We start from the raw sequence: 60,948 nt of genomic DNA on the forward strand, positions 1-60,948 counted from the left end.
TCGGAAGAATCGAACTCGTCGAATTCCTCCTCGGCGTCGACGACATCGACGAGCTCCCACTGCAAGAGAGAATCGTCGTTGACCTTCAAAAACTGAACCTCTTCGAGAAGAAGAAAGTGCATCTCTGAGGATTGGTTTTCCATTGTTACACCCTAATTGATTCTTTCTCCTCCTTCTTGGTTTTCTTCTCCTTCTGTTTTTTTCTCTCTTCTTAGTTGCGTTGGTGTGTGGTGTGAGTAAATATAATAATGAATAAAGTATTTATAAAATACGTTGCTTGCTATGCACGGATACGTGTCGTTAAGGGACAACGTTACAATAGCTTTTATTACGTGCTTAAGCCAATACTGATCGAACACGTGTGACTCCGTACCTGTGAGTGCTTGCGAGTTACGTCTTCTTACCCACTTTTTGTTTTTCTCAAAAATAAATAAATGACTGATATTTTGTGGTGCGGTAAAATTTATTATTTATTTTTTGGTGGTAAATGTTGTAAATTAATAGAAATATTAAATGAGATTAAGTTATAATTAATATAATATAATTTATTTATTTCAATTTTAAAATAACTTATAAAAACGAGAAATTTTCCAAACTCAAATTTTATAAATAAGACAGTACTTCATTAATATTCCAGGCGAGCTTACCGAAAGATGTCAATTTTAATAAATTGAAATGAATTTAGCAATTATATATTACTGATATAAGCAATTTTATCCTATAAATATGACTTTTAAGACATTAATTTAAAATCAATTTATCATATATATATATATATATATATATATATAATAAAATTAAGTTTCAGCAGATTATTTACAGATAAAATACTCCAATTATAATGAAAGTATGGTACTGATACTTTCATTATAGTAAAAGTTTGGTACTAATACTTTTATGTTAAGTTGAATTTGCGTATATACTCTCGCATCTAATTAAATTTAAGTCTTGTATCTTATGTTTTATACACATTAACCTTTAATTAAGATTAAGTTTAAAAAGAAAACATTTAGACATCTCACGTTGGAAAAATTGGCGGCGAGGAATTTTGTCGGTGATTCAAGGACGGTTGGCGAGCACGTTTATATATGTATATGCATAAAATGTTATAAAGATGTTAAAATACTTTTAATTATATTAATATAGTAACAAAATATTAATCAACATATTTAAATTAAAAATTAAATACTTTTTAAAACCAACAATACCATGTTATTAATTTTATGTGTTACAGATAAACTTTCATTAATTTATAATAAACATTCCTATTCATGCATATTAATCATAAATTGTTAAAAAATATCGCATTAATTATAATATTTTTTACTCTCTGAAACAATAATTAAGGTCTGTTTACAAAATATGCATTTTCAAATTGTTTTAGGACGACCATAATTCATTGAACTAATATTACTTTTTCAATATTTACATGTAAACATCAGCATAAAAACAACTGTTAGAATATCACAATCTCAAAAGGTAGAGACTGACAAAATAACGGAAAACGACACCGTGGTTGTTACTATATCTTAAATTTTGTTCATTTGCGATATTTAAATTTAGCTTTCTACATTTATATAAATTAGTAAATATTTAATTCTGAAATTACTTTTAAATGAGTAAATACGAAAATTGTAGTGAAGTTTTGTCAAGAAAGTTATTTATCGTATTTGAAATACCACTAATAGATGATGAAAAATATCATTCAAAAGAATCGAAAATGATGTTCAATTTTTTTTCACCTGCAACTATAATTATCTCAGTAATACACACTTTAAAACAGAAATAAAATATATATCTAACAAAATAAAAATATGATTAATTTCATATTCAAAAAACCAATAATAAATGTTTATTAAAAGTAAGAAAATTAGTAATAATGATTAAATAATATTATCTAATTCCAAATTATAAATAAATTTCAAATATACCTTAAATTGCTATGATGGTTTTTTGTTTGTAAGTGAAGTCCTTGTGTTTTGTAATAGTTTTAAGGGAAGTGGTTGTTGAATTAGGTTTTCAAATAGAGTTGAAGGAAGAAGATGAGGGTATGGTTCAAAATGGTGGTTGAGTGGTTCAAAAATGGAGTTACGTGTTGTGCTCGCCACTCACCCATGCCTCTTATCGTCATGTAAAAAAATGGTGTGGAATAACGTACGAAATGAATTGTTGAAAAAAATAAAAATTTAAATGCGCGTTTAGAGATAAAAAAAAAACAATATTTTTTTTTAAGGAGTGTGAATGTCTTGTCATAACATAATTATAATAATAATAATCATAATAATAATATATTATTATTATTATTATTATTATTATTATTATTATGACACGTAGTATGTGAGTCTGGGTGAGATACGTGATATTAATCACGTTTGGTACAAGAGTTTATTTGTTTGTTTATTTAATTTTATACTGTAAATAATAAAAATGATGTAATTTAACTTTTATTGTAAATAATAATTTTATTATAAGCGATCTTTCTAATTTAGCTTCATAAGAAGGAAAATAAAGGAAATAAATGGTTTCCACCTATTTCTTAATTATTACTGGAGAAGGTAAATATAGAAGGAAAGCTCGTGATTCCAAATGAAAATATGTAAATTTTAGTAATAAGATTTATTTAATTTTGAAATTTATAATAATTTTATACACTTTTAGTGAATTTTATATGTTATTTTGCTTTATTTTATTTATTTGCTTTCATGATATGTAAAAGACGTGAAATGGTGTAACTAATAGAAACATGATATTGTAAAATTATGTAAAATAATGATTGACTTTTATTATTCTTGGATCTTCATGGTTTTCAAGGACTTTCACATTTTCTCACCTATAATGATTATTTTTATCACTATTTGTCATGTTCGTAAATGACTTCTGCATCAAAATTTGTCTCTATCGGTACCATTGATAGAACCAATTTTATATCCAACACACAAATGAGACTAATAAAATTCACTCGTTAGTTTACATTAATTATAATATTTTGTTTATATTAATGACATAATTCACAGAAACAAACAAGAAAGACCTGGGACAAATAACAACCACTTAATTTAGTTATTTGAAGAATTAAAAGACATACTTAATTGAAAAAATATAAAATTATTGAGTACTTAATATTTTATTTATCTAGCAATCTTTTTCAAATATTTTACTATGCTAATTTTTTTTTTAAAGTAGAAAGAATTTTTAAAAAGTTTACTTTCGTAAATAAACATGTTATGTGCAATACATGGTAAAAAAATGGTTGCATCTATTAAATCAATATATTTTATTCCGTTTTATATTATGGGATATTCAGATTTTTTCATTCACCCACTCATTTTTTACCTTTTCTTATACAACAAGAAAACGAAGTTAACAGTGTGTTGTGTTGTGACGGCTCAACCCTCAAACTATTTATTCTTTTCTTTGAGGAAATATTCAATAATAATACGTTAGGTCAAACTTTTTTTCAATCTAGAAATTCATTTTGCTTGGAAAATTAATTTAAAACACAAAGCAGTAAAGGAATGATTAATAAGGAATCTAAATTAATAATCAATATTTGTTCTCTTCCATTTCGACTGACTAAATTATTATGTTTTGTTTATAAATAATTTATTGTCTCAAAAGCATTTGAATGTAATATTGAATTTAAAACCATTTTCTTATGTTAACACGATATTTTGGTCGAAACAATCGACACACAAAGATCAAATATATTAAAATCTCACCATTCTTCAAAAGTATCGTTGAATAAGGATGAATAAAAAATGGGAAAGTGATGAAATAAAGTGAAATCGAACGAAATTAAGAGAAGACAGAAGTAAAACCACGGTCCAATAAAACCCAAATGCAGACTTACTTGTATCTTCTATGCTATTTTCCAATTAAAAGACTTTCGTAACAATAGTTTATATATTAAAGTCGTTAGCATACTATTTTGTTTATTCAACTAATTAATTTGAATTATACAATTAATAGATCGATCATATCACTTTTGAACAAAACCCATTATTTTTATTAAAATAGATAGGATTAACAGTTGATTGAGGCAATTTCGAGTTTTCAAGACATGTAAACGTTTAATAGGATTTATCACATCATAACAAACGTTTTGATACAGAAGTTATAATGTAATAGAATAGTATATTTTATAATGTGATTCAGGTCTCTTTATTGCTCCAAGCACCAACCTAAACAGGAGGAGGAGTACCCATATATCGTGGACAATTGGGCAGTTAAAAAATGCAGAAAAATGGAAACATGGTCTATACAGCAAAACAAGTCGTTATTTTAAAAAGTAATCATGAATTACGGTATAAGTGCGTTTATTAAAGCCTCAAAATGTTACTTTTTTCCAACTCAAACTAACAAAATTAATTCAACATAATACAAGAAAACTTCACATGCACGAAAGATTAATAATAGAATTTGTCCCCTTTCTTCTTGTACTTAGACGAGGGGGAAAAATCATAAAGGGAAACCATGGAAAAAAGGAAAGACAGAAATTCACTCAAACAGTAACTTTTGACTACTTCTAGTTTCTACAGAAAAATATATTAATTGATCAATAGGACTCTTATCTGCTGTTGAAAACTGACCTGAAACAAAAATTCATTAACCGCTCCTGATGCAGTGCAATCAACGAATCTGGGAAGGAGAGCAGAGCAATCCAGAAGCGTCCGCCCCTACCACCGAAAGCTCACACACAGCACATAGTATTCCCTCCTGGCTTGGCACAAACCGGGAAGTACAATAGGGGCAAGAGACATCCTTTTGTCCACGATAAATGGGCACATAGGTTGCCCCACAAATTACAAATGGGTTCCGAAAATCATAGTTCAATTGTAAGGCATCAGTCATATTTCTTTCTGCAGCTGCCAGCACTTGCCTTGCGGTCTTTGCTTGGTTTTCAACAGTAGGATTGGTCTCAAGTAACCTCCTGGCAAAGTTAGCTGCTGTGGAAAGGTTCTTTGCCTTGTAGCAGACAGTCATGGCATTCAGCAAAGCTAGCCTCAAGTGAGGCACTTGAAGATTGCAGTGGGTGAAATAAGCGGCAAGCTCTTGCTGGCGTGCAGGACTGTCCTTAATTTCCCTTCTTTTTAGCTCCATCCGCAGCCCCAAAACATACTCTTTCACTATGACAATCAATTCTTTCACATCATCAACCTCCCTCCTTGACTCAACAACAATCAAAGGAATGGTGTGAAGAATATTGACAAAGGTGCGAAGAGCATCGGTAAATTTCCCACCAGTTGTTGACTTGTAACCAGCTTTGAGTTTTTCATCTAATTGAGACAGTTTGAAAGGAAGTGCCGGTGGGCCTCTCACATTTGGACTGGATGACTCAGTCCAACCTCTTTCAACAGCAATTGGTACAACCGGTGCGGATGAAAAGGCACGCAGATAGGAATGGCTGCCTGTATGCAGATCTAGGAACATAGATTTCAAGGGGACAAAGTTCCTTATCCCGAGTTGCCTGTTCAGTAATCTCATCGCAGTATCAAAATTGCCAGCAGCTACATGATCAGCTGCAAGAGATGATCTCTGAATCCATATCTGGCTAACGGCCATCCCAGGTGTTGGGGCCACAAAAGCTGAAGATCGTGAACTGACAGAAACTTTTGGTGTTTCAGCTTCAGGGGGGAGCTCTAAATCTTCCAGGTCCCATCCCCCTTCTTCGTCTTCATCTTCAGCCACTTCTACTTCATCCAAAATAGCAGAAACATCTCCATTTTGTAATGCATCAACATCAACCATGTCAAGTTCCTCGCCCCAATCACCATCAGCAGCCTCATACTCTTCATCATCTGCATCTCTGTCTGTATTGTGAAACCCACCGTCAAATATTCCCCGCATGACCCTGAGAAGGGGCCAATCAGCACCACACAACACAGGTGATGGTGGTATCAGGAGAGATTGCACTTTTCCCTTGGGAACAGATGGAACGTTATCGCCAAGTTCAGCTGCAAGCCTTTCAGCAACATCATGTAGCCCATGCACTGATGCAGTGATGTAAGCAAGAGGCAAATGTCCCACGTTCTCCAAGATCTTGACACGCTCTCTTATGTCACCCATATACAGGGCATTGTGGAACTGGCCCATCACATCATTCTTCACTTCAGCAATTTTCAACATTTTTGAAAGTTTGTCCACGTTACCAGTAATGAGATAAAGGAATGAAAGTCTCTCAAAATTTTTGGTCCTCTGGTATGCATACTCTACTATACCAGAGTTACCTTGTCGAAGAGCTTCTACCCCTAATCGATACCAGTGATCTTTTTCATCAATTGCGGTTGCTGATGCAACAGCAATTTGAATGTTGCCACTCTCCAAAGCCAAATTGAATCTGATTCTCTCATCTTTAACAAAATGGAGGGCAACTTCAGGAAACCCTTTCTGTTGTAGATATGCAATCACAGCCTGCCCACAAAGCTGTGAATTCCTTATCATGTTCATTACATGGTCATATTTTTTCTTCAACAAGGAAAGCTTAAAGATGTATTCTGTTGCATCAACAGTTATAGCTTTGTTTTTCCCATCCCGACCCAAGCAAAAGATGGTGTTTCCAATAACCTTTGTGATATAGATGGGGACATCCAGTGTCTTTATTATTCCACTATCTCCATTGGGGAGGCAGTATTTGATATGATTTAGTGTAGTGTAAATAAAAATGCCATTGTCATCCCAGGCTCCACTTTTTACTCGGATTGTCTCATGAAGGGTGCATTGATGCACAAGCTTCTTGCTAGCAATGACAATCGCATGTTTACTGAGCAGAGCAACATTTTCCATGTCATTAGACCAGACTACATACTTTATAAAAGGGGTCTGAAGATCACCCAGAACAATCCTCTGCTGTAGATCAAATATAAAAACCCTATCCTCCGACCTACATACCAAGTTGCCTGTTCCAGCATAGAATATAGCATCTGCAGCAGTTGGAAGGGCGCTCTTTTTCACGAGCTCATTTTTCAGATTTTTTACAGAAACTTGGTTGCTTCCTTTGTCAAGGACAGCAAATCTATTCCGAGCCACAAAGACTGCAGATCCTCCAACACCTTTCTTTGGATCTTGCATATCTCCCCTACCAAAACTGTCCTTTGTGCTATCTTTGGATATGCAATACAATTCATAAGATCCTCCATCCACGTCTGAACAGAGAAGAATTGCATTTTCAGAAGGACTATAGGAAAGAGTCTTTGGACATTGATTCAGAGTTGAAGAGCCAGGTCGTCTGATTGTAAGTACTTGTGTCTCTCTCTGTGAAGAGAATTCATAGAAACGCAAGAATCGGTCTTTGGTATAGAATAGTGAGTCGCCGCTGACTGCAAAAGCAGGTCTTTCTCTCTCCAACTTAAAGACTATCATGCCACTGTCATGACCAGCTGCCAACAAATTCATTTCAGGATGTGTTGCAAGAATCCAAAACCTATCATGCTCTCTGCGGAAAGTTTGTATTCCAGTCCGCTTTGTGGCATCCCATACTCGAATACTCTTATCCTCAGAATTTGACACAATGATGTCCTGTTTGGCATGGAACATAACACATGAAACATTATTCATGTGCCCTCTCAAAGTATCCACTTCCCATGCCTTAGTGTCTGAAAACAGGTGACAAATATTAGGGACATAGAGAAGGTCAACAAAAATACTATACACTACTTGGTTCGGATAACTAAGCACTAAAAAGTTAATCCATGAAAGTACTGTCCTGTATGAAAGGTATTGCTACCAACAATACAAGAAAGTTCGTCCAAACACTGTTTTGTTAATATTCATAACAATCAGAATAGCATCAGTAAAAAATTTGGAATAGAAAGATTTTGACATTCCTAGGTAGTTACTATTTAGGACAATATAAAGTAATTATATTTGTTTCAGATTTACCATTCATCCTCCAAAGTTTCACTTGTCGGTCATCAGCTCCAGAGACAATCAGAGGCAGTGTAGGATGAAAAGCAGCCCAGTTGACACCCCGATCATGACCTTCCAATACATACTTAACAACTGCATCAACACCTCCAAAAAGATCTGTGTTCATCTGACTCAATCGTAGAATGTCATCTGCAGGAGGCCCAGCCTTCCTTTTGAGAGAACCAATATCCCAAACACGAACAGTCTGATCAAGGGAGGCTGACACAACAATATCCTCTTTTGGATGGAATGTAGCACACATAACATAATGATTGTGCCCAGTTAAAACAGATATACAGGTCCGTGACTGCCAGTTCCAAATGCGAATGGTCTGATCATCACTGGCACTCACAATCCATGGGTTTTCATGATGAAATTGCACAGTGCGGATATAATCAAGGTGTCCCAAAAGAGTGAACAAACACCTATGCATCTTATAGTTCCAAACCTTAATCTTGTAATCATCCCCTGTCCCATGAAAAAAAAATAGTCAAATTGTATAAAGTACAAACCCCTCCCCATTCTACTAAAACAATAATTTATTTTATCAAAGTACATAACACGTCATAATCTTCTCCAGTCCAAGTGACAAATGAAACTTTCAGAAAATCACATTGAACCCCACCATTAGAACAAGATGCCATGCAGCACCGTTTTGTTTTCAAAAGCCAGATTTATACTAGTTATTAATTTGCAGATCCAGAGCATTTCAACTACACTAAAACATATATGCAAATCCCCCCATTCTTACTGCTCATGTTATAATCTTGTTTCATCAATCAGGGGCAAGCAAAGAGATATAAACTAATAAAAGAAGCATTATATATAATGCAGTAAATTCCTCTCCAGCCGGACACCCAAATATGAGTCATCACTCACAATTCTACTTTTATTCGTTTAGCATGGCAGATCTAGACAGAGAGATGCTTCTTACACAAACAAATCTACATAAACCGGCAAGATTTAACCGGATTTTAGTGGAGTTTACGTATCTCCGTAGCAACTAATATTTTGCCACTAATATTTTAGATATGCGCAGACCAATGACAAGAAAGGATACACAACTTACAGATCAGAGAAAAGCAGTATGTGGGGAATTGGAGATAGTAAATTACAGAGAGAAACATAAGGAGGATGTAAACAGTGTCCCCATTCAGATATAGCAGACCAACAACAATGAAGGATATATAACTAACGGATCAGAGTATAATCAGTGTAAGGAGAATTGAAGATAGTAAATTACAGATTCAAAAACATAAGAATGGTTGTGAATAAGGTACCTCCAGAGACAAAGAGGGGCTGAGAATTATGGAAATGAACACCTCTGACCGGGCCATCATGCTCGTCGAATCTGTCAATAAGGGTCCCCATTCGGTAATCCCATAGCTGGATCACGCCACTGTGAAGACTCGCGAGGATCCAGGGTCTCTTGCTGTGGAAACTGAGTCCCTTCACTCTATTACTTTTGGTCTCGAACTTGGTAAGCATCTTCCCTCGATCACAAGCACCGTCTCTGCACGATCCAATCAAATTGATATAAACTCCAGTTTCCAATGCCTCAATAAGAACCCGAAACCCCAATCCCCATTCCGAAACACGAAAAACGTTTCTCTCGCCTCAAATGGAACCAACCTCGGACACTAATTTCATTACAAGATATAGTAATTAACAATTAACATTGCCCCCACAGATTCTCACTGATTCCGACTAATCAGAACGAAAATCGAATCTCATTTTTCGGAATTACCATTACTCGGTGGATTCGTAATGCAACGCGGAATTGAAAAGTGGAGCGAATTTACCTCAGATCTGATTACAACAAAGAGATCAAGTTCACCGACAGAAGACTGATGATAAGCATGTATGAGAGATGAGGGAGAACGAGAATATTCACTTCTCTTTTCAGATGAGATCTGGCTATGGTTTTTGGGTATGTTTGTTAATTTACGAAGAAAAAGAATAACGAGAGACACAGAGAAAGTAAGAGAAAGAGAGAGATCGGAATCAAATTTCTATAAGTAGTGTAGCATACCCTTCAGAAGTTTCAAATGCTACATTGTTATTGCATTTCTGCCATCATCATCATTTATTACATATTTATCAACCGTTAATTCCAGGGAATTAATATTTTTTTAATATTTTGCTAAAATAGACTAACTCATCCCACTACAACTGTAATTATATATGTACTTTTTTTTTGTTTTTCTATAATTAATGAAATTGATTATATTTTCTTTTATCTAAAATACATCAGTTTTAGTCTTTTATAAATTGTTATAAAACATTTAAAAGGTCTTAAGAAAAATAGAAACTGTTTTATCTTTAAAAGAAACAAATAGAGTAATTCAAATACAAACTTATCTATGAATTTCAACATTTGTTCTGTTACGACAAGTGTAAATGGTGGTCAATGACAATTTTTTTTCAACTCAAATAAACACTGACTGAAAGTAGAAATTAATTTATTATGAGTGAAAATTCTGAATTATTTGTCTATTAGTTATTTTTTAGCTTAAATTTGAAGCGAAGTGTGGTAGAAACAAGAAAAGTGTTAATTTGACAACGGAATCATGCCCAACAGTTGACGAAAACAAAGGTAGAAGGAGATGGATGTTTCGTTCCTTAGAAGCCACTTGCCAAAATTCTTGTGCAATGCACCATATTTTGAAATCTAAGAGTCATAAATTAAAATAAGTTTGTGGTAATTAGTCTTCTTTTATATTAAAAAAATGTAACATAAATATAATTATGTTTTTAGGAAAAATGTATTAGTAAAAAATATTATAATCATCTCTAGATATATTTCAGGTGCAGTTTCATTAAAAAAAAATGAGTACATTTATGCTGACACGAATGTGTCCACCAAACATTGATATGCATTTGTCATAGCAAATATAGTCTTCAGTGTGGCTTTTCCAACTCATAGAATCATCCAGCTTGATACAACACTCAAATTGTATATAATTAATAAGATGCATGCCAAGATTTAGAACACTTTAATAATAGCGTTCTATTATAAATTCCATATATTTTGAAGAAATATATAGAATACCCTTCTCAGAAAAAACACTCATCTCTTTCACAAATTCAATATTGAATCAACATTAAAAAAATGGAAATATACCAAATAACATCATCTCTGTATAGTTTTCATATTTTTTAATTAATTATTCAAAAAATACATAAAATTGTAAAAATATAAATACACATAAAATAGCATAAACTTTCCTAATAAATTCATAAACATGGTGTTTTGAAAACTCAAATTTAATCATATAATTAAATTATGCTTATACTTCAATTAAGCAAAAATTATCAATCAATAAACCAAAATTTCTACAACAATTATGGTTAACAATATACGAAGAAGGTAAGTAAAAAAATTCAATATACCGTTCTTCATTAGATCACAAAGGACGCCGTAAGGTTGTTTATAGATTAAAGAACATAAAAAAAAAATTGACTATTGTAATTTTAACACTAAATTAATTGATCATTTATCACTTTAAAACTATTTTATTCATTTCAAAAGTCAATTTATCACAATTTTATATTTCAATCAATATCCCTCCTTTCTTAAAAAACTATGATAGTTACGTTCGTATTAAACACTTATTATACTAATTCTTGAATTATTTATGATTGGATATAAATTTTAAATTTAAGCCCCTTATATAACCTACCATTGTTTGTCCATTTGTCCACTCACGTGAATTTGATCTAAATCCTCCGTAATTCTTTAGAAAAACTGCATGCTAAAAATTCTTAAAATACACTTTTCATTAATAATAATGTTATATATTTATGTTTCAAATTTCATTGTCTCAAAAACGAATTGCAACTCACTCTAGGTGCATATCCTCAAGTTGACAATAAATAACCATATGCAAGTGCCTAAGGTTATAGAAACAAAAACTAACTAAAAAGAAAACATTAACAAAATTGAAACCACAAAATGGATTAATACTTATGTTAATAAACAATTAAATATTTAATTAATTGTTTAACCGTCCTTAAGACACTTAGCAAGAAAGACTTACAATTTTGCCAATTTCCAATATTACAATAAATATGTATATTTTGTTCCAAATTTTGCCTCAGGAGATATTACTTAACCTTGTACCTGAATATGAAAGTAGACAGATACTATTCTGAAAGCCAATCTTCCGATGCGTGTGAGTATTGCTACTGATTGAAGATATGTGATTATATTTCCCCGGCTCATTGTATCAGCTTAATCTGCTCCACAAATAATAAATCACTTCCAGCATCATGCAGAATATTACTTTAGCTTATGACATTCTAACTGCAAGGCCAATTCAGGTTTTGAAGAAAATGCTATTGTGGTTTCCCCTGAAGCGCTTGAACAATCTCCTCTGTTCTTTTTTCAATGCCTCTCAGGTACTCTGTGAGAATGCGCTGTCGGTAAGAGCCTCCCTCCTTTGGTTTTTAGCAGTGAGTAAAAAGAACAAAGACAAATCAAAGAACAACATCAGTTAAGTAGAGGACGGAAAATAAACAATAACCGTACGAATGAAAACAATGCTCTGTCTCACAGTTCGAATCAAAACGCGTTCAATTCGTTTCTTTAAGACAGCGAAGAGCTCTTCTGCTGAAATATTCCCCGCACCAATTGTCAATCCATTGATCAAAATATTGTTCCATTCTTGTTCAGGAGCTGCAAGGGATAAACAATGTTTGATCATTGAAACATGCTATGTATCAGTAGTTGGAGATAAAAGACGTGACAGTATTAATCTTGAATAGATAAACAGAAATAAAGATAAACCACCGATCAGTAGTATTACAAACTGAAGTTTTACTAATTAGGTTTGCCAAAATCCCTTTCATATAAGCTAGTTTCCATGATTCTGGATCAGATTCACAAGATGTATTGGTTTTAAGATAATGTTATTTCATCCAATAAGAAATTATATTTACGATAAAAAAAGAAACATCATTTCAAATGCCATTTTTTTGCTATTAAACCAAGTGAAATGAACAATCAATAAAAGATATTTCTGGAAAAAAGAAATCAAAAACCACATAAAACATTTAATTAAAGAGGATAAAAAAAACAAGTGAAATTAAACCCAAACTCGAAAATTACGAAGCGACTCTTTGTTGAGAAGCAGGGACAGAACTCTGATATCAAATTTACAATTGAATGCTTTTCTACGACATAAAAAATTCGGATAACTAAGACACCTTGGATTATGGTTTCAAGGAACTGCTCGTCCTTTAACACTTCCTTCCCTGCAAAAAGAACACAGCAACCTTCCAAATTAGACATAAAAGCCCCACATTTCTGGTAACCCACACGGATATGTTGACAAGGAAGAATTCAACAAGATGACGAGATTTCAAGATGAAACTGATATTTTGCACGAGATACATTATAGTGATCAAATAGCAGCTCAATGGCTGCAATAACAAAAAATAAATCTCACTACGTGGGAGCCATCCCAATGCATCGGTAAACCTGATCCTAGTTCCTAAATGAATCAGTCCAACCAAACACTCGTCATATATTTTCATTGTTAAATTCTTCGAGTAAGAGATCAAATTTTACAAAGATATAATTTACCATGAAATTTCTCTGAAAAAATTCCTCCAATATCTTTCTTTATCTTCGTCCTCCCACCTCCTCGTGAACTAAAAACCATGCAATCTAATCTACGCACAGGTGTCATAGTAGCCTTTCTTGTATGTGTCCAACCTACCTTAACCAATTTTTGTCATCTTTTCCTCAATCGGGGCCACACAAATACCACCTTGTATACAATCATTTTGCATATTCTTCTGTCTTGTTTAGCTGGAAATGCATTCTTATTTATGCCATTCTCATTTTTTCCCTTGTCCCTTTAAAACCCAACATTCACTACCATATAGTATAACCAGATGCATAGCAATACTATAGAATGTCTTAAATTTTGATAGATACTTTGAGATCACAAATAACTCGTGATGCTTTTCTCCCTTTTAGACATCCCTTTTCCATCCTAAAGGTGACATTCTTATTAATTTTCCCATCATTTTGCAATGTTGATCCTAGATATTTAAACTTGGAAACTTGTATTACTTTTGTCTTATATTCTTCTTGCCTTTTGTTAAATTTGTAATATACTCTTCGATAACATGAACCAACCAAACGCTATCTCCTTCTTCTGTTCCCTCTAGGACCTCACAATTAACAGTCAATACGCTTATTTTTATCCCATCCCTTTCTTCATTCAGGGAAGAGTTTTCAGAATGGCCATTCAGATCTAAAATAAACAAAAATTGTAGCACTTAGAAAGATCATATACAAACAAGAGAAGAAAAAAAAAGAGAACTAAAATTCAACCATGATCATGTTAAAAGAAAAAATAAGCATTTAATTAAGTTTGACCATTGCAAGTAGAATGAAAATTCCTGCATTTAACTTAATTTATTCAAGTTACTTTGCCCACCTTTTCTATTTCTCTATATCTTGTCCATCGAAGTGAATGTACTCATAAATTTAGAATACAAAAATAATTAAATAAAAATAAACAGCGAACTAACACACTAATTGGTGTCATTATTTCACAAGCAAATACTCATCTCATTGGAAATAAACTTTCTGAATAAAATACATGAACAACAAACATACCTTTAATGGCATAACTACGTTTTGAGAGAACTTTGGAAGCATAGAGCTGCAACACCTTTTGCAACATAGCCTCGAGCCCAGGCTTATCACCATCTTCCTTTGCCTGCTCATTATAGGCATGATAAACAAACAAACAATTTGTTATATGTAATATTGCAGCGGAAAAAAGGGGGAAAAGTATGAATCACATACAAAATACACATCAACCAAACATAACAATTCTTTGCAAATATCTTAAACGATATCCTACTAGAGCAGGAAGCTAAGTAGAAATCTGAGCTATACACCAAAAGAATGCACACAAAACAGAAATTCTTGTGAAATATAAGCAGTTTAATATCCAAAATTAGTAAGCCTTACCAATCATCCCAATTGTTGATACCGCATACACTTGGTATCTTTTTATTACATTTGTTCAGGGTCACTTGGTACATTTTTTGACATATAAGTAACCACAGCAAGTTTTCAGAATAAGTACAGCACAGACAGTGAGGATTGGACAAACGTTTGTTACTAGAGTAGAAGGTTTTTTTGAGTATTGACAACTGAAAAAGTTAAATAAAAAGCAGTAAAAGAAAAAAACAGACTTACTTGTCGTAGCTGTGCATTAACTTCAGCGAGGAAGCCTTCATCCAGTTGTCCTTCTTGTTCCCTTTGACTTATTTCCTAATGATTGGGAGTTAAAATTTATATTTATAGTGGATTTTCTGAAAAAAATTTCAAATAACCAAAACAATCTACTAGCAAATGGAATAGCTTACCAAAATGCAAGCTCCTCTTTAGAAATTATGAGGGAAGAAACCCAGAAACAATAATAAATATCACAATTTAGCATACATCTTGTTTACTTTTTGATTCCGAAATCAATATATGGTGCTCATCTCAGTTAAGCTTGATTTAACAAGGGAGTAGACGAATACATGGAGTCTTTTCAGATAAATTTATTTATCATTTCTACAAGAAAAAAATGACATGAAAAAATGAAAGAGTTTCTCCATAAACTAAAATTAACTCGGGCATAGGTTAATTTGTGAAAGTTCTCCAAATTCAAAATATGATTTTAATTTATACATAAGTTAATTTTAATTTATGAACAAGTTTTTTTTTTTATTCTCCCTCAAGTTATTATGGAGAAGTTTATCCAAACATGCATATAGACAATTATTTACACATCACCTAGTTAATTATTGTCATCAGTCATTTGGTCTCCAAATTATAATCAAATTCAGTTTTTACAAGACCTGAAGGTGAATGAAAGACTCAAGACACAATGCGAATAATGTTGGGTTTTACGATGAAGGTAGGCAGTCCGAAATCCTTGCAACAACTAAAAAGCAAATACGCCAATTAAGCTTAATGTTAACACATGACATGAATTGTGTATTGTGGCCTGCTTTACCACATACGGAACTGAGAGGGGCACATGGGGATAGTATAAAATTTATGAGAAAGCTCTTCCAGTTAAGTAGGTTAGTCTTGCTAAAATCAACGAGAAACAGAGCACACCTTTTCCATCAATGTTACGGCCTGAGGATCTCTAGGAGGCCATGGAATCTCTCCTTCCTCATCAATCACAGGTTTTAGTACTCCCTTCAACACATCGGTAGAAGACTCTATCTTCTCCTGCAAAGCATGCACATGATAACAAAATTACTGTCAGAAGAAGCTAAAAGATAACCAAATAACGGTTTAACAATGTTCAGTCAAGAGAGAGGGTTACATTAGTCTTATGCACCACACAATCCACCACACTCATGACCGACGCAGCCAATTCTTCATAATCTTTCTGTATAGCAACAATAAAAACAAAAAATAGTGTAATGAAAGAAAGAACTCTACAAAGACTACCACAGAAATATTTTGGAAAATTAGTAGTGTACTTTATCATCCTCAGACTTGCAAGTATCAGTCCTTGCAGCAAGTCGAACCCAAAAGCTAGGATTGAAAGCAAGAATATTTTCAACAACAAGTTGCTGAAGCTGTTTGCCAATAAGGAAAACAACAAGGATGCCGTTAAAAGTGTTATCTAAAACCAATCAATAAAAATATTAAATGAGTCTGAATCAGAATTTAGCAATAAAAGTTGCTTAGAATGAATCTTACTTCGCGAGGATTAGCTTCTCTGAGTGTATCTATGAGCCTATCAATTTCAACTGTCTTCTTAAAAGCATCCTCGGGTTCTTGATTGGCTGCACATATGAAAGTTCTCCTGTTTTTAGATCCAAACACGCCATTTCACAATTCTGACTCTTAATAGCTTAATCACACACTAGAATATATTATAGTAAAATATAATTAGAATACAACATTAGGAGTGAAAATAAACCTTCACGTTACATCATACAATTAGGGGTAGACAAAAATTTTGAACTGCACTGAGTTGGGTGATAATTAAATTAATGTGAAAAAAATATCATATAGGAATGAGACCGAATTGAAAAACAAAAATGAGTAAATCGGTCTAAACTGTTTCTAAATTTGGTGAACTTTATTTGAGATATTTGAACTGAGTGTTTCTTAAACCAAACTGAAGTATTTTTTTAATCTAAACTGAAATGCATTTTAAAATAATATTTTTCAACTTCAAGTCAACACTTTTAATACAAGTACACTTCATACTAATTGAATTGAATTGTGCCCAAAACAGTTAATTACACCAAGGAACATGTTTTAGATAAAATACTCAAAATATTGCAAATCTACTAATTTGCTACTACTAAATCCAAAAACTGCAGGCTTTTAAGGTTACCAAATCTGACATTTTTTCTAAAACTCTTTACGCAGTCTCTGCACTTCTGGGTGTAGCAACAGGTTTAAATATGAAGTAATGACCAAGATAATTCATCATGAAGTTGAACTGCATTGCTATATATAGTCAACGACTTTGACTTTTTCAAATAGACATAATTTATTCATCTCGTTTAATGTTTTGATATTGCTTATCTTGCTTTATTGTTTGATATTGTACAATTAAACACAACAACTAAAACAATTCAATATGTAAAATTATAAACAGCTTAGTTTTTTAAAGTTTAATCTAGTGCAGTTCTTAGAAGTTCAATTCAATCCACTTTTTTTTACTACAGATAGATATAATAGTTATTGAACAATAATCACTGATCAGTGACAACGAACACGAATAGCTACTACCTCCTCTTTCTGCAACTCGAATTCCAAGGAAATGGCGTGAGCCTCAAGCTTAACGCATGGTTCCGGAGTTTCCAATCTTGCAGAAGTGCACCCTACAGATACGACGATTTAACGATAAGCACATAGAGGTTAAACTAAATAGAGTAAATACATCAACACGAATTTGAAAAAAAGTACCTTAGGGCTAGGAAAAGGAGAAAGCATAGAAGAAGAAGCGGAGACACAAAATGCGTGTATTCTCATTCTCAGAACGATAGATAGCTACTTCAATGGCGGGAGAGAGAGACACCTCTCGAGGGACGCTTAAAGTTTTACGCATCCAAATAACAACCATATACTCACTACCTGTCCAAATTTTTTATTTTTAAAATTTAATTTTTTTATTGTCCATACAAAAATAATTCGTAGGCCCAAAAATTGCTTTTGTGGTCAAGGAAATATGGGCCATGAGAAGCAAACCCAAAAGGGTAGCAATGGAATTATAAAAAGGTTAGGGGTGCAGGAAGAAAAACCCCAGAAGCAATAGTCGAGCGCTTTCAGAAGCCCACGAAGTTAGTTTGACGTAGGCCCACTCTGATGAATAACATTGCAGGCCCATTGTTGCCAGCGTTGATTATCATTATACGCAGACTTCAAAATATACAAAATCAAGACAAAAAAAACAATTAATTATTGTATTTTTAACTCTCTTTTCTCAAAACATCTGTGTGTTCTACACTTAAAGTACCAAAAACAAGTTTTCCATTTAAACATAGACACTCTTTTGCATGAATTTATCATCGTTTTGATTCAACTCATTTGTTTTATGAATTATTTGACTTAATCCTAAACCAAAAAGCTTACTTTAAATACAAAATCATGTTACATAATTTTTTTTTCAAAAAATAATAATAAAAGCAGTATGATAATCTAAAATTCAATTTGAATTTGTTTAAAAAAATATACTAAATCTATCTTGCAATTCGAACATGTCTAATTTAACTTTTAAATCAAATCAGATTAAAAGGTATATTTATTTTAGGAATAAATATGTTTTTGTCCTTAACTTTAATTTTAAGTGAATTTTAGAATTAATTCATTTCGAAATTTTGACCAATTTAGTCATTCATCTTTCGAAATACGTGAATTTAGTTCTTTTAATCAAATTTTGTTAGGTTTATTTGATGTTTCATATGCATTTCAAGTTGTATTTGAGTTATTTATACTGTTGACACATTTTCACTTTAATATTAAGTCAAATACTATTATGAAACGCGCTTAAAATACCAAATAAAATTAACAAAATTTGATTAAAATGACTAAATCCACGTATTTCAAATCATGAAAAACTAAATTGGTCAAAAATTTTGAGATAGACTAATTTCAAAATTTATTGAAAATAAAGGACAAAAACACATTTAATCCTTTGTTTTAACACTATTTACATTTTCACATATACCTTTATTTATCTATATATATCGTCTATATATATGAGTAATGAATTCAAGATATTTTTTATTTTGAACTTAAATTCGTTAAATAATATTATCGAGATTAGAAAAGCATTTATGAAAATTAAGAGAAAAAAGCACATTTTAAATTGCATTTGATGTCATTTTCTAAATTATATGAGACAATTAGACATATCATAACATTATATTATTTAATAAAATTCAGAAAATTTTAAACCATACATAAGTTGCTGTTTACACAGATACTGATGACGATAGGAAGAAGAAATTCTTAAGGTCAGTGAAACATGTTGCCACATTACATTAAAACGTTCCATAAGATCGTGTAACCGTGAAATTTGCAAGTCGTGGAGCAAATTCGACGAGGGCCAAGCTGCTTCCCAATATGCAAACGTATTCAAAAACATTTATAGGGTTCTTGTTTCACTCATCCAATGAATCACATGCATGATGAAGAAAAAATCTATTGAGTAAAATAGATAATGAAAATGGAATGACGGATTAAAATTTTATGGATATCCAATCCGAATCAAATTTATTTTTTAATATTAATAAATTTGTTGTTCAATTTTAAATTTCATTTTTGGTATAATATATTTTTTAAATTTAATAAAAAACTATATAAATTATAATCTATTATTAAAATTATACATGCCAACAATCTACATTCGACTGATCCAATAAATTAAACGGTCGAATATAAATTTTGAAATATTAATTTAAATTATACTAAATTAATCAAAGTTCTAAATCTCGCCTACTCGGTCGATGTTTATATCTATTATCCACACATTAAGTAAATGCTAGATTAGATATTTCTTTCAACACATTTTTATTAAAATTGTATTTTTTTATAATAATATTTGAAAAAAAAATCGGGTATGTTAAAATTTGTTGATAAATTAATAAAAAAAAAGTTATATAATATTTTGTTTCAAATTAACTTATGAAAGCTAATATAGCTCAAGTTAATGAAAAAACTAACTTTAGATTATGTTTTTTTATATATAATTTTAAAGTTTCTCTTGGAACAAATATTTCATAATATGTAAAAATATATTGAAAACAAGAAAACAAGTTAAATTATATTTCAATTAATTTACAAAATTTTATATAGGGAAATTATATAAATAGTTCAAACATAGAGGAATAGAAATATATATATATATATATATATATATATATATATATATATATATATATATATATATATATATATATATATATATTAAACATTCCTTTAAGTATCTATTTTGATCTTGAAGATTTAATGCAAACTTAATTCAAACATAGACTTATAAAGTTTTAAGAATTATATTATAATATGAAATATTAAGTGTCATATAATTACAATACGTAATATTACGAGAGTCGAGAATATAAGGATTGAGAATGAAAATATGTAAAAATTGTAAAAATACGAGAGATATAAAAGATATGTTACAAGATATACTTGTTATTTTATTTTATTAATATTTATTTTCTTTCTAAATATACATACATACATATATATATATATATATATATATATATATATATATATATATATATATATATATATATATATATATATATATATATATATACACTTAACTAACTTAATATGAGTTTATGTCTATCAATTTTTCGTAAATTTTATCAAAAATAAATTATTAAATAACAACTAATTTAAATAATAAAATAATTAGTTAAATAATAAAATAATTAGTATTGACTAAATTAAACACTATTTTGTAAAATAGTTTCCATTATTAATACAAATCTATAATTAGTTTTATGAATTACGGTCTAAATTAATTTGTAACTATCAATATGTTATCTACTTTCTAATTCTCTTAATCTTTAATCAATTAATAAGTAGTTAAAAATCTTTGCACCTCTCAAGTAATTATTACCATAATATCTTTATCATGTACCATCCAATTTTTATGTGTCCCTGGTTGATTTTTCTTTTCACCAGAATTCCTTAAAATTCATTCTCATCCTATCCCAAATCCATCTTCCAAAAAAACAAAGCCTTAAACAAAGTTGTCCTAATAAATTATAATATTTAGTTCAATCATGTCCAAACCAATAACATACAACAGGATAACTTAATTCTTCAGTATTAAAGTTTTGGTTTCTATCTTAAGTATAAAAACGATTATACCGCGAGATAAAACTCAAAACTAAAATCTCACGAGATATTTTGGAAAAAGACATGATAGTTTAACTTTTTTTTTTTAACTTATCACTTTAATTACCATTAAATTATCATACCACATCATTAAAAAGAATTAAAATAAATAATTTAATAATAATTAAAATAATAAATTAAGTGAATAAAAAAAATGAGTTAAAATATATTTTTTTTGAAAAATATTTGAAAAAAAGTTTGATGACACTACACTGTAGGTGGTTGAAAAAGTGATCCATGTGAGGAATCAAAGAGAAATATTCGTTTGTTATCTTGTGCCGACCTTTTTCTTCTTCCAAACCTGCATATCTCCTTTAATATCATGTTTCAAAGATTCTGAAATTGGACGATGAGTTCATATTGTTTACTGATTTTTATTATTATTTTTATTTCAATGTTAAAAATATATTGTATTAATATTTTAAATATTTTTTAATATATTTTAAAATATTAAAATTAAAAATAATTAATGTATTATAGAAAAACAATAAAAAAATCTAAATTCCAAGATGATAGACATGAACTTTGCATATCGAAAAAAGTGTTTTCTGTCGTTTACTTTGCCGACTTAGTTTATATAATTACTTTCCCATTTTGATTCTTCCACTTCTCAGATTTGCTTAATTCTGCGTCTTCATTTGGTCAATTATTGTAGCACTCAAGAGGAGCAAATTCTGCAACAACCACTCTTAATTATTTTTAAAAGCGAAACAAAGCAGCAACAAATACGAAGAAGCAATAAATACCAAAAGGTAAGTTTATGAGTAACTTATTCTTCAAAATCGCCACTTAAATTGTGTTGGATTTAATATCGGTTAAGATTTCGATTTGCTTTTAAATTTAGGACAATAATATTTTAATTTATTTTTTATCTATTTTTAATTTATTATTTTAATCATTTTTAAATTATTTATTTTAATTTTTTTAGTAATGTGATGCAGTGATTTAATAGTGACTAGAATGATAAATTAAAATTGAGTAAAAAAATAATTAAAATAATATTATCTTCAAACTAGTGCGATAACGTCTGTGTGCATGTATTTTTTAAATATACGTGACATTATATTAGTAAGTGATGATAATGTAATGTTATTAAGTTAATATATAAAATAAAATTATATTTATTAAAAATAAAGTGAAATATATCAAAAAAAAAAAATGAGAGAATAACGGTTAATAAATAGAAAAAAAAATTAAGAATAGAGATCGACAATTGTATAAAAAAAAATTGTAAAAGTAGCAGTTAATTTTTAAAAGTTTAATAAATAATTATATCTATAACTATATATAAAGGAGATTCCTTCTTTTGTGTCCACATTTCATAATTTCAACTTTACCCTTTATAATTTAATTATTTATTAAATTTTAAAAAATTAACAGTTACTTCTACAAGTTTTTATAAAACTATTTACTTATTTCCTTAATTTTTTCTCCTACTATTCATCAAGAGTTATTTTCTCATATTTTGTCCATACACTTTACTTTATTTTTTATAAATATATTTTTATTTTGTTTATTAACTTAATAACATTACAATATCATCAATTATTGATATAATTCAAAAAATGCGTACACAGTGATCGAAGGCGTATCGCGATCGACGCTTCTTATACGTTGCTTCGACTGCTGTGTACATCCCCAGCCAATAAGAGGAGTGGGTACCATACTCGCTAAGAGGGGATAACAGCGGCTCCGCGCCCCCTAACTACTTAAGACCTTAAAGAGGTGGTTGACGTTCGTAAGGCATAGATCGCTGATTCTCTTAATTTAATTCTTTTAAACTACGCGATAGACTAAGAATCCCTCTATTTTAATAGTAAGATTTTTTTTCGACTATTGGCACCTATATAGAATAGAAAGAAGGAGTTGTCACCCCTCGTCAAAGTACGCCCAAAGACTTTTCTTAAATTCCTTTAAGCAGAGAGAGACCTTTTTCAGTGAGGGGTCGTAGGCCAGTCTTTCAATAATTTCCGAGGAGTGTCAGCCATTTTTTAAGTTCTTTATAGGTTCACGAACACGACCCGACAATCGTAGACCCTTCCTCTAGTTAGTGACTTGGCTCCCTTCCTTCTAGTCACTGCTAGTAGGATAACATACATATATTAGTCCCTTCTCTTCCTTCTCCTTTTGCTTTCTTTCTGTCCTCTAGTTTTAAAAAATAAAATTGATATTTTAAAATGTAGACAAAAAAATTATACATTTAATAATTCCTTTACACTGTACAAATATTATTGTTAAAGAAGAAATAGGGTAACATGTTATGAGAATTACATGTGTGTTCAATTGTCTTTCAGAGCAGAAGAAAATAACAAATTATGACATTACCTGATTTTTTTCATCTCTTTAAATAAAAAAATTGATTAATGACAAAATATTATGTTATCCTTAATTCAATTATAGTTAATAGTAAAATATCATTTACTTATTATTGAATTTTATAACTATTACAATGATTTTATTATCACGATAATTTTCTATAAATTAATGACGTTAATTATCACTAATCTAATATTATATAATTATCATAATAATGCACTTATCCCAAATTTTTACATTGTTTATCACTATTATAAAATATGTAAATATATTATATTTTTATTACTTTCTATTAAAGTATTTTTTAATTTATTTATTTAATAACTTAAAATAAATCTAACTCAACCAAATATTATTTTTAAATTTGTTTAATATCAAGAATAATTTTGATAATCATGTTTCTCTTTTTATTAAAAACTTAATATTTAATTTATCATATCAATCGAATCATTATAATGTTCATAAATTTTATTTTTAAATTTACTGCATTCACCCTCAACAACATAAAATGTTAAGAATAAGTTATCAAAAATAATTTTTATTTTATTTTATTTTCATGGTTAAATATGTTTTTACTCAATAAATTTTATAATAAAATAAATGAATTTGATTTTCTTTTATTTTAATGCATTTAAATTTTTTTGGATATATTAAATATTATTTAAAGTTGATATTTAAATTATAATGTCTAAACAATTCAAACATCAATCTAAAACATATTTGACTTAAAAAATTTAATGCAATTGAGTTAAAATAACTATTATTTATTAACTTTTTATGTTTTGAGAGAATTTGTATTAAAATTTGGGACAAAGATATGTTATAATTTTTTTATCAAAGTATAAACTAAAAACATATTCGATCTTTATTCTTCTATATAAAATTAATTTATAACATTAAAATTGTTCTAAGTTAAAGAATTGATTTGATTTTTAATCCATATTGATATGAAATCTGCAATATATTTTGTTTATTGGTTAAATCTATTTGGTGAATGAGATACAGATGATTTATGGAGCGTAAAATTGTGTTAAGTTAGGCTTCAAAATAAAATAATTCAAAAGAATCTTTTAAATTATTATTATTATAGTTGATCTTATTGTTCAAAGTTTAATAAGTTTGTACAATTTAATTTGGATTAAATATCTTTATGGTCCTTCAACTTTAGTAAAAATTTAAATTAGTTTATTTTCTAAATCATGAATTAATTTAGTTCCTTAATTTTGTAAATGTGTGGGTTTAGTTATTTTAACCAAATTTTATAATTTTATTAAGTTGTTTATTTGACGTTTTAAACATATTTCATTATAGTATTTTAGGTTTTTTACACCGTTTAACATATATTTACTTTAATATTAGTTGAAAAATACGTTTGAAACATAAAATAAATTTGAAAAAAGTTGTTTTAAAGGACTAAAATGGTTCAAAATTATCGAGAGATGCTAATATCAATTTTGACTAAAAATTGAAAAATTAAAAACATATTTAACCTATTTAATTTAAATGATAATTGTGTCGTGTAAGCATAACAAATTAAGAAATATTAAAATGTCACCTTATATTCTTGATGGGATCATTTAATTTCAGAAACGATATTGTATCTTGTGATTAAGAAAATCTCAGATACTGACTTAATGGTTTTTTGGTTTCGTTTAAGTTTTGATACTTAATTGGAATTTTCATTTTCGTCTCCGAGTTCTTGAATAAGTGATGGAACACATTTAAACTATAAATACACCTCCATCCTATATTAATAAAAATTTAAATAATAACTAAATAATTATAGACTAATAAAATGCTAAGACCGTCTACAGTAGGATTCATACAAATAAAAATTTCAATGATATAAATATATCAAAATTTTATAATATACTATTTATTTATGTTTACTTAAATTTCAAATTCGATTGAGTTTTTATTAAAAATAATTATTTAGTACTGAAAAATTTTATATATTTTATTTTAGTATTTGACATTTCATTTTATGTGATACGATTATTATTTTGTCTCATCAATTTATATAAAACTACATATTTTTTAATAAATAGTCAAAATAAATATGACCTTCATAAAAAATATATATAAAAATTTAAAATGTTTGATAAACAAAAAATTAATAAAATATAAAACAAAAATATACAAGTTTTTCAAAATTTTAAAATTTTATATAAATCACCTTATTTAGGAACAAATTTTAATCTATAACAATATATAAATAAAGAAATTTTTTATTTTATGTTCATATTTCATAATATCAATTTTATTATTTTAAAATTAATGATTACTTTTACATATTTTTTATAAATTATTTATTTTTTACTTTTTTATTCATTAATAATTAATTTCTCTATTTATCTTATTTTAATTTTAATAAATATAAATTATTTTATATATTAATTTAATAATATTATAATATTATTATTTATTAAAATAATATCATTTATATTTAAAAAATCATACACACATATAATTATATAAACAAATTTATTTCTTATAACAATAAACAAATTTCCATCTTTGTCAAACTAAAATTCCTATTGTGCACGCAACATCGGCACACTTTTCAATAGAAGATAAGTAAGAAAAGTCTAACATTTCTGTTATATAAGAAAATAAAAATGCATATTTTATTATATTATAATTGTTTTTTGGTAATGTTAGCTGGGAATGACACCAGCATTTTGAATGAAAATATTGATTTTGAAAGTGGGGGCCGATATCTCATAAAAGCGCTTTTTTATATTGAAAAAGCTCCTTTTTTAAGGCATGGTGCATCGCAATTATTGATGGTTTGGAATATCACAATATGGACAAGAAAAACGTGAGTTTACATTACGACATTACTTTTCAATGCATTGTTTGAGACATTATGATTGAAAACTGATATTTCAATTTCGGATTCAGAACCAGTTTTTGGAAACACTGTGTTTTGGGCTTCTCTGGCTCTGCCTCTATGTTTCGTCAAATCTTATCATATTTTGCATTTTCACATGCAAGAACACCAAAATTATCTAAAGATATATTCAAAAAAATGATAAACTAATTTTGATTCATAAAGAAAATATTTCACTATCATATGCTATTTTTAAATTTTTTTTCTGACAGATTGAGCGGTATCAATATTTACTTTGTGTTTTAGTATTTTCTAAGTAAAACTAGCACCAGACCCGTGCATACGCACGGGATTTTTTTTCTGCTTTGTGAAATATTTTAATATATATTTTAGTCATTAATTAATACTTTGTCAGATATATTTTAATATATATTTTAATCAGTAATAATTACATGGTTAGATATTTTGAGGTGCAGTTTTATATTTTGCGATAGGTTTCGTAAGATTTTGAGGTGCAGTTTTATATTTTGCGATGGTCAGATATTATTGAAAAAGGCATAGGTTTCATAAGATTTTTTTCGTTCTTTGGTCGGCTGGTTCTTTGGTGGTTGAAGATGTCGTCTTGCTGTAGATACAGCTTCAAGAACTTGTTCCAGAACTCCATCTGCTTGCTAACTCCTGGTGACGTAAGTAATCAGTGAGTTTTGCGATTGATATGCGTTATGAATATTGTTTATATATATGTTTTTGCGTACCTTTTCTTGCTTTGATGTATTCTTTCGTTGTCTTTTTAATGGTTTTGATAATGACATTAATGCTTAGTTTGGTTAATTTTTCTGACATGCATGTTGTATATGGGTTTGTTGTTGCATGTTTGGGCATTGCAGGGCTTTGGGGATTTTGAAGAAGGTTTTATGGTTGAATGGGGTAAGCAGTTGGTTATTGGAACGAACTATTTCACCGATCCAATGGGAAATGTTATGAACTTTGAGTTCGAGAACGATTTGATTAGTAAGGGGATTTTTCGAGTTCCATATGTTTTTGAAGATTTCTACGAACTGGAAGACTTGCATTATATATGTACCTTGTTTTGTGGTGATCGATATTTCCGAATCAGAATTTTTGACACAAACTGGACTGAGATCGAATATCCTGGTTTAGGTAATAGTTACATTGCAGAGGAAGATTTAGTGTGGTCCAGGTTCTTGTCTTCATTTCGGGTGAAGTTAGGTCCCACAGAGGTTAACTTTCCAAGCTCATTAATTTCTTTTTTCTTGTTGTATATCTTTATTCCAATCTAATATTTAATTTTTTTCGGAATGCAGTCTATGATTTGCTTGGATGCATATTTTCATTTATTCTGGGAGAAGAAATTAATATATGGTGAAGAGATGCAGTTCATAGATCCGTGTTATAAAAGTTTTAAGTTTAAGTTTGATGTGAAACCAAATGGTACAACTATTTTTCGTGGTGGTATTGGAAAGATGTTTAAGTACTACAATTTGAAAGATGAAGTGTACTTGCATCTGAATTATGTTTCGAAGAATGTTTTCCTGTATAAGTTGTTTTCTATAGAAGGAATGGAGATTGATTATAACATAAATGGTGGGTCCTGTTCTCGTAGTGCCAATGTTGGTTCAGATCTTGCTGACTGTGGTGCAGATTATTCGTTGGTCAAGTGTTTGACTGATTACGATGTTCGTTCATCGTCGCTGGTACTGTTATTTATATCTTTAATGGCAGTATTGTTTTTGAGTATTGATTTTATTGTTGAGTTAATTTGTTAACAATTTGAATTGTTGTTTTCAGTATCTCAACGCTTCATTTGGTGGATCTGCATCGTCGAGGTCTAAGGAGAAGTATATTCTATCAAATGGCAATCGAAACAGCTGGGAATGTTCAATTAGATGGGCTGCAAGATCAAAATCTGAATGTTATCTGGGTTTGGGATGGAAGAGATTTGTCAGTGAAAATAATTTATGCGTTGGAGACTCTATCAAGGTGGAAGTTCAGAAAGATGACGACAAAACAATAATAATTACTAAAGTTTAGGTTGTTTTTTGACTTTAGATTGGTAACGCTAAATATAAAGTTATGTGATAACATTTGTGTGGAAGTGTGGCGCAAGTACTTTAATTATGTTCACATTTTTGGTTTGGTATGTATGGATATCTTTATTTTGGTAGATTAAGTAAATGGTTTCTAAAACTTAGAATTTTTGATGTATAGTAATGGATAATAATTTCGTTTTGTCGTACTTAATGGTTGGATTTTTGTTTGTCAGCTGTTGTAAGAAAATTATTGGTTTTTTAAAAATGAAAGAGTAAAATTTTTTTATTATAATAATGAGGTTTTACGATAATTGATTACACTGTTAGAATGAATATATAGATGAAGTGATGAAATGATGAATAGATAGATGAACCGATTGATTATAACAACAAACGGAATGTATTTTGACAAATGAATGTGTAATGGTTAACTTAAACTCATCTTAACAATATGAGTTGAATATAACAATTTATAATGTCATAATGTATTTCGATTCTGGCATTCGTAAATGACCATTTTTAAGAGGAAGGTGTTTTGTGGGGGATATGATTGCAATATAAAAGTGTAGCGTATTTTGACATGCGTATTATAGTTTTAATACGGGTATTGAAATAGTGGTGGTGTATATAGAAATTAATTAGGTGTCAATAGGGTCAAATTAGTAATTTTGATTGTTGCGTTGTTGATTGGTGTTGTTTTAAATGATAGGGAATCGTTTTTGGGTATCCATACTATTATATCATTAATACATGAAGATGGGGAGAACGAAGAGGGGGAAGCAAGTGAAGTGGAAGACGCAAGAACAGGTAACTTTTGGTTTTCATTTCGTTCGACATTTTCATTTTTAATAACTATCGATATGTCTTTTTTTGTTTTAAAAAATGCAAGACGAATAATGTTTTATAAAAATTGTGTATTTTTTTGATTTTGTTATATTTCTTGTTATGTTTTTTTTTTCGTATTGTAGATCTGGAATAGATATAGAGAGGTGCATGTACTATATAATGTTGAGACATATTACAATGATAAAGATATAGGTTGCTTCCATTTACACATTCTGGAAGACTTCCTTGAAAACAACATTTGTTGTATGAGACAAAGGTCTTTTTTCTTTATCATGGATTAATATCTTTAATCCTGATTTAGACTGAACCCTAGAAACTGCAACATATAACTGACCATGGCTAAATACTGGTGTCGGTAGGTATAATCCTACCGAACCTAATGATTGTCCCTGAGATTTGTTTATTGTCATGGCGTAGGATAACATGATTGGAAATTGCCTTCTAATTAGCTTGAATGGCCATGGGGACTGGGATGGGGACATAGACATTCTAGGTATATATACTTCATTTCCATTGTTGTTGTCTGTAATAGGTCTTGCACCAATGACATGATTTGCCAGTCTTGTAATAATTAATCTGGTTCCGTTGCACAGACCCTCAGACTGATCCAAATTTCTCAATAACATTATGGGTGATCCAATTTTGAGTTTGATGTTATGACTTGACAATCCTGAAACAGTCAATGAGTTTAGAAATTCTGGTGTAATGATATCCATGTCATCATTTGTGAAATTATCAGATTTATCAATTGAATCTGCACTAAGATATTCTTTGTGGTCCCCTGCAAAACAGTATTATTGTTATTTTTCTTGTTGTTGCATGTGTTATAGTATATAATGCATTTGCCGAATAGAAAATGCTTTACCTGGTATCAATGACAAAATATAGTCATTGATTTCATCGACAGTCTCGATTCTACTGGCCAATATTGCTCTGCTCTTTAGATAGTTTTTATCACTGTAATTTTGAATTAATTGTGGATAAGTGGAATCCACAATTGCTTGAAGAGGATCAGTGAATTCTGTTATCAGAAATTGATGTGGTATTTCGATTTCAACCACTCCATCATTTGGTTCAGACAACTTTCCATCTCCGAGTTTAACAATCCAATCAGAGAATTCTTCAATTTCTTTTGCTGTAGATTTGTGCAGTCCTGATTGCATAAGTCTCATGTTCTTGGACAATGTCAATACCTGACAGTGATTCCATAGGTATGACGCATTAATTGTAGCATGCACTATATCTGATCGACTTCCTCTAGGAATGACAGGTAGAATCTGTCTAAAGTCACCTCCAAATACAACTACTTTTCCTCCAAAAACTGAATTACATGTTGGATCATCTTTCATAATGTCTTTTAATGTTCTATCCAGCGCTTCAAAACAAAATTTGTGTGCCATTGGTGCTTCATCCCATATTATAAGATGAGCTACTCTTAATAGGTGGGCAACATCAAAACCTTGTTCAATGTTACAGATGGAATTTTCAAGTATAGGAATCGGAATTCTAAATTTAGAATGTGCTGTTCGTCCACCGGGTAACAAAAGTGATGCTATTCCGCTTGATGCCACTGTGAGGACTATTTTTCCCTGTGACCGCAGTGCTGATGATAATGTTGACCACATAAAAGTTTTTCCTGTGCCCCCATATCCATACAAGAAAAACATTCCACCATTGTTCTTCATAACGGCCTCATTTACCATTTTGAATATGTTCTTTTGTTCAACTGTAACATGAAATAAGGTAATGGTGGATATAATAATTGTAACACAAGTCATTGTAATTATTTCGTTAATCATGTACGATAAAATTATATTTGAACTACTAACCTGTCATCGAATTGAAGTTCCTTTCAAATAGGTTATGTTGTTCAGCGATGTTATAATCTAGTTCAGAGTATATCAATCTATTACCACAATTAGTTGTTGCAAAAGCATCAGGATAAGGCATTGAAGGAAACTGTTTCAAACTTCTCCTATTTTTGAGAAGAAGGTCTTCAATTTCAGATAAAGTTAAATTTTTCAAGGTGTCATTGCTAAGTTGCAATTCTGCATAAATAATATGACAATTACTAAGATGTATTTTGGCGATCAATGAAAAAATAAGTTGGGTACTATTTTAAATATACCTGGATTTGCAGCTATTATTCTTTCTCTGTGTAGTATTCCATCAGACAACCAATGCCACGTCTTTTCCCATACTTGATCCGGTCTATTAAGACTATCACAAACTAACATAGTTACAAATAGTTTTCTTAGGAAGTGACCAGATCCCCAATCTTTTGCTTCTGTTATAGCTTCTATGTATTCATTATCATCTGCTAAGAATCCAGACGCTTGGCAGGCATCTCTAAAAGTTGGATACACTATGTTGTTGACTGTCCTAATGTCTTTGTAACATGATGGCCCTTTGATTACTGTAAGCATTCTCCTAAGATAGAAAAGTTCACCTGCTGTTGGTGGCACCCAAATGAGTCTTCCAATTGTGTTGCCCTTTTTCCTTGGTTTCCAACATCTATCCTTTTTGACATATACAAACTTTGAAACAAAAAGTGGGTATGTTAAAGTCTTTGCATCTTCATGCGTTTTATTGCACTCCATCCAGCTTGTAAACATAGATTCTGCAACTGTAGGTTTTCCTAGTATATCGTCAATATAGTCGTCATCCTTGAAGTAGACTGACTGCTCACCAGGAAGATGAAAAAATAGTCTTTCTACAGCTGGATTTCTTCCGTGAATAGGAAATGAAAATATTCTCCAACATGCTTCACTGGGTGATATATATCTACAATCAACATACTGCTTGATTTCATCTACATCTTTGGCCGAACCTGAAGATTGGTTGTTGTTATCCACTATAGCTGCTGTAATTCTGTCATAACCCTTGTTAATGTATTTGAATAAGTACTTTATGGAGGTACTTCTATTACACCATTCAACATTGATATGAGCTTCATACTTAAGCAACAACTTGGAGTTGTATGGAACCACTGAACGGTTGTCTAAGCAAATGTCATTCTTGACAATACATATTGAATTATTGCGTCTGCGGTAGTGTGGGAATCCATCTTCAGAAATAGCAGTTGTCTCTTGAAACATCTTTGGATAAAACCTAGAGCACTTTCCATTTTTCATGCAAGGCAGAGATTTGTTTGGTAATCCACATGGCCCATGAATCATGTGATCTTTCACACATTCATATAGTTTTGGTTCTTGTTTAGGACATGGTATTTCAGCTGAAATAACCCTATCAATATCTTGCGTAGTTGGATATTTGCAACTGGAATGCAAGAAGAGAAGTAGATGTGCATGTGGCAGACCACGTTTTTGGAATTCAATAGTGTACATATCTGCATTGAAAACATATCAAGTTATAACCTGTAATTAGAATTATTAACATATAACAGCTTTGTAGTTTTAGTGTAATCCTCACATGCAATAACCTTTCCAAGTAAATGATTTTTGGTTAAGTCTGTAAGAAGTTGATCGAATTTAATTCGGAATACCCTTGAGATCAAGTCTGGCCTATCAGATGGTGTCAAATTTAGGTTAGACAGTATCCTGCGAATCTCAGGCCATTTGGGATTGCATGTGAAAGTTAGAAACAGATCTGGAAAACCAACATAACTACAAATGGCCATTCCATCAAAATACAATTGATTCATAAATCTTGTGCCTCCAACGAAAGTGGATGGTAGAACAACTCTTTTTCCCTTGCTTGATCCTTCTTCATGGATATTTGAACTTGTTTGAGAAAGATTATTGTACTTATCCACTCTAAGCTTTGATTGGTTATTCCTAATAAAGGACAACCGTTCAGATTCTATCATAGTATAACCGTCAACCACGAATTGTTGAAACAATCTCTTTGATCTAAGTACTGTTTGGGCTTCATTCTGTCTTGTCTGAATTCTGAAACAAAACCATTCTCTGATTGTTAGGCGGTTCCTCTTTGAATTGTTCCCACTACTGATATCGCGATGCGTAACATCATGTCTATATCCATCTTCACCATATGGAAATAGTAAAGGATATTGAAATCCTAGGTAACTGGTGTGCAACTCATTAATTCTTTGCAGCTTTCCACTTCTGTTTTCCATTATAATATCCCTTGGAGAAGCACTGTCAACGTCACCAACAATTAAGGCTGCTACTTCTGAAACATTAGGAGTATTGTATATCCTTCCATCCTTAGTTCTATCAGCAATAAGTCTTAGTTTCAGATTCGTAAATTCTTTCTCTCGATAGCGATCTCTTGCCATTCTAAAAGATTTTGCATGAACATTGTGTTCATCTAACATGTCCGTTAGCTTCTTTACAATTTCGATATCAACCTTGTTATCGTTCCTAAAACAAAACAATAATTTGAAATTGCCTTAAGTTGTACAAGTTTTCGATTGAAGTATATTGGTTAAGTAGAATTACCTTAATGATTGTATTCTGTTGTGAATTTCATTTTCAGTGTCGTAGATGTAGAGTTGGGCAAATCTTGGTACTTCTCCAACAGGTGGTAAAAGACTTCCAATTCTATGACAAACTTGGCCTTGTATTCGTAAATTAGGAGGACCATGACCATTGCTGTATGTGTTATCAATTTTGGCTCCAGGTGATGTAAATGCAAACATCATATTATATGTTCTGATATGCTGTTGAAAATTTCTAGACTGTATTGAATTGGATTCAAATAGCAGTTTTTGCATTACAATTGGGGGATCATTCAAAAGGGGCAACTGAATTTTTCCATTACCACAACACAATTGAAACTTTGGATTAGCAGAGTGTGCATGTTTGTCTATTCTTTCTTGGTACCACATTTGGGCTTTACAATGTTTACATATGAAAACTGGATCTCCTATATCTGCATAAATAGTGAAATAATACGAAAGTCATCAGCAATTTAATTTAATCATGGAATGTAATAACACATTCATATAGGATTAGATATCATATCTCTCTGCTGAACTACTGGGATAATCAGTTGCCATAACAGTAGCAATAATTTCATCTGCATTCATAGACCAAATTTGATGATTGAAGTTGCATATATTATTCCAAACATATATGATGATTAATTAAGTTAACCAAATATTTGAGTTCTTTTTGTTATAATATGACAATGGTACCTTCAGTAACATCATCAGATAATGTATTAGCATTTTCCAACAGGTTCACCGATAGAAGACTCAGTCTGAGGTATTGCATTCTGCTGAGAAGACGTTCCTCTATACAAATAGGAATGACTCTGAATTGTTTCCCTTGAACCAACTATATGAAACTTTTGCAACAAATTTTGTCGCAGTGAAATGGTATGATCTGCATATGTATGACTATTTCCTTCATTTGATTCCTCATAACAATTTTGTGTACTTTCTTGATTGAGAATATTAGTTGTCACATCACAGAATGGGGTAAACATTCTTCTTTTGGCTTGATAGTTGAATGACGGTGTGCATTGCTGATTATTTTCCTTGTTAATCCTCTTCTCTTTGAGTATGGTTTTTCTTTTTGATCGTGCATTTGCAGAACAAATGTAGGAAGAGTTTTCGTCCTCCATTATTAAGATAATTGATATCAAGTAACAGCATTTCAAAACAATATTACAAATATTACAATGTACTGAAAATCAAAGTCTTTATTAATGAAGCAATGATATATTATTCATTTTGGAAAAAATCAGAACTTAAAAAAGTGATACCTGTATGCATGTTGTAAATGAGATCTTGATTCATTGGAAGTTTGGAGATGTTGTATTGAATAGCTTCTGTCCGATACATTGGGAGTAATCTTATGTTTGAAGCTAGTTGAATCTGTTTTTGATGGTTAATTATCTTCATTGTGTATGCAACAATAATGGCGCGAAATGAAAGTCCATTAATTTTCCTTACATCCGGATTTCAATAATATGTCTTGTCCAATTAATGAAAAGTTGTTCATGCAATGAGTATAGTAGGGTCATTACAGAGTTAAAGTACATTGTAGTGCAATGAGTACAGTCGTCTTAATTTAATGCAACACTATTGATTGCCGTCAATTAAAAAAGCTAATATTTATATATATAGACAATATAATGAAATATATATATAGTTATACGCAATAGTGTATGGATAGAAAATATATACTGGCCGTTCACATTCCGAGTTCATATACAATAATAATGACAATGTAATTAAGATGTCGGTTTTTTTATTATATATTATATATAAGTATGCCGTTTAGATTTCAAGCAAATCTTCGAAAATCAGTCTCTAAAACTTCTGCAAGTTTCGGTTTGCAATGGGTTCGTCTTCTTCTGCAAGCCTTAGCAACTTCCATCCGTGTTGGCTATCGGTTCTTAATCCCATCAAGGTAAGTCATTTCCAGTATTTTTCGTTATTTTTTTTTTAACATCATTTTTGCGGTCAGTTTATATGGTTTTGAAGTTTAGTCGTCCATTTTTTTTGTTAGATTATAAATTAATGTCCTTTTTCATTCATGTGTTATTGTTGGTCGGTTTTTTACAAATTCCCCAAAAAATTGTTAGTCGAAAAGTTAATATTCTTCCAATGTGGTTTGAATTAGGTTGACAATTTGTCTTTGGAATATGGTTGTCAGGGGTAATGTTCAAAGACTTATAATACTGTAATTGATACTTGGCAGGACTATGTTGCCTTTGAAAAGCCCTTCTTTGTTTATTGGGAGAAAGAAATTGGTTTGCAATGCTGCACATTTATAGATCCAAAAGGAAATGCATTCGAGATACAACTGAATGAACCATTATTGGCTGAAAGAAAGTTCCCTGCAGGTTTTCTGTTAGCAAAAATGTATAACTTAAGGCTTCTATATTTTATAACTGTTCGTTATGCAGGAGGAAACTTGTTTCATTTTAGGGTTTTCGACTGGGATTGGACTGAAATTAATTACCCTATTCCTAATCAACAAACTCGGTTTCCTAAACCTCTGAGATCAGTAAAGTTCTTCACCTGTTTCTGCGTAGATTTTCCACTGGAACAGGTAAATATTTTTAAATTACTAATTTTTACTAATTTTAAGTTGACAAAATTTTGTACTTACATTAATTTCATCATAATTCATATTCCAATTGTGAATCAGGGATCTATCATTTTCGATGATGCCTTTTCCCATTTCTGGGGACCAATATTTGACTCCTCAAATCCAGATATGTACCAGAAAGTTGAGATGGTAGATCCCGTGGGCAAGAATTATGAAGTTTTCATTGAGGGATCTTACACGGGAAGGATATTTGCTAGACACGGATTAGAAAAAATGGTAACCAATTATGATCTACGTGAGGATCACGTTATGCGTCTGAATTTTATAGGGGATCGCAAATTCTTGTTTAGGATATTCTCTTTGACGGGAAATGAAGTCATTTATTCCTTGGATTTGATCAAAGATGAACCTACCATAAATGAGGAAGATGGTTTAGAAAGAGATTTTTACTACAAAACGACCAAGAATTTAACCGACTATGATGTTAATTCTTCTTCACTGGTATGATTTTTGAAGATTCTATACTTTCCTTTAAGTCGTTTATTAGATTTTTAATACATTGTAATGTAATTTTTCAGTACTTGGATTCCGAGTTTGCTTCAAAAGCGTTGGTAAAGAACAGGAAAAATCATGAACTTCGCAATAGGAATGGCGGTTCTTGGTCATGCACCGTAAGATGGGCCAAGAAAAGGACACACGAATGCTTTTTAAGTTGTGGATGGAGGAAATTCTGTGCTGCAAATGGATTCCAAGCTGGAGATGTTATAACTTTTGGGGTCGATATAAATCGATCAAATATTATTAATGTTAGGAAGGATTAAGTTTAAACTGTTATGTAACAGTATCTTAGTTTCCTATATATGTTTTGGAATACATTTAATGGATGCTTATGGAATTTAAAAGTAATGACAAACTTATAACTTATTTTGTAACCAATGAAGCTTATTGTTTATAGTAGATTATATGTTTTGATTCTAGTTACATAATTGTTTATAGTACTTTACTAATTTCGTTCCAAATGAGTGTTATTGTTTGTAGTACATTAGTGTTATATTTTATAATAGATTATATATTTTGATTCCAGTTAGTTATTGTTTATAGTAGTTTACTTATTTGTTTCCAATCAGTGTTATTGTTTATAGTACATTAGTGTTATTGGTTATAGTAGCTTCCAAGTATCATCATTAAACCAATTAAACTAACTCTTTGTGACGTAAATTATATCATGTAAAAGATGATTACATCAAAAGACTTTTAAGCCAAAGTTATCCTTAATTTGTTCCAAAAAGTTTCTGTTCAATTTGACTAAAAAAAGAACGACAAAACTCAATTAATAATGTCACTTAAATGATAATAACGTTATGTGTAATAGGATAGGAAAGCAGATACAACAAAAGTTCTTTTACCGTTCTACGATTGATTAATAATAAAGTACTTTATCAGTCGTAACGATAATTAACATAATTTATCAAAAGTGATGAAATTATTAATTCATCAAATTACAAAAAACCAAAACACAGTCCAATCAGTCGATCTCTTGCTTGATAGTCTTCATGGGCTTGGTAGCTGATAGTTCACCAGACTCTATGTCTTCAGACGATTGTACAGATACACCACTATTTGGAACGATTCTCTTTGATGGAGTACCCAAAGATGAATTATCAGGATCATTGTCAGCTGTTCCACTCAAACTCATCTGCATGAATTTTTAAATTACAAGTACATTATTATACGTTCAAAAAAATTCAAAAGAAACAATTTAATAAATAAAAAAATAATTACCAAGTCATGATCACTGTCTGCTGCTAAATTACAAACTCCTTTTGAACGAAAATCAGCAATCTAACCAAATAACATTGACAAACAATAATATTAAATGAACTTTATGAACTTGGATCTTTACAAAACGAATCAATATATAGAAGAAAAAATAAACTACTATAAAAGGACTTACCATTCCAGTGGAAGTATCACCTCCTAGATCAATTATGTTCTTATGACTGCACTCACCAAGCTATCAAATACAAAATAATTACAATAATATCATATTGAATAAAGAGTATAATTTAAAGCCAAATATGAAGTATTGCAAAGAAACATTATTGGAAATACTTACACTTACGGGTTGTATAAGCTTCTTAATGTAATTGATTATTTCAGGTAAGTCAGACACTTTAATGACAGACGCAAATTTGTTCCTTGGTTGGGTTCGAAGTTTGAAAGCGAGAGTACAACCTAACATTACATCCAACTCATCGGGAAAGCATTTGGGATCATCTTCGCCCACCTAATTAAAAAATGAAAACAAAAACAATTTCATATCAATGACAAAGCAACTAATGAGACTGATGATGATAATATTAACCTTGATCATTTTCTTTTGCAATTCTTCAGCGAAAATACCAATAATGTTTCTACATTCTTGATCCCACACCACGAAGTTGGCATAATTAAACGCATCATCACAAACTTGCAACTGAAGTTTATACCTATAAACATTTCAAACATTATAACAAATAAAATACAAAAACATGAGCATATAAAGTTGACTGAATATAAAATTAAATACAAACTTCAACGTCGGCATGTTGTTGTCTTGATCACAATAGGTGCATTTGAAAGGACCAGTTTCATTAGTTCTTTTGTTGCAATGATTACAAACCAAGTAGTACCACCCATCATTATCAAGACTAAACTTAGTGGTTGTGGCCACAGTTACACATATCATTTCCTGCAGAGGGTCCAATATAGTCAAATATCTAAAAAATGACCATGAAATGTCAAACATCGAAAAAAACTACTATATAATCAAAACAATGCATAAGTTTGTTTATAAACATACCTTTTTAATCAATGGAATTTCAGATACGCTTTTCACCAAACATTTATAAACAAACCTTTCAGCATCACTGTATTGGGAGGACTGAGTCAATTGACTTCCAGATTGACTCATAATTGTTAAGTCATCAGCAGACATTCTGAAATATAAGTAATCATAAAACAATTATTTGCAATTGAATTATTACATTACTTATACCTAATCATGTAGATATATTACATAAATTTGAAACAAAGACACGATGATTACTCATTTAACCGTTGTTTGAATTGTGTAATTTCGGGAATAGCATCATCCATAAGTAATTTTGTCCCATTCCATGTATTGGACACAGACACTGGCCATTCCCCTATTGAAACCAAAATTATTCAGGAACAAAACAAATATCTTTTTAACATACCATAATAAAATAACGGCATAAGTACCTGTAGCTGCTTTAACTTTGGCTTGAGTAAGAATGAGAACCAACTTGTTAGAATTTGGATTGTCATTATACCTTTCTAAAATTTTTTTGCAATATTCATCCCATAACGTACAAGAAACTACTCCACCACTGTATATGAAGAATTGGGTTAAACGAACGGGTATTAAAAGAAATAAGATGTCCTCGCAAAATAATCATCATAACGTGATTACCTCAGATCCATCAAACTAAAAACAACGTTTTTAGATTGTGCCTTAGCTTTGACGTTATCTACCCAACCGATCAAATCTGAAATCATAAAGATTACAAATTATAAGCAAGAATAATTACAACATCAGACTTGCCTAAATAAAGGAAATAAGATCATTCTCATAGTACATACCAATCAACAAATCTGGAGAGAAATTACCGGCCACTACCTCTTTTATGCTCCGAAACTGGTAAACACTATTGGGTATATTTGCAATGGGTTGGGGACGAACAAAGGTGGCTCCGATAAACAACAATTTAAAAGGATGGTCACACACTCTATACTGACCATCATTTTTCACAATTTTGAAATTGTGCATGATATATGTATCGCCTTCCTTCAACTTACCATCCCAGATATCAAATTCGTCCTTCTTAACTATGCAATGTATCTTGTCCCCCTAACAAACGATATGCAAAACCAACAACCAATAAATACAACATTCTCAAACACAATCAAACAAAAAAGAAAGAATACATTATTATTACCATTTGGTCAATCAAAATCATTTCAAGGTGCACATTGGATTCGCGGTTATGAATATACCACAAATCAAGCACTCTCACACCAAGTTTCAGGGTCTCCCTCCTGCCATCAATATCTTTAATCATATCCAACTTCTTTGCCATTACGACCTACGAAAAAAAAACATATCATCAATAGAAATACATTGAACTATCACACAATAAAAACCTATACTTCAATAATAAAGTAAAGCATAATCATAAAAACAATAACTTTAACGGAAAACAGAGCATAATGGTGAACAAAAAAAAAATATCATAACTATAGTGCAAATATAACAAAACAGACCATCGTTACGGAGAACGGAAATAAGAAAATTTTAGCATCAAGTAACCATAATATAAAAACCATACGTAAACTTTAAGAAAGATGAACAAAGAAGACAGATTTAGAAACAACACAGAAAATGACAACAACTGAAGTTCAACTTCAAATAAACTAAACGAAAACCTAGGGTAAAGAACAATAAAACAAAAAAAATTCATGAAGCACAGAAAACACAAAGGTATAGATGATTATGAAAAAGTTGAATCCTACAGTTTGACGAAGATAAACACAAACCAAGCACCAACTTCGGAGAGAAATGATAAACTGTGAGGAAGATAGAAGAGAGAAATGATAAACAGTGGGAGACAATGAAAGGAAATTTAAAAATGAATAAACGAAAGAGTATAATGGAAGCTACCGAAGAATACAGTCTGACTTGAAATGAAATCTTTCAACTCAGCTGCAGTAACAGGAGGGAAAGATTTGGACTTCTAAGCAGAACCCGAAAAATCAAAGAATGACAAAAAAACCAACCTAATGGACAGGTGTCGAGAAATTAATGATGGGTATAATGGTATTATCCCTACCAGTTTGGGTTCTTATATTTATAGTAGATTGTTTTTGTCTTTTCTATTAAATTAGTGTTATCTTTTAATGTAATTTAATTTTCATATTTGCATGTTAAATTTTTTGGTAGATGGTGTTAAAGAAAGTAATATATGAAAAATAAAAAAAAATAGTTTAAAAAATAATACACGTTTTCATACTACTATTTTTTTTTAAATAATAATCAAATTTAATAAAAAATAATAATTAGTTACTATTGTAATAAATTTATATATTAATTTATAAAAAAAAAATATTAATAACTATACTAGTTTTAAAAAGTGATATTATGATCTGTCTCATAATTATAATAAGTTATAGTATAAATTGATATCTAAATTAGTCAATAATATTAGTTACATACCACTTTAGTTACATACCATATAAATTTTGGTTATAAAAAAATTATTTTTTAAATTGGTTTTAAATAATTAATTAAAAGCTAGTTTAATAACCAATTCATCTAATAGCTAAAATCTAGGTAGATGATATTACGACTAATTTAAAGATTAAACCATAATAAAAATTATTTTAATTATTAATTTAAAGATTAATTATAATTTTTTTAAACTAATTTAATTATCAATTATTTTTAATCTGTAAATTAATATCTAATGTCTAAATCAATCATGTAGCAAATAATCTATTTTTAATTACTAAATTTGGTTATAATTTAAGATTTTCCCTGGGACACTTTTCGAATCAAACCAAATCACACGATACTAATGTCAATATCATGAGTGTTGCAAAATTAAGTACATTTAAAACATAATAAATACAAAATACAAAAAAAAAAATCGTATAACTGAATAAATATACTAAATTATTAATTAAGCCTAAAGAAAAGTATACTAAATACTAATAATTTGGATGAGATATTTCTCTTGATAGAATATACCACTTCAATATAAAAATTAGAACCGGAATTACAGACTGCAAATTTGTTGGGTCTTGACTCATCGGGATGGAGCAATTTGATAAGAAAAAAAAAATTTATAAATTAAATAAAAATAAAAATATATATTTACGTTGAAAGTTAGAAAGCGGTTGAAAGCTAACAGATATAATTAGATAAGAGAAAAAAAGAATAAAAACTATAACTAATATATTTACGTTGATTTCTTAAAAGTGAGCACATGTATATAATCTTTAAGTGATGTGAATCAATAAATAAGTTATAATTTATAAGGTTTAAGATTATACGATGTATCTTTCAACCATTTTAGTTTTAATTTTATATTTTTTTTTTCGACTACATTCTTTGAACCTGACGTGTCCCTTTTTCAAATCTAAATTTAAAAAGCTCAGTATCAACCTTATTCATAAATTGTGTAGATTGTATCGTGTTTAATTTGTTACGTATATTTCTATTATAGTCACTAAATGTAGCTTAAGATTAAAATTTCATATACCTGATTTCAAATTCTTAAACTGTAAGAATGTCACATTTAAAAAAATATATAAAGAAAAATGTAGCAACGTAGAAAACACTCTCTTTTAACAAAATAATTATTGAGATGAAAATATAAGTTTAAGTCTGTGTTAATCTAATGTTTAATTTATAAATAAATTAAAGATAAAAAAATTAATATAAATTTGATACATCAAATTTATTTAATTCATTTAATACTTATACTGATTTAAAAAAATATATATATCATTTATATCTATATTTAATTAAAAAAATAAAAAAATTAATATTACTTATAATAACTTCGTTTGAAAATTCTAAAAAGATAAATAAAAACTTCAATTTTAAAAAACTGACAACTGTGCAGTATTCCCCACTCCTTGCTGTATATCTCTGTAGCTGGCAAAGGCATAAAGATGTACCATGATAATTTATAAAATAATGATATTGTAAAATAATTCATATTAATAATCAACGAAGAAAAGACATAATAATTTAGATTACTTTAATAATTTTGTAATTATTCATCCGTTATAACATTATTTTCTTTTTTTTCCTATTTACGTAAGTGGTTGAATTTTCTTATTATGATAACTATTATTTTTAATACGAAAACAAAGCTATTAACACCGCTTACGTTCTCTTTATCTACACTAGGAAAACACCGTAATTCCGAGTATCTATATTTATATTTTATTACATTAAAATGTATACTTTTATTATTTCTATAAATAATTAGTAAAACCAATACTTAATATATATAATATAACTTTGTAAAAATCATATAAAATAAATTTGTAACCATTGTTTAAAGAAAGTTATTTATTTTTTCTAAAATAAAAATATTCAATTATTTATTTTTTTAAATAAGTGATAAATTGCTTTTTATTTGTTGAATAGTAAAATCATCTCATTAAAACATGGTAATTAAAAAATTACCAGCATCTTTTATATATATATATATATATATATATATATATATATATATATATATATATAAATTCTTCTTTTTTATCCACATTTCAAAATATCAATTTTATCTTTTAAATATAATAATTTATTAAATTTTTAAAAAATGACTGTTATTTTTACAAACTTTTTATAATATCGGTTATTTTTGTTTCTTCTCTTCTTCTTTATTTATCAATAATTATTCTTTTATTTGTTCTGATATATTTCATTTTATTTTTAATAAATATAATTTTAGTTTATATATTAATTTAATAACATTACAATATTATCACATACTATTACAATATCATGTATATTTAAAAAATGTATATACAGACGTGATAGCGCATGTATGTTTACACTAGTATATAATAAATTTATTATTTTATAGTAATTATTGAAAAATTATATATATCTTTGACACTGTAACTGTCAAGCATTAATTACAAAGTCATGGATTAAATCTGTGATGTAAATTTTGAATGGAATTTCACAAAATCAGTCTGTGATATAAGAGTAGATTTTTGAGTAACATTTCTAACAGTTTTACATGAAAGTTTGGAATAACTTTGTATTTATTTTTTCATGTCCATTATTTGATTTTCATCCTTTATTTTTTTCATCTTTTATTTTTCTACATGATTTAACAATTTAATATGGATTATAATTCTTTAAAATAATAATATAATATTATATTAATTAATGATTTACAATAAATTAAATTACGTAAAAATAATTGAGAATTAAATGGGAGATAATATCATTTTACTTATTTTAATTTACATTTTTTGTATGAGATGAGAGATTGAAAGTTACTCCACCTTATAAAGAGTGAAAATTTTTGGTATAAATAAAAAAATAAAAAAATTAGGGCAACTTGGTTCCTTCAACTTTACTCAAAGAAAGAGAAAAGAAAAGGCAGTCATTGATACATCCATGTCTTTATCTCCCAAGGCATTCATCCAGAGATTTCTCTCAGATGTTCAAGAAAAACACACTTAATACCCTCACCTGTTTTCTCTGGACCACGATCATGTTCAAAACCAAAACCCCATGATTTTTTTGTCTCTATTATCACTCTCTTCACCTCAAAACTCAAAACAAAACAAATCCAACATTCAACAACACAACACAAAGCAGAGATGAAGATTCAGTGTGATGTGTGTCACAAAGAAGTGGCTTCCTTGTTCTGTCCTTCAGATGAAGCAGCTCTCTGCCATGCTTGTGATCGCACCATCCACCATGCCAACAAGCTCGCAGACAAACACAAACGCCTCTCTCTCAGCAACCCCACTTCGAAATCCACCACCACTCTCTGTGATATCTGTCATGTACTCACTCCTTTTTTTCTTTCCTTTTTCTGTGTTTTGAACCGTTAAACTAGTCCCATATTGACGAAGAATCAAATCTGACACTAGTTTATAAGCAATTTCTTTTCACGGAATTCCGAAACGCATGGAAGTCCTTGCAGACAGCATAAAACATCTCTCACTTTATTTAAATTCTTTGGCAGGAGAAGCGTGCTTATGTCTTCTGCAGAGAAGACAGAGCTCTACTTTGCAGACAATGTGATGTTTCCATCCATGATGTCAACGAACACACCAAGACACACGACAGGTTTCTTCTCACTGGAATAAAGCTCGAAGAAAAAACAAGAACAACCGTTTCAAACGAAAATATTGGTTCTTTTGGTTCTTCTCGCACGCTTTGTGACACGAGCTCGGTTTCAACAAGTAGCATATCTGAGTACTTGATTCAGACCATTCCTGGTTACTGCATGGAAGACCTTTTAGATGCTTCATTTGCTACATCAAATGCTTTCTCTAAGGTATATGGTCTTTAGTTAATGTAATACCGTTAACTTTAATCAAGAGTTTATTTTTGTTTAACAAGTTTGAAGGCTTTGTTTCATTCAGGATTATGAGTTTCCGAATGAAGATGTTCAAGTGAGCATGTGCTCGATCCCACTGCAATCTCAATTTAGCAGTGGTTCCAATCTTTGTCCTCAGTTTGATTCTTTAGTTGGAGTAATTGAAATGCCAAAAGCCAAAGCTGGGGAAGGATACTCCAATTGGGTTCATGATTCTGATTACGCAGCCTACAAAGTTCCCTCGATTACTCATCCTTTAGTAAAAAAAAGTAAACGCTCTCGTTGATCAATTCTATGTGAAAATTTGTTGCAGAATTCACATACCCTTGTTTTGTTTTCTGCAATTTTTTTCTTTTTCTGTATAAAGATTGGGGACTAAAACCACCAAAACCCCCTACTTTCTGGAGATCCTAGTTAAATGGGTCTTGTTTTCTGTATTTTCTTTTTCAAAATTTTGAAGCTTTCTTTTTTGCTCTTTTAATTTTTTTTTTCTCGTCCTTTTTTTTTTCGGTGGAACGAAATACGCCATTAGATATAGTACTCTTATTTCTTAAAATCGGTTCAGCTAACAACTTTTAGCACTTTTATGAGAACAAGTTCTTTATATCTGAGGGCCATCCTATGCACTCTTGTGTAAATATCTTATCGATTTATTTATTTATTTATTATTATTATTATTATTTTTTTCTTTTATAATAATTGAGAGTTAACGCTCATAAGCAAATAAGTAACCGACAGTTGTACATATAGTTGGAAAAAGGTCATCATGATTGCAATGGAGAAACTTTAAATAAACAACAACAAATAAATAAAAGGATAGTTTTAAATAGTAATACTTATTCACTTGTGAGTAACTCTCCACTAGTCCCATGTTTATAAGGTAATTTAGTAGTTTAACAATGTTCAAATTGTGTTTTGAAATATAGTATATTAATTAAAAAAATAGCGTTTTTATATGTTAAGTCACACGATTTGTATATGTTTAACAATACTGGATAGTGGATGTCTCGACCAATTTAATGCATGCAAAATTATGTTTTATTTCAATATTTGAAGTTTATAATCAAAATTAATAAATTATAGATTTGTTTGTTATAATTACGTTAGTTTGCGTGTAAGAGGATCGTTACAATAGTATTATAATATAATAACACAAATAGAAGTCATTAATTTAAAAATTTTATGTAAAATAATAGCAATATATATATATATATATATATATATATATATATATATATATATATATATATATCAACAAATGTATCCATATCATCTTAAAATTTACGCATATCATTTGATATGTCATATAGACATCACATTCACATGTCATATCATGATACCAATCATAATATACACTTCATAACTTTAACTAAATATACACATGTGTTAAATTTAAACATTATAAAATCCGCATAAGGAAATTTACCATTTTTTTTTCAAAATTATCAAAATGGGCATTTTAATTTTTTTTTACCAAAATGGACAAGTCCTCTTCAACGCTTGTGTCATTCTTCTATTGCTTCATTCTCTATTCCATCATTATATCGTGATACTTCTCTATCTTTCTCATTCCTTCACCTTTCTCTTATCTCCATCCAAATAAAAAATCCTTAACCATTGCACATAATCAGAAGAAAAAAATGCATAAATATGCGTAAGCAACGTAAAGGTAGTATTTACTTGTTCTACTTCTTCTGACCCTGACCCTCCATTCACCCTACCCTTTCTAAAGTACCTGATTAAAAATCAATTTCCTCGCCACATTACAATAGTGTTGTGAAACATCTCAGATACTCACATTGTTGCATTTGTTGTAGATGTCAGCATCTTTGTTCCTTTTGTGTTTGAACTAGTGGTGTCTAGGAGAGGAGAACAAGTCGTTGACGAAGATTCTCCTCATTTTCTTCCATTACTCCCCAAAGGGTTAGCTATGATCACATAACTACTAGACATGATATCAGTGGCCATGGTTAATGGTCTTGATGCAAACTCAACATCATGCTTTCTAAAAAGTGATGGACGTGGACATTTGACTGGGATTACGTAGACATTTCTTAGGCGAATGCATGGAATTTCAGTGTTCACATCTTGCATAAGATTGTGTATCATCGAAATACAAGTTTGTTTGAAAGCATTTCAAGTAAGCCATGGTCTAGGACCAGTTTAGACTTACGAAGTCGTATCTATCAAAGACTACTTCTCCATTTCGATAAACAAAATTTAAAAATGCCCACTTTGACAATTTCGAAAAAAAATTACACTAAATTGGTAAATTTCACATCTACATATATCATATTATCGTCTTCTTTTATACTTGACTGAAAGGAAGGGATATTATTCATGCATGTAATTAATAAAGTTTCATGATTCGTGAGATCCATTTTTGTTTCACACCACTGGGTACTTTATTCGACTTCCAATACTTAATATTTTCTATGGGTTTAGTTAGCAAAAGAGCAAGCTACTTCTTTTACAAACATCACAAATTCAATACATTCACCGGTATAAAATACATAGTTACCTTCTTAGTAAATACATGTCAATATTTTATAATCAATCTCACATTACATACATTTACCTTTCATAATTCATCATTTTCAACTGTTATATATATAACACAATTAATCTAATATAATCAAACAAATCAATATAAACACAATTTTACATTTTCTAAACAAATACAAATACGATAATTATTTTTTAAAATATAGAAACACTTCTAAAAATCTCTAGATTTTTCAAGGGATCTTATCCTGAGAAAAAAAATCGCTTATAGAAGTCTCGTGTAAGTAAAATATGAGTCATTTAAATCTCTTTACACTGCAGCTTTTTGTTAGAGTGAAAATTTCCTCAGGTGAATGAATATATAAAGTTGTATCAAATCTTTCTTCACTTGAGCTAAAACTAACCCTAATTGAGCTTCTCCTCTCTGTTATATTTTGTAAGGAGTGGTAAAACAGACTAACCGATCCATTTTAACCCACTCCATCCTTGGGCCCGCAAAAAACGTGGCCAATTAGTAAGTTTCAATCAATAATGTTCTAATAAATGGGTTCAAAAATACTCAAGGTACGGCAAAAAATTAGCAATCATGTTTTACCAATGTATCACAAGATTTTTGTTAAAACATCCAAATATCTTAAGGGGAAAATTTGGAAACCAAGTTGTTATACTCTGGAAAAGACACAAGGATATACAACAGAAAATCTGCTGCATAAGAATAGATAGACTATGTGCAGATGAACTTCAGCAGTGTTGTTTACACCCTTTCCATTTCCCTTTTACATTCCTTTTTCCCACCCCTTGACCTCCCCCTATTATACAATTTCCAGGGTAGAGTAAAAAGACATTATCGACATACCTTTCAAACAGTTTTACATACAAAAATACTAATGAAAGAATTGCACCTGTGGCCGCGAAGATATATTAGTTCAATGAAATAAAACCCTGAAAATTGTTAACATACAAAAATGAAAACATGTTATAACTTTGTAAATGTACAGCAATTGAATATGGCTCGTATATAGAAAAAATGCAAGACCTTTATTTAAAGGGTCAAGAAGTAAAAGCAAAAAGCCTATCTGCAATATTTGTGCGGCATATTGGACATTCAGAACAAGCGAGTGAACAAGATTTACACACTGCAATGGCAAACAAGAGGTTGTAATTCAGGCTGAAAGTAGACTTAAAACAAGGAAATTACAAAAGATGGAGGAAAAAAAAATACTTACGACAAAAATGCCGGCATGGAAGAAGAATTGCGGCGGTTGACGACTCAAAACATACTTTGCAAACATGAGAATTAGTATCTCCATTGCCAAGATGCTTGAATTCTTTTTCCCTCATCTCTTGCATGCGTGCCTAAAATAGGAAGTTACAGATCAAGAAGTGTACCTATGGAGCTTTTTGTTAAACTAAAAATCACAAAACTGTACAGTAATATTGAATGCTACGCCTTCTGAGGTCTAGTCACCCAAAAATTTGAAGATTAGTTATCATGCAGGTAAAAGTAGCACAGTACAAATAATTATACAGTCTGCACATTGCTATATAATTTAGACCTCCTTCATACCAAACATTTGTGACAAAGAACTGTAAAGCACTCACTGGTTAATCTTGAATTTCACATAATATGTACTGAGAGAAATATGAAGCACATATTTGTGGTGATTGAGTTTTAGGTTACATAATTTTTTGGTAATACTCAAAAATAGTCCATAATAAAATTGGAAACTCCAAAAAAAATCAGCATTTTTATACCTAACATTTCATGCAAAGCCGGTCATGGCAATAACTTTATTGGTCTTGAATGTTTACAAGTAATCACTAATGATATATTCTAAGTCTGCTAATACAAATTCACAAATTTATTAAATAATGAGAATAAAAATAATGAAACAATTCTGTAGGTCCCAATTTTAACAGAGTGAATTTTAAAAATTTATTTATAAACGTAGGTTTTTGAAACAAAATATGTGGAGCGAGGTCTAGACATCCAAATGTGTTCGTCAAGGAAGAATTTATGGCCATTTTAGAACTGACACCATAAAATACTTAGGATCTATATAAAAAAAGTAGCCAGTTCCACATTTCCCATGTTGAAAGAAACAAACAGATAAACGTCTATGGGTGTTACCTTAAGACGAACAACCAAAGGATCTTCATTGGTTATTGCATTTTCTTGTATTGATAAATCTAAAACCTGCTCCTTGGGGACAATACTACTTTCAATGTCATTAGTTTTCAGATCGTCTACTTGAACGTCCTCATCACATTTTTTTGTAGCATTGTTAGCTTCTGGCGTGGCAGTCCCTTCTTTCTTTAACTTAGCCACAAGAACCCACATATTTGCTAAATCATTCTCCAGCGAGGCTTCTCTTTTTTTGGCCTCTTCAACCTTTTTCCTGTATTCGTCTTCCAGAAATTCCTTCTCAGATAATGCAGCCTCAAGAGCTGCCTCTCGCTGTCTCCTAGCCTGCAGTTCCATCCTCAGATCATTAGCATCAAGACTCCATGACTCAAACTCATCCATACCAACTCCGAAATTTTCATTAGCACGGCTAGAAATTCTCCCCTTCCTCCCAGATCTTGCATCATTGTATTTACGGCCAACACCATTAACTGTTTGTACAACTGAATTTCGTGCGTTAGCCTGGTCTCGTACAGCCATCAATTCCTTTTCCAATTTTGCGTTCTGCAATGAAAGTTTAGTAACTTCCCCAGCTAAATTCTTCAACTCCACAGCAGCAGCAGAAGCCAGTTCTTTGGCATAAGAAGCCTCTTCAGAGAGTTTCTGATTCTGCACATGCAACCCGCTATTCTCTTCTGATAATTGAACCTGTTCGAGCTTCAGCTTTTCGTTTTCAATCTCCTGAATAGTGAAAAAATATTTCAAGCAATTCAATCAAAGCAAAACTGCAAATTGGACAAAATAATTAACCATTGCTAATTCTAGTAACTTCAAATATCTAGTTTCCACAGAATCCTTAAAATTGATTTTAAATAATAATACTTGATTTTATAACTTGTAACAAACAGACTGAAGGCAGACGAAGTATGAAGAGAAGTAGGGAAGCAATAACCAAGTAAGGGAAAAACAAAAATAAAAACAAATGAAAGGGTTATAAAGCACATAATCCTTTCAACCATCAGGCTTCAAACGAATAAAATAATAGTTACCTGGGATTGTATTTTCCTTTTCAGCTCATCAATGTGTTCTCCAAATGTACACTGATCAGCAAGCATTAACGAGGTACCACTTGGGACTCTTGCTAGTTGCTGCTCTAGCAGCTTCACCTTTTCCTGCAATTCTCTATTTTCAGAACACTGCCAACAAAATAACAAAAGAACGGCTGTCAACATTCTCATAGCAATAAGTTTCTACTGCATCTTTAACTTTAAGGATGAAGAAAACAACCAAAAAGATAAACACGAACCTTATTATCTAACTGTTCTTGAAGGACACGGTTGTCTGCCGATTTTATCTGTAGAGACATTAAATATTCGAAATTATAGTAAGCTAATAATCATTGACTAGATAATTCATAAACTCATAATCCATATTATATCAAAGAAATTAGCTGGAAATATCAAAGGGTACAAACGTAATGGAAATAAATTGATGAGTAATGATGAATATAGACATACCTCAAGCTCAAAGGCCTTCTCATCGCACTGCGTCATTAATCTTGTGATTGTCTGTAATGACAAAACCACAAACAAATCAAAAATTAAAAGTTACCTTTATTGAAGCATTTATAGAAATACAACTTTCCAGTATGTTAGAGTACCAAAGAATTTCAATATCAAAATAGCCACCTGCTGCATTTCAATCAGAGATGAGTTAGCTACGGAAGATTCACCACTCTCAATTATTCTTTGCTCTAAAATGCTCATTTGCTTCCTTTTTGCTTGGATCTCTTGCTCTAAGTTCTCAATCTGTAATAAGAAATTCACAGATTTCATATAAAGGGTTTCTACCAAAAAACTTAAATCTGCGATGTGTCATCAATTAGAGTTAGGTACAGAACTTGTTGTAACATGGAGCGTCGAGGTCACTTAAGAAATGCGCGTACATATGTTTGTAGAAACATGTGCAGTCAGTGTTTTAGGTTTAATTACGTAATACTTGTAAATTCACATTTATGGGATATATATAAATACATTTTTAATTGCACAAACAAAAAAATAAGTTTATTTTCTTTTATTTCATTACAACTATCGATATTGCACACAATATATGAAATAAGCGTGGTGCAAAACTTTAATAAAGATAAATTTGAAAATAGTAAAAGTAATTTTTAAAAAATAGTAGTAAATAAAAAATTTGAGAAGAAAGGAGTGGAAGGGCTTCGAACTCCAACATTGCGTTCTGCCGTGAAAGTTTGGTAACTTCCCGAGCTAAATTCTCGCTGCCTTGAGAAACGTAGAGTACGAGGTATACACATGATTTCCAAGTCACATTTTCGCACATCCGCCACTACACTGAACTCCTCTTTTTACCGAAAAATTAAATTATCGCAAATACTTTATTAGTTCTGGTTCGCAGAATACCTGTATTTTGGAACTTTCAGGATCATTTACAGACTGCTCCATTAAGCGTTTCAGAGTGCTGGTACTGAAAGCAATATCTCCAGCAAGCATTTTGACTTGCTCGACAAGAAGATCCATCTCATCAGACATCGTCATCCCTCCCTACAATTTAGAAAGGAAATTTAATCAGGTATATTAGAAAGCCAACACTTTTGAAGAATGAAAGTACAGTGAGATAAAATAAGTAAACAAAAAGGTAATACTTTTTTAGAAACATCGCAGCGATGGATATTGTATCAGTATTTACATATAAAAAATAAATATATACACATAGAAATCGATCATAACATAAGTCACAAGGGAACCCCACGATGACGGCATCGGCTGAGTTTGAGGTTTTAACTAGCTTTTGAAATTTAGATAGGCCCTCTAACAATTTCACGATGCATTATTTTAGCCAGGACTATGACACATCTCCGCAGATGAGGCATTTAATATGCAGATTATGGAATGAGACAGGCAAACAGATTGTTGAGGGGGAATGGGAACATGAATCTACCGCTGGTAGTCGTATTGATTCAGTGATGATACTGCTAGTTGGGGAGAGTTCTTCATTCCGTCTACTTGACGATCTCATATGTCTAACATCATGAGACAGATCAGATGACACAGTGGAAACATCTTTTTGACTCTCATTTTCAATCAAAAGTGATCCATCACGTAGGGCATCATAATTCTGGAAGAAAAAGGAATAAGCTAGATTTATATGGAAGGAAGATATCTTTCTGATAATAGCAAATACTTTAATTCATATAATTAAGTCAATAACGAACTCAGCCTGAAAGCGTAAAGCAATAGAGGCTTGAATATCGATACCCCTCCCGAGAACGTCAAGCGTTAAATTTAATTTTTTTACAAAGAAAACATTAGCAAGGATAAAATACTTGAGCACTTCATTACAAACATTTACACTTTAATACATTGGGAGTGGGGATGAAAATTGGCCAAAACTGCTTGTGGAGGCCAATGGCCTAGCCTCTATCAGGCAGGCTCACGTAATGTAAGACCTACAATAAAGCCAGGCTCGATTTTTTCATAAACGTTTATTTAATTCAAAAAGATCGTTTAAACAGATTGGGTCCTAAATTTCAGAACTAAGTCACGCTCAAACATTCAAACCCAACTTATTTCCACCCGTAGATGCAAAGAACTAACTAAGCCTAAAATGAGCTACACGATCACGAGGTGGCCAGATTTAGAATGAGAAACTCAATCTGCACAAAAATATTGCATTACATCATGACAAGGAGCTCAAAGTACTTGCACTTTTAGAATGATTATTATTTTAAAAAGCAGTCAAACACACTTAACACCAATTGAAGGAAGAACTCACATCGTCCTCGCCAACAGAGTGACTCTGATGGTGACTGGTAGCTTCAGTAACATATCCCGGAATTGTATTCTTTGATGAAACCAGAATGAGCTTTGTTAGCTTCTGGATCCGACTCATAAGAGCAACCTTCGCTTCTTCTTCTTCTTCCAATCTTGACTGCATTTTAACTTGACCTTCTTCCAACTACTCATATCAATAGTACCAAATAAGAATCAGATCTCTAACACAAATACAAAAAGCCCGAGCAAGAAATGAAAAATGAAACTATTCAGGGGAAGCCAAAAACCTTTTGTTTTAAGCTCATAATCTCCTCGTGATTGACACCAAGTTGCATTCCCTTCTTAAGCTGATCAAGTTCATGTTTAAGGATAGAAATTTCTCTCTGGTATTTCTTAATTAGAGATTTTTCGTCAATAATCTGTTTTAACAAAATATTCAATAATCAATCAGAAACCTCACCGGCATGATAATAGTCACCTAGATCTTTTTATGAATAATAGCCAGACTGCTATGTAGCTAATTAACAGATGTTCAGCGAACACAAAATATGAACCGGACCTTATTACGTGAGGCATATATTTCTACTCTCTTTGCCCTGCTAGCAAACTTCAAAGTATTATGAGTTTCTTCCATATTACTGGATGCTGGAGTTACGGTGCAAATAAGCTGAAATTTCCATGTTAAAGACAACGTTAATAGGTGCAATGGTGGTCATGCAGACATTCTGACATACTTTGTTCAAAGACATCCATTATGGTGAATAAAGCGAATGGAAAGTGTTTCAAAAGACCATGCCCTAATTCAAGAGTCTACTGCAAGAAATTGGGGTTCAAATTGAAATTGTCATGTTAATTCCGAATCATAGATCATATCAAATCAACAAATACAAAAACAAAACAAACAGCAAAATCTCGAAATGTTTCATATAAATGCTAAAGGATGTATAATGTTTAGTAATTAAATTTAAAATTACAAAACTGCTAGTTAACCATAATTCTCAGAAAAACAAAATCATGTAATTTTTAGTGAATTCAAAAGATTGACAACAGCAATTCGACAGCCAAATTTAATGTGTAGTAATAGAATGAGCAAGTAATGTCTGAAAACTATTTCAAAAGAATAAAAATAGAGGATGAAACTGATGAGGAAAGAAGAAGAAAAAGAAATATCACAGTTGCAGAATCGTGCATATCACTTTGATGGTGCAGAATTACACCAATCCATCCAGCTATCAAATGATTCTAAATGCTGTGATTCATCATGTGAAATGAATTGCAAATTGTAAGATTCTAATATTTATGGTCTATTTGAAATAGAAAACTCAATAATGTATTCCTCTATCATTAGAATATGGTGAATGTCTAAAAAAATGGCTATAATGGAAATCTATTATTCGTATTCAAATTAACAACCACTTTAAGACTAATTTTTTATGTCCAAGATGTCTCAACAATTGTGTAAAATTAAAAGGGAAACCAAAAACAGATAAAGATTTTTTAACATTAAAAGTGTAGTAGAATCCCAAACTCACCGAAACGTGGCCATGCCCACTAAGCGAAGACTGCAGGAGGCGAGTAAGCTTTGAGTCACGATATGGAACATGAGATGCTTTCCCTTCACTTAATTTTCCAATAACCTTTAAATTGAAACCATAAAATCAAGGCTTTCAGGAGGCGGAATTTGTGATCTTTGGCAAAAACAGAAAGAGTAAATTATCTAACTAACGGTCGACTCTCCCCCAAAAAATCATAACGAACATTAATAATAGACAACAAATATAGGAAATCAAAGACACCTACTGTTCCAAGTGTCAGAAGACTTTTGTTTATGTAAGATCCTTCTTTTCTTCTTAATCCAGTAGTTTCAGTTTTTGAGCTCTCGGATCCCGCAAGATCGATCAAGTTCTAATCAAAGAACGCAAGTATAAAAATAAGAATAGTAGGCAGTGTATGTGTGCATGTTGTCTGAAAATTTCTTAATAATGTTCACATACAAGCTGAGAGAAGACCACTCCATCATAATCTTCACCGTGGGCACTGCTTTCAATCATCTGCAAATGAATTGGATTGCAATAACAATGCAGATTAGAATTGAAAAAAAAATGGATTAACAAGGTCCAGGAATCCAAATACATTAGCTGAGGAAAAATTAAACATTTAAGCAGAATTTCTGAGTCCAATTTAGCCAATAAAAATCCAGAAGCCCAAGGCTGTGATGTCTATATATTTCCTTTGGAAATAAGACATCGTGTACAAATGTTGCTACAATACAAAATTTCGATTCTGTAATTCCAAAAATGCTTACAAGTGTAAAAATCGTGTGACTTCGGCTGCTGAAAAGATTAAAATTATTTGATCCAACATGACGATGCTCTGCCATTATATAACATCCTCATTAATAAAGTAACATTTAACCGAGTAACCAACAATTAACCATGAGAGCTTTATTATTAGAAACAACACAGGCAAATGTAACTCTCGGTATCAACTTTAACCTTCCCCAGCGGCAATAAAGGAAAGGGCATGTCCAGGTGACAAAACAACTTCTTCCTTTATACCCTCCACATAAGTTCCCTGAAAATACATGCAAACATAAATCCCTGGTCATGACTACAACTAGCCTTAAGAAAACAAGAATTTTGTTTGAAATGTTCAAAATAAAGAAATGTCCATATTTTCTTCCAATAACAGATAGTGTCCTTGAATTATTTCGATGGAAATTTTAACAGAAATGTTAGCACTATCAAAAACGCTTCTAAAATAAAGTTCTTATACCTGCCATGCCACGTTTCAGAGGCAACTACAAAGATCGGTTTGCGTATTGAAAGACAATTGAGAACAGTGTAGAAAGGAGTTCATTTAAAGGATCTGGGAAGAACTAATATAAATAATTTTAATTTTAATTAACTAAAAAATAAGTAAGAAACCTGTGCATCTTCTCTAACACGTAAATTTTGGCCAGTAGGGTCGAGCAAATCATTTATCACCTGACAGAAGCAGAAACAGGGATAACATCTATTAAAACAAAAAAGAAAAAGAAGAATTATATCAGACAGTATAACATGTAATGTGATAATCAGGATCTCAAAATGCAGATCCTAGAGAAGTATAATTGATCTAAGGCCTAAAGTGTTGCATTTAATGATGAACTATGTTTTAAACCATGTTCAGAGCATAGAAGGTGGGATGCGTGAACATAGTTTGTTCCATTTATACCTCATTGTATATTTCTATATAGGAAACTCGGAGTAAGAACTCTCTTCCTGGAGTCTGCATTAAAAGCAATTAGTTATTCAAAAGTAGTCATCATTTAAATAAAACAAGTACTGACTTATCAATCAAGAGTCAAGACGTACAACTCATGTATTTTGGGGCGATAATTGTGTGCAAGGCAAGTAGAGATGGCTACTTGGCCACAAGTACGACACTCAAAGCAATAGAGAATTAATAATAGCATATAAAAGACACTGCCTATTGTCCAAAGCACAATATAATAGTGAATAACAATGGCCAGAGCCACACAAGTATTTCTAAATAAACCCACAAATAACAATGACTTCATCAACATTTACTAAGTTAGCATAAAAGCTCACATCTTGGATAATGCTGAAAACATCTTTGATAGCCAGCGGTATGATACCAGGACAATTTTGGTCTCCCTGCAAATATCATTATTAAAATGCAAATCAGAAACACAACTTTAAAGATCAAGTAAATTTATAAAAGTACACCATGAAAAAGATTCTAGGGAAAGAATGAATAGGAAAGGTAAATAATATGGTATGGTAAATACTTGTAAGACTTTAGAGTCATAAAAAAATTTGAATCCCAAATCATGCTACTGAATTTCAAAATTGAACGTACAAAGTTGCAATACTGAATTACACTACATCTACTTGAAACCATATAATATGTAACAAGCAATACTGAATTACGCTACATCTACTTGAAACCATATAATATGTAACAAGCAATACTGAATTACGCTACATCTACTTGAAACCATATAATATGTAACAAGCAAAACAACCATAAAAACGGCTGCTAGTTTCATATGATAATTAATGATCTACTCTCAAATCGAAAGTTTCAGTTCTAGAAAGTTTCACTTTTACTGTCAAGTGCAAGACCCTTTACAAAGCTAATATTGTATATTTATATGAATAAATCTATGTTTTCTGTTAATGAATTGGACCTTCAAACTAATACAAAATTCCATTCAATATATTAAAATCAACTTTTTGGTTGTACTTCTTTTAATTCAATCACCAATACTTATGTCCCCTCAAGTGCCACGTAAATTACTAACTTCTAAGATGAATGACAAGGAACTTGTTGCATTTGTTGTTTGTAAAATGATAACTGATAACTAATGTAGTGCACAGTGATAGTTCACTAAAATGTGTAAGAAATGACAGCTAAATATCTCCTGCTACACAAAGTATCGATCTCAACCGTAAGTAAGTTTATAGAGTTAAAAGTTCCCCCGAAACTTCTTTACCGTTGCCAAAGAATCATCAAACAAAAATAATATAAAAAGTAAAGGCTTACAAGAAAGATGCTTTCATGTGACATGTTTTACTGTGTTAAAAAATTGAAAACAGAAAAAACTAGTAATTCATCAAAAAGACCTCACAATTGACAAATAAACTACGACACAAAAATAACTACTCCCTTTCGTTCAAAATACCCACTGTTAAAGGTTATTCATTAAAAAGGATGAAGAAAAATATAAAATAATACTAATAACCAGAAAATACACATTTGACTAACTTACCTTCTTTAAAAGCCAAAATTATTTTCACTTCAATGATGTATTTTTTCATTCCCCAAAATAGGCTGAACCAACATGCACTTAATGAAGATATTAAGAGATATGGATAAAGGTGGAAAAAACAGAATTAAATATGAAAAAATAGTTCACACAATGAGAGTGAAAAAGATTTATATATTGTCGTTCAATCACAAATTAATATGTAAGGCAACTTAATTAATTGTTAAAATAACTATCTGAAAAATCATATCTAGCATAATTTCCAATCGTGTAATAATAATAATAATATATAGAAATTGATCCCACTAAGTATTTAATTAAATCCTAATGCTAAAGTTAAATTCAAACAAAACGAACTCTAAATAGTCAGACAGTTTTGAATCGGAGAGAGCACGAAGTCAATAACCCGTAATAAATATCTGCAAATTTTCTAATTTAAATGACTAACTTAATGGTACGATATGAAGAGATAAAACATAGATATTTGACTTTCATAGTATAAACTCCAGATATGGAAGATTCAAATCAGTACATTAATTTTAAAGGTGACACTTACATGCATAGTATGTGTCTTACCACTACTCGTCACACCGTATGCAAACACAGTTCCTGCAATGTTTAGCATAAGTTATCTTCCAAACCCAGCAAACTCCACCAGCACTAAACACATAATCAGTACGTATTAACCATTGAAATCTAGCTATTAACTATATGCATCAGCGGAAACCAAAAGCAGATTCCATCAAAGAAATAGAACGACCCTGCAATTGCCACTAAATCGGACACTGCCAGAGGCATCACATCCGGTTGTGAAAAATTGTCTTGAATCCAGAGTTCATACCGTTTACACCATCCATGGCAGACTTCACCACGGGTTTGGCAGCTACTTCATACACCTCGTCGGAATTTGTATGCGGTCCGAACACTCTATCTGTCACAAATCAATTTAGAATTCTAACATCCATATCCATAATTTTCTACACAAAGAGCAAAAACCTAATTGCTCACTACTAGTTCCCCAAAAAATCACAAGAGAAGTTCGAAATGAAAATACCAAATGCATAAGCAGTAGCTAGATTATACTCGTTCCTAACAATCTTGTCACCATCCGCATACCACGCGATCTCGTCTCCTCTATGGTACTCTCTTTCACTACAGCCAAACAACACCGTAACACTCATTCGATCACAGATAAATCAACGCCGAAAACATAGAAACAGACCGAACGATTTGGTTTCTCTAAAACTCACAGCTAATGGATCTGATTTCATAGCTACAGATCTAAGCATTACCTCAACGGTCTGAACCGAATCGTGACCGAAATGCTATCCCGAGACCTGGAAGGATCCACCGGCTCCATGATCACCTCGTCCTCCATTCCGAACTCCACCGGCGAAGGATTACCGTAACCATAGCTGATTGAATCGCTGCGACCGCGACTTGGAGTCATGGATGGACCGCCACCGCCGCCGGAGTTGTAAAACGACGACGTGGAAGAAGAACAGGAGCGAGGCATTACGCGTCCGTTGGTGACGGAAGAAGTGGATGAGGAGGAGGAGTGAGGAGTAGAGGGTTTGCGGTGAGAAAATGGCGAGCTGCTCCTTGCACGTGAGGATGAGGCCATGAGTTGACTCACCGAGTTGGTGAGTCAATATAAACCAGTGAAATATGAATTAAAGAGAGAACACGGGAAGAAGAATAGAATGTGTCAGAACTCACATGGCGATGGAAAGAAAAAGCGAAGAACATTTAGTTCTATTTCCTCTCTTTTTCTTTTTCTTTTTTGTTTGTCTGCTTTGAAGCTCTGAGATATGATTATCACATAGAGTGAGTGTTTCGTTTTCTCTGAGACGACGTGAGTTGCAGGGGAAGAGAGAGAGAGAGAGAGTGGGTGAAGAAGATGGTGAAAATGGTGAGAGAATGTAGGGCATGGTCTCAGTTTAAATTTTATTTTCTTCATTGTAATTTTATTTTATTTTATGAGAGGATACAAAAAAATTATTTAGAAATTTCGAAATGCTGACGTGGCGGATGAGGATGTCGAGATGAGTTTTTAAACTGGCGGAACAGTAGAAGTGCCCGCGCAATAATATCAGAGAGGAATTGCTTTAAATAAGCCTAAGACTGAAATTGAGCGGGAGCACAGAAGCAATAAACATATGAATGAATGCTTAATTTCCATAAATGTTAAATTTTATATAATTAAAATCTTTAATAAGTATATTTCAATGTATTTTTATCAACCCGCTATATTTT

General features: G+C 31.0%; 7 protein-coding genes across 9 annotated transcripts in view; 1 reads left to right on the forward strand and 6 right to left on the reverse strand.

Annotated features, from left to right (window-relative positions):
• LOC114168593 overlaps positions 1-251 on the reverse strand; it is an 841-nt gene extending 590 nt beyond the window's left edge. The window contains exon 1 of the mRNA XM_028053478.1: positions 1-251. This exon is cut by the window's left edge and continues 590 nt beyond it. Coding sequence (XP_027909279.1) covers positions 1-143 — 143 coding nt within the window. The 5' untranslated portion in view covers positions 144-251.
• Positions 252-4,289: 4,038 nt separating this feature from the next.
• Positions 4,290-9,961, reverse strand: LOC114169819 (coatomer subunit alpha-2). The gene is made up of 4 exons (XM_028055139.1): positions 9,708-9,961; positions 9,186-9,418; positions 7,879-8,373; positions 4,290-7,592 (listed from the first exon to the last, which is right to left on the reverse strand). Exons 2-4 carry the CDS (start codon positions 9,391-9,393, stop codon positions 4,630-4,632), a joined length of 3,666 nt encoding a protein of 1,221 aa, XP_027910940.1. The 5' UTR covers positions 9,394-9,418; positions 9,708-9,961; the 3' UTR covers positions 4,290-4,629.
• Positions 9,962-11,843: 1,882 nt separating this feature from the next.
• LOC114168819 lies at positions 11,844-18,025 on the reverse strand. Its single transcript, XM_028053779.1, has 11 exons — positions 17,867-18,025; positions 17,690-17,781; positions 16,643-16,748; positions 16,420-16,518; positions 16,260-16,325; positions 16,046-16,162; positions 15,131-15,205; positions 14,540-14,642; positions 13,114-13,161; positions 12,462-12,583; positions 11,844-12,345 (listed from the first exon to the last, which is right to left on the reverse strand). The coding sequence occupies exons 1-11, from the start codon at positions 17,930-17,932 to the stop codon at positions 12,244-12,246; spliced, it is 996 nt and encodes a 331-aa protein (XP_027909580.1). The 5' UTR covers positions 17,933-18,025; the 3' UTR covers positions 11,844-12,243.
• Positions 18,026-29,565: 11,540 nt separating this feature from the next.
• LOC114170419 lies at positions 29,566-34,226 on the reverse strand (the record flags this gene model as incomplete). The annotated part of the gene is made up of 6 exons (XM_028055895.1): positions 29,566-30,143; positions 30,228-31,088; positions 31,192-31,410; positions 31,491-32,711; positions 32,795-33,708; positions 33,787-34,226. Coding segments are annotated over 6 exons (4,233 nt in total), but the record flags the coding sequence as incomplete, so codon positions are not given.
• A 3,650-nt stretch (positions 34,227-37,876) lies between these two features.
• LOC114170420 lies at positions 37,877-39,837 on the reverse strand. Its single transcript, XM_028055896.1, has 10 exons — positions 39,827-39,837; positions 39,616-39,743; positions 39,449-39,539; positions 39,249-39,329; positions 39,024-39,110; positions 38,717-38,840; positions 38,474-38,638; positions 38,306-38,365; positions 38,134-38,193; positions 37,877-38,047 (listed from the first exon to the last, which is right to left on the reverse strand). The coding sequence occupies exons 1-10, from the start codon at positions 39,835-39,837 to the stop codon at positions 37,877-37,879; spliced, it is 978 nt and encodes a 325-aa protein (XP_027911697.1).
• A 4,676-nt stretch (positions 39,838-44,513) lies between these two features.
• On the forward strand, positions 44,514-45,975 carry LOC114168823 (B-box zinc finger protein 21-like). Its single transcript, XM_028053788.1, has 3 exons — positions 44,514-44,955; positions 45,138-45,452; positions 45,541-45,975. The coding sequence occupies exons 1-3, from the start codon at positions 44,767-44,769 to the stop codon at positions 45,778-45,780; spliced, it is 744 nt and encodes a 247-aa protein (XP_027909589.1). The 5' UTR covers positions 44,514-44,766; the 3' UTR covers positions 45,781-45,975.
• Positions 45,976-48,675: 2,700 nt separating this feature from the next.
• LOC114169673 (kinesin-like protein KIN-7D, mitochondrial) lies at positions 48,676-60,625 on the reverse strand. 3 transcript variants are annotated; one of them, XM_028054930.1, is made up of 26 exons: positions 60,412-60,625; positions 59,985-60,287; positions 59,747-59,844; positions 59,534-59,623; positions 59,249-59,301; positions 57,512-57,577; positions 57,135-57,188; positions 56,846-56,905; positions 56,414-56,492; positions 56,224-56,291; positions 55,913-55,969; positions 55,719-55,823; positions 55,451-55,555; positions 54,478-54,585; positions 54,206-54,337; positions 53,920-54,102; positions 53,086-53,262; positions 52,548-52,688; positions 51,813-51,932; positions 51,642-51,692; positions 51,431-51,478; positions 51,174-51,320; positions 50,131-50,865; positions 49,226-49,355; positions 49,036-49,135; positions 48,676-48,941 (listed from the first exon to the last, which is right to left on the reverse strand). In XM_028054930.1, exons 1-25 carry the CDS (start codon positions 60,621-60,623, stop codon positions 49,050-49,052), a joined length of 3,408 nt encoding a protein of 1,135 aa, XP_027910731.1. In that variant the 5' UTR covers positions 60,624-60,625; the 3' UTR covers positions 48,676-48,941; positions 49,036-49,049. The 3 variants fall into 3 exon arrangements, with proteins under 3 accessions (XP_027910731.1, XP_027910732.1, XP_027910733.1); XM_028054931.1 differs by lacking the exon at positions 53,086-53,262; XM_028054932.1 differs by having other exon boundaries at positions 59,985-60,588.
• Between the last annotated feature and the right edge of the window lie 323 nt (positions 60,626-60,948).

This window comes from Vigna unguiculata, chromosome 11 (assembly GCF_004118075.2).
Source record: "Vigna unguiculata cultivar IT97K-499-35 chromosome 11, ASM411807v1, whole genome shotgun sequence".
In the NCBI taxonomy this organism is placed as follows: domain Eukaryota; kingdom Viridiplantae; phylum Streptophyta; class Magnoliopsida; order Fabales; family Fabaceae; genus Vigna; species Vigna unguiculata.

Coding starts and splice junctions, on each gene's coding strand:
- LOC114169819 (XM_028055139.1), bottom strand. CDS start 9,393: ATGCTTACCAAGTTCGAGACCAAAAGTAATAGAGTGAAGGGACTCAGT. Junction 8,374..9,185: donor GCCCCTCTTTGTCTCTGGAG/GTACCTTATTCA, acceptor TTCATGGGACAG/GGGATGATTACAAGATTAAG. Junction 7,593..7,878: donor GAAACTTTGGAGGATGAATG/GTAAATCTGAAA, acceptor ACCTGTTTTCAG/ACACTAAGGCATGGGAAGTG.
- LOC114168819 (XM_028053779.1), bottom strand. CDS start 17,932: ATGAGAATACACGCATTTTGTGTCTCCGCTTCTTCTTCTATGCTTTCT. Junction 16,749..17,689: donor TCGAGTTGCAGAAAGAGGAG/GTAGTAGCTATT, acceptor ATCTAAAAACAG/GAGAACTTTCATATGTGCAG. Junction 14,643..15,130: donor TTAATGCACAGCTACGACAA/GTAAGTCTGTTT, acceptor TATAATGAGCAG/GCAAAGGAAGATGGTGATAA.
- LOC114170420 (XM_028055896.1), bottom strand. Junction 38,639..38,716: donor TGCAAAAGAAAATGATCAAG/GTTAATATTATC, acceptor TTTTTTAATTAG/GTGGGCGAAGATGATCCCAA. Junction 38,366..38,473: donor TTAAGAAGCTTATACAACCC/GTAAGTGTAAGT, acceptor TGTATTTGATAG/CTTGGTGAGTGCAGTCATAA.
- LOC114168823 (XM_028053788.1), top strand. CDS start 44,767: ATGAAGATTCAGTGTGATGTGTGTCACAAAGAAGTGGCTTCCTTGTTC. Junction 44,956..45,137: donor CTCTCTGTGATATCTGTCAT/GTACTCACTCCT, acceptor ATTCTTTGGCAG/GAGAAGCGTGCTTATGTCTT. Junction 45,453..45,540: donor CATCAAATGCTTTCTCTAAG/GTATATGGTCTT, acceptor TGTTTCATTCAG/GATTATGAGTTTCCGAATGA.
- LOC114169673 (XM_028054930.1), bottom strand. CDS start 60,623: ATGCCCTACATTCTCTCACCATTTTCACCATCTTCTTCACCCACTCTC. Junction 54,586..55,450: donor GTGGGCATGGCCACGTTTCG/GTGAGTTTGGGA, acceptor TGGAAATTTCAG/CTTATTTGCACCGTAACTCC. Junction 49,136..49,225: donor TCCATGCCGGCATTTTTGTC/GTAAGTATTTTT, acceptor TTGCCATTGCAG/TGTGTAAATCTTGTTCACTC.